General features: G+C 36.4%; 1 protein-coding gene across 2 annotated transcripts; it reads left to right on the forward strand.

The window, feature by feature from the left end:
- The first annotated feature begins 4,697 nt into the window (after nucleotides 1–4,697).
- GDAP1 (ganglioside induced differentiation associated protein 1) lies at nucleotides 4,698–21,484 on the forward strand. 2 transcript variants are annotated; one of them, XM_047842639.1, is made up of 6 exons: nucleotides 4,698–4,814; nucleotides 5,522–5,714; nucleotides 15,793–15,966; nucleotides 17,203–17,297; nucleotides 19,970–20,084; nucleotides 21,102–21,484. In XM_047842639.1, the coding sequence occupies exons 1-6, from the start codon at nucleotides 4,698–4,700 to the stop codon at nucleotides 21,482–21,484; spliced, it is 1,077 nt and encodes a 358-aa protein (XP_047698595.1). The 2 variants fall into 2 exon arrangements, with proteins under 2 accessions (XP_047698595.1, XP_047698596.1); XM_047842640.1 differs by lacking the exon at nucleotides 15,793–15,966.
- Nucleotides 21,485–72,089: the final 50,605 nt, after the last annotated feature.

Genomic DNA, 72,089 nt, shown 5'->3' on the forward strand with positions numbered 1-72,089 from the left:
CACAGAATTTCTAGAGCAGTAAACCAAACATGCTACAATTTATTATTATTATTTTTTGTTATCATTATTTGCTGCTCGTGGTGGCGGTGATGGCTAGCTACTATTTTTTTCTATTAATTAAAAAACAGTTTGGATGGGGCACTTGGGTGGCTCAGTTGGTTGAGTGTCTCCCTTGATTTTGGCTCAGGTCATGTCTTGTGATTCGTGAGACAGAGCCTGTGTAAGGCTCTGTTGTGACAGGGTGGAGCCTGCTTGGGATGTTATCTCCCCCTCTCTCTGCCCCTCCCTAGCTCTTTCTCTCAAAATAAGTAAATAAATATTTAATAAATTTTAAAAAAGCAGTTTGGAGCATTTTTTTCATGTACCAAGCACTGTTTAGGGTTCCTAGGGATACCAAGGCTCAGAATGCAACACAGAAGGAAGATATGTAAACAGTAATTTAATATGACAGTTTATGCTTTAATAGAAATATGTGTAACTGTGGGGCTAATCTTCAAGAAGGTGACTGTATTTTCCTCAAAGTCTATCACAGGCTGTGTAAAGCTTGAAAGTCCACAACTTTGGCTTAAAGCTAGCATAATGTAGTAGAAAATAATACCTTGATGAGTAGTCAGAAAAGTCACATTTGAGTTATAGTTCTTTCACTTACTATAGGATTTTGGACTAGTCTCTCAGTCGCTAAACTTATTTCCTCAATTATAAATTAGGGGCAGTAGCTGCCTTACAGGCTATGATGGGGATCAAATGAAACTGTAAGAAAGTGGTCTGTGATCTTTAATGCAAAAAAATTCTACATTTTGCCTTTTGTTTAGAAGGTATTATTAGTATTAAACACCAATGCAGTATTCAATTCACTCAGTGTTTACTGTGTTTCATGGTTGTGCTGCTGGGAAGATGTGCTAGAGAAAGTGCTCATTGTTTGAAAGTGGGCTGATAGATGCATGCATATCTACTTATTCCCTAAACACAGTGAAAAGAATGAAAAGGAAGTAGGGAGTGGTTGTCTGAGAAGTGGAGAAGGAAGCAGAACTAAAGCCGGTTGGGAAAGGTACCAAGTACAAATTAACATACAAATGTATGCATTCACAAATATACTTAGAGTTCTCCTGATCAAGACAGTTTATTAAATATTAAATATGTGCATTCAGTGGTGTGCTGGTAAATATTTAAAAACCAACTTTCTTGAAAAAAAAAAAAAACAAACACATTATATATACTACTTGCTGATTTCTGTAGTGTCAATACCCCTACCATGACTAATTTCAAGTTACTAACATGACATCCCTGAACAGGGAGTTAGGAAGGGATGCATTGTAGCACACCCTTATATATGATTTCCATCACAGATATAAGAGACATAAATAAACTCAAGAGTATAAATAATAACAAAATAGGAGTTTTGAGTTCTTGTTAGCTTTATTTTAAAAATCATTCATTTAAATGCAGTTCAATTTTACATAATTTTTAGTAATGGCTGGGTTGAACGTCCAGCTTGTAAAATTCCTGAAAATGTAACCATCAGCTCTCAAGAGCCTGTATGAGCCAGAGGCAGCATAACAATGGATATACTGGTAATTGCACCACTATGGTACTAGTTACAGTAAAGATCATCACCTCTTCTGGGAAGACCATCTGTATGAGGTGCCTTGTCTGTATTCCTACCATAATCTCCTAAATATCAAAGCAATTACCACATATGTTGAAATCTCATTTCTCTTCCTCACACTTGAGTTCCCAGTGACTATGAGTTTGAACTCCTTGTCTTCTGTATCTAGCACTGTTCCTGGGACAAGATCAACAATGCATATTGAAGAGATAAATTGACCTTTATCTGGCTGCTGTTCTCCAGGAACCCACGATCTATTATTATGGACACACAGCTACAGAGTATATACACAATTTAGTCAAATCTCTGAATAAACAAGTGAATGGATAATAAATTTTTTCATATAACCTACAAGTGGATTTTAGTGGGATGGAAAATAACAGGAATTATGGATCAATGAGAAAAGATGTAACAGTTTTTTTCCTACCCCTAGCATGATTAAAACAGAACAAAACCCCCCAACACCACCATGTTTCCTTATCTTGTTTACTTAATGATGTTGTTTTAATGTTCACATCTTTAAGAGGTAAAAGCAACACATATCTGTTTATAGAAAAATTACTATATGTAGAAGCATAAAGACATAAAAGCCATCTGTATTTTATAAGATTGATATATTCTTGAGGATGGGTTAAGGTAATAGCACCTGGTAATCACAAAAAATTACAATGGCTTAGCTAATAATTGGAGGTTTGCAGACTGAGATTGGTGTGGTGGTTGGTTCTGCTCCCAGGTCCTTAGGGGCTCAATTACCCTGCAGCTCATGGCTTTGGTCATCCCTGGGATGTGGTCCCACCCCTCATGGTCCAAATCAGCATTCACCCTCCCAGAAGCAGGATGGGATAAAGAAGAAGAGGCACAGGACTAACAGTTTTCTTAAGAAAACTTCCCATAACTTGCCCTATGGGATGTCCATTACATCCCATTTATTAGAATGTAGTCATAAAGTCACATTTAGGTGCGATGGAACCTGGGACATGCAGTCTTTATTCTCAGCAGGTATGTGCTTAGCTAAAATTTCTATTACCACTGACGAAAGGGAAAGAATTTTAGGGCCATCTGCTGGGATTTGCTAAAAGTTACTTCCTTAGTTAAACTGAAAATAGAAGAATAGCTAGGTTAGAAGTTATGCCCATTTTCAAGGTTTCTGATGCATATGTATGAATTTCCCTTCAGAAGCTATGTATATGTTTGTACTCCCAAAGACATCTATGAATACTTAACATTAAACACCCCCACAGTAATGGATCAGTTCATTCAGTGTTTGCTATATGGCTTTGTGGAAGATATGATAGAGAAAGTACTCAGTGTTTGACAGACCTGAGATTTATTGTGAGAATGCTTTCAGCAGCAAGTGACAAAAGAGCTGCCAAGAGTGTTGATTCTATTCAGATAGTGAGGCGAGTGAATTAAAGAAAGGTAACTGTATAGTATTTGTTGGAAACTGAAGTTGAAGAATTTAAAAGGAAGTTTTTTCTGAAGAGGAATGGAAATGGAGGATTGTATAGGTAGTTGTAAAAATTTTGAAAGTATATTATGTCCTCTTAATCTCATGGAGGAGGTTTCCACATATACTTTCATCAACCGCTATATTCCAGGCAATATCCTAAGTGCTTTATATACATTCTCTTACTAAATTCCCACAGCAGCCATATATTTTTATATATCCATATTTTACACATGACAAAGTGAAGTCTCAGGAGAGGTCAAGTTAGGGGTGGAGCCAGAATTCAAACCTCACTCTGTCTCATTTCAATGTCTTACTTTTCCTTCTTCTACTATAAAGAGTGAACTGATTAAAAAAAAAAAAAACAAGTTTGGTAAGGGTCATTTTGCATATTGAATTAACATATTAATTAATTTATTAACCCATAGCTTATATCCATAAAAAGACATTTTAAAATCTTTAAAAATTATAAAAGAATTATAGAGAACAACAGTGAAGTGTTGTAAAGGGGAGGAAAGACCTCATGAGATTTTGTCTTTCCTTTTTGACCTGAGTTGCATACTTGCCTCTCTTTTCTTATAGAACCTTGTGTTCATTCTAAGGCTGACAGTTCTCATCTCTATTGTGTTGTCTATTTATATTGTTGTCTCTGCCACCAGACATTTCTTGAGTGCCCGGTCTTTGTATTCTCAGAGCCTACTGCATTGCTTGGAATGTAGTAGGTGTTCAGTAAGGATTTACTGAGTGAGTTATACAAACATTCATTTTATGGTCATATTAACACATTGGCTAATGGAGAATTTTTATTAATTTAATATTATGCCAAATTTTAAGAGGTCTACAATGATAACTAGAATAAAATTATGGTTTTCACTCTGGCTATGAAGAGGATATTATAAAGCAACCGAACTTGTGAATATTATTGTCTACATCATGTCAGGCTATTTTGAGGGTTTAACATTGTATTTACTTATTTGTCAGGAAAACCTTATGGGTTAAAGAGAATTATCACCTCCACTTCAAAAACCAGTACATGAACCCGGGTAGTTCTGCTTTAAAAATTCTGTGTTTAACAACTAGGCTGTTTTAAGTCGTCGTTGGTTATGAGATCTATTATCATTTATTATTATTCCTTTGCATGACTCCATAAGATCATCTTCTAATGAAAACTCACGGATCTTCACCCTGTTTTGTCAACCAGAGCTTCCTCTCCGCTTGGGGCACAAACCCTCCAAGAGGAAACCTAAGTATCCTAGGAAGTTGCTGCTTTTATACGTGAGCAACCTCTACTCCACCCTACCAAACCAATGAGTAATTTGCACTCAACATTATTCATTACTAACCTTAGTACTCAGGGACTCTAATTTTAGATTATTTCCCCAAACACATCCACTTGCGCCTTCCATGTGTCTTCTACACGCCAGACTTCCAGGCGCGCAGACACGCCCGCATCTCGGCGGACGCGGCGCTGCAGCTTTCTTGCCGGTGAAACTACACTTCCCAGTGGTCTGTTCGTCCGCGCGAACCCATCTTTCCCGGATCCGGGCGGCAACTCGGAAAAACTAACGACGCTTTGCGGGGCAGTGTGGGTGGGAGAAATAAAGGGCCGACGGGCAAGGCCCTACTGTACTCGCGCACCCCAAAATGGCTCGGAAGCAGGACGAGCAGAGAGGGGGCGCGCCCTTGATGGCGGAAGGCAAGTCGGACGCGGAGGTTAGGCTCATTCTGTACCACTGGACACATTCTTTCAGCTCTCAAAAGGTAATTACAGGCCTCTGCTGGGGCGGGCGGCGCGGCTCGGGTTTCAGCACCGGGACAGCTCCCTCAGGGCTCTCTCGGGTACTCCGGCGCATCTGCAAGCAGGCCTCTAAAGCCCTAACCCGGGCAGGCGCTCCCTGAGGGCAGGGATGCGCGCTGTGAGGGAGCACGGATGATCAGTCTGGGATGGAAAGGGTATGACTCAGGCTTTGCCACTCAGGAGATGCGACAAAAAACAAAAAACATCACTTTAGGTATTCGGCCAGGAGGCCTTGTCCCCTGGGCTTAGGGGAGTGAGGCAGAGGGAAGTTCCTTCATGCAACCGCATGCATAATTTACAGTTCCTTCTTTTACTCTTTCTGGTACGCATTCGCTCTCGTCAACAAGGCCTAGCACATCTATATATCAGATTCTTGTCTGGGGAGGACACATAATTAGGTTTAGGACGCAAAGATAGTAGTGGTGATGGAGAGTCACTGTGGAATAAATATAGCCAGAATTATTTTCATTCCTTATTTTATTATCCTAATTTATATGAGTAAGATGCTAGAATATATCTCACTTGTTAATTCCTAGACTAGGAATAGTTAAAAAGAATGTGGAGAATATTAATAACGTAGGGAAGCACAGAAAGTCTGCTTAATGGTATCCAGGATGTCATTTAATTCAAAGCCTACATGTGTTGTAGTAACCAGTGTGAACTCTTTCAGGTGCGATTGGTAATTGCTGAAAAGGCATTGAAGTGCGAGGAACATGATGTAAGTCTGCCCCTGAGTGAGCACAATGAGCCTTGGTTTATGCGTTTGAACTCAACTGGAGAAGTGCCTGTCCTTATCCACGGGGAAAACATTATTTGTGAGGCCACTCAGATCATTGATTATCTTGAACAGACTTTCCTGGATGGTAATGTTAAGGCTATTTGTGATTTCTTGGATTTACTTTCAACACAAATATATATGCCCCCCCTTCCTTCTCCCTTCCTTCCCTCCTTCCTTTCCCCCTCCCTCCCTCCCTTCCTTCCTTTTTTGGTTTTATGATGATGGTTTCATGCTAAAAACCTTTTCCATTTCCATAAGCACACAAATATAAAATAGGTCAATACCATAAATTTTATGTAAGCCAGTGTAACTCCATTTAAAAGATTTTATATAAACTACAAATTTTAATGTTGGAACTTTCCTTTTAAATTCACTTCCGAAACACCTCTGTAGGTGTGTGGTTTGTGGTGATGAATTTTTAGCCTCGAAGTAAAAGTTCATAATTATTTGAAATGTACACTATGAAAATCAGCTTTATATAGTCTACCAAATAGTTCCACCTTAAACACCATAGGAGAAAAAAAGAGGAATCAAATGTAGGCAGGGGAGAATAGAATGTTGGTATATGTGGAGATCTTTGCTCTATAGTTTAAATTTATATCTTTTGTGAAGAATTTTAAGACTTAACTTTGTAAAATGCTTTTAAGTAATAATCATTTATTGACATCCTGTTTTATGTCAGGTGCTTTATAATTCTGTTATATTTAGTCTTCAAATGAACCCATCTGAGACAGGCATGATGGACTAGTTATTCCCACTGTACATGAGGAAAGAGAAACAAAGCGGTTGCCTTTGTTTGGTAATGCAGATATTTAATGGCAGAGTGGGGCTGGGATGCAGGTCTTTCCTATCCATACCTTCATGTTATACCAGCTGTCTCCCATAGTCATTGCCACTTGTATATCATCTTGCTTGCTCCTGATGACAATCCTTTGAGATGAACTATATCTTGAATATTTGCCAAAGATCATATAGCTGATCACTGGCACAACTGAGAGAACAGAAGGCTCCTAGCTTTCAGCTGAGTGCTCTTCTGAAAAAGAAGCTACATGAGATCTAGTTGCTTTCCATCTGCCACTAGTTACATTGATGTTAACTGGGCAGGATAAAACCAGAATATAACCCCACATTACTGGAAACTAAGAAAGGAACTTACTAGGCTAAAAAAGTGCCTGAGGTACTTAGAAGGAAAATAGGTATGGGACCTAAAAGTGTGTAGAGGGAACCCCAGGGAATTAGATTGACAGTGGGCTGCCCCTATTCTTATTCTGAGTGTTTGGTTTCCTAGGATTCTGATTGGAGGTTTTAATTAGAGTTGGCCATTGGTGTAAACCAAAGAGTTATTTTCTTTTTAAGATAAAAAAAAAGTTTATTTATTTTTGAGAGAGAGCGAGAGAGCGAGAGAGCGAGCAGGGGAGGGGCAGGGAGAGAGGGAGACAGAATCCTAAGCAGGCTCCACGCTGTCAGCACAGAGCCAAACACAGGCCCAAACTCTTGAACTGTGAGATCATTATCTGAGCTGAAACCAAGAGTCAAATGCTTAACTGACTGAGCCACCCAGGCACCCCTAAACCAAAGAGTGTCATGAACTGTTTCTCCTTTATAATTACTTCCTATTCTTTATATCTATATGCTGGGGACAGTACTGAAAATGGTGGCAAATTGATTTAAGACAATTTTTCTCAACCTTGAGCTTTTTGGAAATGGACAGGTCTGTTAAGTAATTTGTATTTCTTGAGAGAAGTGGTTATAATGTGAATAAAGCAAAATCATGGTATAATAATTCTGTTTTAAATCATCAAAAGTCTCCAAAAGATACATAAATGGAAAATCATACTTAAATATCTTGTTGGCATCCTTTGAACTACTATTGCTAACCATTCTCCACTTCTTCCTCCTCTTCTTGCATTCTTTCTTCTCTAAGATATTCAGTAATATAAAATATGTTACTTTACAACATGGTAATGATGATTATTAGGCTTTCTTAAAGTGTTCGTTAGGCTTTTTCTTTTACTTTGATTGTATAAAAACAAAACTGAAATACATTCTGAGCCCTACTCAAAGAAGGAAAATATTAAATTCTTCTTCTTACTACTTATGGAATCAGAGGAGAAGGCACTGTGGGCTAAATGTTAAGATGAAAATATGGAAACTAAGGACTTTAACTCTGGCTATACCAATAGAATAAACAATCAAGGATCCTAGCTCTTAGTCTGAAGTTTTGGCTAACTTGTTGCATATCCTTGGTGACTTGACTTCTCTGTTTATCCTCTTAGATTAGGTGATAGAGCTTTATCAATTGCAGAGATAAAGCAAGTCCAATAAACTCTTACTTCACTCTTTTCTCTTTCCCAGGAGATTAGTCACTCCATTGGGAAGAGTTAAAAGAAGATTAAGGGACCCCAAACCCTTAGATATGAAGACAGCAAGAAAACAGTTATATAAATGAAGGCTAGTCTATTTAATTCTTTTTTAAATGTTTATTTATTTATTCTGAGAGAGGGAGATAGAATGGGGGAGGGGCAGAGAGAAAGGGAGAGAGAGAATCCTAAGCAGGCTCCATGCTAAGTATAGAGCTTGATCTTGTGAACCCCGAGATGATGGCTTAAACTGAAACCAGGAATTGGATGCTCAACTGACTGATTTACCCAGACTCTCCAAATAAAAGGTAGTCTACAGATGAAGTTTATCCCAAAGTATTAAAATAAAAAATAAACATGTGTGGCTTATCACAATTATCATTAAGATAATTTATATTTGTCATTAAGAACTTATGGATATTAGGAAAAGAACCAGACAAGACAGATATTACTATCCTAATTGTCAAGGATGGGGTAAAGTGAATTCTAGCAATCCTTGCTACTTAAAGTGTGTTCCACTGACCAGCTGCATTGATATCACCTGGAACTTGTTAGAAATGCAGACTCCTAAACTCTACTACAGATCTCTTGAATCACAATTTGCATTTTAACAAGATCCTTAAGTGATTCATATATAAAGTTTCAGAAGCACTAATGCAAATTACTGTGTGTTAATTGCTTAAGCTTTAAGCAGCACTATAAATTACTTATATATACACACATATATAATTTTATATATATCTATACACATATATAACTTTTGAGTATCTCCGTTAAAAGGAACCAGCCTAAGTTTTACATTACTGAAGAATGGCTTTAACACCTAAAAAAAAAAAAAAAAAGAATCTATTGTGTACTGGGCATGGTTCTAGATATAACATATCTTGGTTTAAGTAGAGCACTTCAGATTGTCTCAGAAGATACCCTTGTGGAACGAAGGACCAAATGGCTGATAAAAGTGATGTACATTCAAGCCACCATATTGAAGAATATTTATTTATAAATGTCTTACACATGTTGCCCATTTAGCTAAAGATTTATCCTATATAATTTTATTACATTTATTTCAATTACTGGTAGACCACGGTAAACACCATAAGGTCAGAGGCAGTGTCTGTCTCACTAACAGCTGAATCCCCAGTTCTTCATATAGTGCTTCATATAAGCTCTTTAACAGGAGCTTAATTAATACTTCTGAATGATTAAAATGAATCATTAAAATGATTAAGATGAACTTTTGAAAATAGACGTGAGCCTGGACAGGGATCTCTACTGATGTCCTTATAGGTTTCTGTTCTCTGACTTGAGCCTAACAATTCTATAAATGACTTGAATAAGACATTGTGGAGATAAGGGATGACAAAAGCTGGGATAGTTAATGGCTAGCTTGTGAAATGTTTGTCATGGAACAATAAAAGGGAAAAATAATTAAGATGAAGTTTAACAAGACTAAATGTAGTATGTGAATTTTATTTTTAAAAATCAGCTGCATTAATGAAGGATGGGAGACCTAGCTTGCTAAAAAGTTATCAATAATTTAAGGTAATAATAAAAGGCTGGTATGATCTGAAGTTGTTTTAAAAATATAGGTTCTATCTGGAACATGGCAAATTGTGAACTGGTCAGAATATGCAACATTTTGTTCAATTATGAGTGGAACTTAAAAGAACATTTACAACTTAGAATAATGAGTGAATTGATTTCATGAGATGTATAGTTGCCCATGGTTATAAGAGGAGACTTTAAGTGAATTTATTCACCTGAAGAATAGTCAACTGGTATCTCTTTTGCTGTTATTTGTCATACCTTATTTGCTTACCAGCTAGAAATTGTACTAAAAATGATGGCTTGCTGACCTGTAGACATTTCTCAACATTTGTATATAATCGCTATTTACATCCTTATGGTTTTGGGATAAGTCCATTAGATAGCTAATAGTATTAGGGGAGAAATCTGGTAGCCAAGGCAATCTTTTTCAAGTCTTAGCCTAAAAATAGTTAATATCTAAATTGGATGATGGCTTTTTTTTTATTTGAAAGAAGCTATAGATGTAGATATCAGTGTTATTCTTGAGGTCAGAACATGGGTTAAACAAAGAATTTAGAAGTATTCAGTTATGGCTGCTCAACCAAGGGCTGGTGAAGAACAATTTCTTTATTCTTTTAGTAGCTGTTTTTTGGGGGTGTTAATTGGTGCAAGGGCCTGGAATATTTCAAAGATTCCTAATCATTGGAATCTTACTAATCTAAAAAGATAGTTTCATTCTATAAACTTGAAAATAATATCAAACCTGTCTTTACTACATGCATGTGCTATTACTACTCACTTTTACAGACTTTTTCATGTACATGACACCTGTTTCTCTTTGTGCATGTAAAGAAGAGTAGATATATTAAGGCATGAAATTCATTAAACTAGGTAAGGCGTGATATGAAGCAAACTAGGGAAACTCAGGAACAGTGGATATAACAATTGAATATATGCACTATTAATATAGATTTAAAAATCTGGATATTTCTAATACTGTTCATAACCTCATTCAGTGAATTTAATCTGACCTCTAGATAACTTGAAAAAATGAGTATGAAATAACTACAAAATACTAGAAAATTACTATTTATTATTGCCAAATGACTCAGTGGTAACTTGGAATCAAGGATCTCATATGGTGATATCGAATTTTGGTAATTTAATATAGAACAGTAGTCTGAAGATCATATCCGATACCTTAGGTCTGTATATACATCATTTATTCTTAGGAAATGGAATTTGGTTTGGAAATAAAGTATTCTGGTATGATATATTAAAATATTGTATATAAGTCTCATTAGGAAATATATTTTGTAGATAAAATCTTTGTCAATATCTATTGAATATCAACTCGGATTTTTAAAAAGAACATTAATTCTGAAGTCACTGTTACATTAAAAAGTTATTTATGTAAGGGTTTCCAATTATTCCAATTATACAATATTTTTGTATATTAAAAAATCCTCTCATAAATAGTTGAATTACTTTATATGTATTTTAGCACATCTGAAATTGTAGACTAGCACAAAGGTTCTAACCAAGTGTGGAGAAAATATGTGGTAAGGAAAAGAAAATGAACCTTTTAAAACTCATGATTGTGCCAATGAAAGTGGCTTTAAAAAGTAACTTTAAAAAAAAAAATTAAAAAAAAAAAAAAAAAAAAAAAAAAGGGGCGCCTGGGTGGCGTAGTCGGTTAAGCGTCCGACTTCAGCCAGGTCACGATCTCGCGGTCCGTGAGTTCGAGCCCCGCGTCAGGCTCTGGGCTGATGGCTCAGAGCCTGGAGCCTGTTTCCGATTCTGTGTCTCCCTCTCTCTCTGCCCCTCGCCCGTTCATGCTCTGTCTCTCTCTGTCCCAAAAATAAATAAACGTTGAAAAAAAAAAATTAAAAAAAAAAAAAAGTAACTTTTTCTCCCCTCTTTGATTTGTCCAATTTCAGTGGACAGGTAGGGGTGTCAAAATGCAGAGACTCTAGTTCTATATTATGTGCAAACAATAATTGGAACAAACTGTCTGATAAAGGAGTTTTGCTCCCAATTACAAATGTTTCTGTTAAAAGCCTTAAATACCAATAAAGAGAAGTTAAACATTTAAGGTATAAAGCTTATTGAAAATGATGGTATAAATTTGTCTCTGTCTCAGATCATGACTGCATATAGTGAACTTCTATAATTTGACATTATGTGTTTTTTCCTCATCTGTGTTTGGATTTGATTGTTCTCATTCCAAAGTTGTAATAGCTTTGAATTGTAGTCAGTTTGTAACCATAACTTTTGCCTCAGGTTATAACTTATTTACATTATTATATTTTTTTAATAGCCTGGTGTTTGACTAGTTGAAGGGTACAGTTTTTTTCTGCTACATGATGCACACCTTCTTATATATCGATGTCATCACAAAGTAATCTAATAAGTAAAATTAAAAAATCAGCAAAGGGGTAAAGATAGAAATGAGGTCTGTTTTCATTGAACTACTAATAGAAAGAACTGAAAATTATTCAAATAGACCTAGGGGGAAGTCTTTCTTGAAAACAAGACATAATTATGCCTTCTTTGTCTGCCATCACTGGGGAACGTAGGAAATCAGAGCAGTCAATGTAGTAAAATAATGGAAGCTTAGCCTGTAAGACCCTAAATTCTTTTAAATTTTTGCTCTTGGGTAAACAATGTAATGTAATATAAACAATGTATTTTTTTTTAATGGCTCAAGGCCATGGTTATTCTACAAGGCAGTATAGGGACTTGAGAATGTGGGGAACTGTTTGTCCCTGTTAAATAGCTGCAGAACACTTGCACTGTGTCTTTTCTTTCTGGTTTTAAAAAGCTATGTTTTTCTCTCGTTATCTCATATTTCTGCTTTGTGTCTACCCGTCTGTTTCTAATTTGCTGCCAAAATTTTGGTGCAATACAAGACCTGCCTTTGTCCCCTACTCAGTTCTTCTAGGAAGTCAGGTCTTCTGCCAATTTATTCATTTATTCTTATTTTTTCTTCCAGCTTAGTCACTAATCCTGGTTTCCAGTACAGCAACCCTATTCCCTAATGCTGGAAACTCTTTTCAATGCCTGCTTCTTAAAAGTCCCCTGATTCCTTGCCCTGCCCCTTTAAGCCTTCTATTGCTTTTGCTTTTTTGCTCCTGACTGAGGTAGAATAGCAAGAACAGTTTTTACTTACTTACTTACTTATTTATTTATTTATTTATTCATTCATTCATTCATTCATTCATTCCCTACACCCAACGTGGGCCTCAATCTCATGACCCCAAGATCAAGAGTTGCATAGCTCTAAGCTAGCCAGGTGATCCCTTTTCTTCTTCTTCTCCTTCTCCTTTTAGTGTTCTAACACAAATGCTTTATGGAAGGATTGAAAAATACAAAAGAATGAGAGAGGGAAGATCTGTATAATTAAAAGGAAATTCCCAATTGCTTTTTGAAAAACTGTTTCGAGAGGCAGTGGACACTATTGTGCTTTGGTGTTGAGGAGGACAATGACAACACATGGCAGGTGTTGCTCTGGAGGTCCTGGAAGAGAGACCCTGAGGCTGCATGAGAGCTTTGGTTCAGTGGATATTTTATGGTCTGTCTGACAAAGTGTTAGAGGAGATAGTTGTATTGTAATGGTGCCTTGAGTAGAAGAAACTTATTTTCATGGATTTAAACATTTATATTCCTTTGAGAACTCAGGCATAGGCAGATGGAACTTCCCCAGAAAGCAATTACTAGACAGTGTTTTTCCTGCTTTTATTCACTTCCCAGAAGGAAGTGGTATGCTCTTCTGAAGACATGCCCCAGGCCTGGCACCAGAAAGTAGCCTGAGCCACTGGCCATAAATTTAACCACTTGTAAGCATTTTAAAATACTGTACCATTTTTGGTTATTAACTTGAGGTTTTTGGACCCTCAGAGCAGTGGTTCTTAAACTGTTTGGTTTCCAGGCCCCTTTATCATAAAAGTTATGGAGAACACTGGAGAGCTTTAGTTTCTGTGGGCTGTATCTATCAACAGTTACCAAATTAGAAATTAAAACTGAGAAAAATTTGAAACACGCAAATACGTAAGCCCACACCTCATTAACTGTCAGAGTGATGGAGCCATCACATGTCCTGTAGCCTCTGGAAAACTCTGGTGTATCCTTGAGAGAGAATAGGAGTGAAAACCAATTAACATTGTAGTATTACTATGAAAGTAGCTTTGACTTTGTGGACCCCCTGAGAGTGTCTTGGGGAAGCCCAGGGATTCTTAGACCACGCTTTGAGAACTGTTGCCCTTAGTGGCCTATGAATAGCATTCAGGAGATTTGAGATCCTAGAGGAGAAAAATTATTATATCTTTATTTTCACTAATTTCCAACAGAAACATTACTTCCTTTCATTTCTAGTGTAGGGATAAACCACAGCAATTGATCAGGAGTGCCTGTGACTTTGTTACCAATAGAAATCACAGGTATGTTCATAGCATATCAAGTTATTGTAGATATCTTAAAAATAACTTATGCTCATAATTACTTTGAAATTATTGTAGTTATTAGACCTGCTTCTAGATATTGTTAATGTGCTAAAAAAGGCACCCACACTAATGTTTTATAATTTAAAAATAATTTGATAAATATATTTCAATATAATCAATTTCCTTTGCAATCCTATGTCTTGTATGCACTTAAGGACATTAGGTTAAGACCTCTTTAGTATTTCAAGGGCCTGAGAAGGACTCCGGTGTGTTGTCCTCATGGAAATTTATACCATGCATTGGTTGGGATGTTAGTGATAAAGTGAAATCCTCAAAGATCACCAAGGAAAGTGTGCTCTAGTTGGGTAAATTCACTGTTGACAAGCAGTATGTGGCTGACACTTCATTGTCAGTTATTCCAATGTAGATTTCAGAGTTGGACTTACCAGCAGGGAATTAGATATTTGTCTGCTGGTTTGAGGAGTAATCCATCTTATTTTTTCTTAGAGAGTCAGAAATAGTCTGTTGGCTTAAAAAACTTGTTCCACTTGGATTATGGCATTATGAGATCTTGTCTGAAATGCTCTGTAACCAACTCTGAATTGTCAACACTTATAAATGAGTGTGGGGTGCTCAAAAGGATTCTAAATTAAATAACCCAAACTAAGAAATAAATTAATAAAATTGAGGCTGTTCTTTTTACTTGTTGGAGTAAGCTTGTTGGCATTTTTCAGGGCCTGTTTCAGGGTCAAAAGTAAGAAGTGATTGTGAAGGAACATAGCCCTGATCTTTGGATCATTTGGTTCATATTTATTCTTTTTAGATAATCTGTGAATTGTGAACCCTTTAGAGATGTTACAATGATGTTATAAGACAGAGCACTGCATTAGGACTTACTGACTTTAGTTGTTGTTCTGCCTTTAATTAGCTGTGGGATCTTGGGGAGAATGCCTCAGCCTCTATGTATCAGTGTCTTTGTTAACTGCTGCAAAGCTTCTCCAGCTCAAACATTCTATAGCAACTAGAAATTTGGGAATATGTTCATTAGTTGAAACTTACTGAACATCTACTATGAGCCAAACATTATATTAGGCACCGGGAACTCAACAGAGAACAGTACATGGTCCCTGCCTTCAAGTAGTCTAGAGTTTAACCAGCACATGAGGATTCATGCAGAACCCACTTTCTAGAGATAAAATACTAGAAATTCATGGTGAATTCTGTGAAGATTGTCAATTCACATTCACCTAGCATCAGCAGGGCCACTCTTGGTATTAATTGGAACCTCAGAAAGAGTGGTCCTTGTTTATCTTTCCATAATGGTCTTTCATTCACCTAACCAACCTCTATCAATGGCCTAACGTATAATGGACACTGTGGTAGACCCTAGGTCATAGGCTCCCTGCCCTGAAAAAGCTCATGGGTCAAAAAGATACAAACAACTAATTAAGGTGATAAGGCTATGAAGGCATACGTACAAGGTATTTTGCATGTACCGAGGAGGTACATTTGACCCAATCAGATATTGGTGGTTGTAGGATGTTAGGGAATGTTCCACAGAGGAGTTGGCATAAATAACTGGACCTTGAGGGTTGAGTAGCAATTTGTAAGGTAGAGAAGTGAGAGAACTGCAGTGTGATCATCGTTTGGGATCTAGCCTCGTACATCTGCCCATTTCAAATTTTGAATATCTGGGCGGGGGAGATACCATCTTTTAAATGCCTTGATATAATATTGAAAACATTGATGAGGAAATTTGGGTTTTTGATTTTGCTTTTGGATGTAACATCTCATTTGTAACTTTTTCTTCAATGTTTGTATATATGTTTTTTAGAAAAAACACCCAGGTTAATGCCTGATAAAGGAAGCATGTATTATCCACGGGTACAACATTATCGAGAACTTCTTGACTCATTGCCAATGGATGCCTATACACATGGCTGCATTTTACATCCTGAGCTAACTGTGGACTCCATGATCCCAGCTTATGCAACCACAAGGATTCGCAGTATGTAATCCTTAAAGACTTGGAATTCTGTCTCAAGTTTCTTTTAATTCGTTTTTGAGACCTGGCACATCTCATGAAGACCTGGGCACAGGGTTGTTGAGTTTGTTGCATGGATGCTCATGTTACAGATTGATCCATGCACTAGATTAATATGTGCTTCAGCTATTCAGCTGGACTTTTATCATCTATAGGAGCTGATTTTCCAGCTCCTAGTCTTGAGGGCCACGTTTGGATAAAACTCAGAAAAGAGGCCTGTGGAAAAGAAAAGAACATAACATGTTCTAACAGACATGTGGACTAAGAATCATGAAATCTGGAAACTGCTGGGGATTAAGGGGAACTGAGTTCACATTTCTTGTCCTTAATTCTTGTTTCATTATGTGAGGGAGCCAGACTGCAGGCTGTGTAACCATTAGTCTACCTCTAAATTCAATGATTTGGGATTGATTTGAGTTGTGATAACCAGCTCTCTCCTTTTCTGAGGACAGAGTATGGTCAGTGCATGGGATGTGGAGAAGGAGATGTGCTCTATGGCACATGTGACTGGGATAGGAAAGTAAGGGGAGGTGGCTGTGGTCGGACTCTGGGGATGTTTGACTAGAAACACTCAAATGCAGATCTTCTAATTCCAGAAACTACATTCTTTCCATTACATCATATCTCACCTTTATAATTCTTTTAATGTTACTTTTCTTTCGTTTTGTACTTTTCCACCTTTTTCTCCTCTTCTTTCCCCGTCCTCCTTTTCCTCTTCCCACTTTACCTTCTTGTTCCTCCTCCTTCCCTACATAAATATTCATTATATGATTTGAAACAAGTGTTCTGACTATAATTCCATCATTTAGAGTTAATATTTTTTCAAATGAGTCTTTTGCCTTCCCTTCATATAGAAATCCATTATAGAAAACTTGAAAGGTATTGAAAGATAGAACAACTACTGAGCACTGAGCACTTCTAATGTGCTGGCCTTGCTCTGAGTGCTTTCCTGGGTGTCTCACATATAATCCTTAGCCTATGCAGCAGATGCTCTGAGAAGCATTTGAGAAAACTGAAATTAAAACTGAAGCATTTTCTTGCATTTGAGAAAACTGAGGCACAGAGAGGGTAAGGCCATGGCAGAGGAAGGGGGTGAATCCCAGAGCTCGTGTTCTTACCATGGAGTTTCCCAGTTTCTCCTTGTTTCTTGTGTAGAAGGGAGGAAATAACTTACTATTTCAAAAATGATTTTGTTCTCAGGCCAAATTGGTAACACAGAATCTGAACTGAAAAAACTTGCTGAAGAAAACCCGGATTTACAAGAGGCATACATCGCAAAACAGAAGCGACTTAAAGTGAGTAAGCCAGGCTGTCCTTAATTGACATCCACTGTTTGTATCAAATGTTCCACTTTTGGTAAAGTATCACTATTTCTAGAACATCTTCACTTAAATATTGCAGGTCACCAGTGCATGTTACCTTTGGCTTATGCTCTGCTTTTAGAAAGAAGTTTTCTTTGTTAGATTTGATATTCAAACCTAATGACGGTTGCCTATAAAAAGGCAGGTATTGCCCATGCTGGTTGCCAAGGAAAGTTATAAAACGTAAAAAGCAAGTTCATAATATGTACTGGGAATCTGTCACTTCAGGTATTCCACTTAGCTAGACCTTTGACTTTTGTTTTTTAATACCAATAAGGCAATTGGCAAGCTTATTCTATATATACTCCCCTCCCTCATTTTTTTTTCTTTTTATCTTTCACCCATTTCTTCCTCCTCTAACCCCCACCTCTGGCAACCATCAATCTGTTCTCTGTCTCTGTGAGCTTGGTGTTTTGTCTTGTTGTTGCTTTTAGATATCACATATAAGAGAGATCCCACAGTATTTGTCTTTCTCTGTCTGACCTATTTTACTTAGCATAATGCCCTTGAGGTCCATTTATGTTATTGAAAATGGCAAAATTTCACTTTTTTATGCTTGAATAATACTGCATTGTGTGTATATACCACATCTATTCATTCATCCGTGGATGGACACTTAGGTTGTTTCCATATCTTGGATATTGTAAATGAAGTTGAAATGAACCTGGGGTGCATACATCTTTTCAAGTTAGTGTTTTCATTTTTTTTTTTTTTTTGGATAAATACCCAGAAGTAGAATTGCTGGATCACCTGGTGGTTCTGTTCTTAATTTTTTGAGGAACCTCTATTTTGTTTTCCATAATGGCTGTACCAGTTTACATTCCCACCACTTATTACTTGCCTTTTTGATAATGGCCATTCTAATGGATGTGAGGTGATATCTTGTGGTTTTGATTTGCATTTCCCTGATAATTAGTGATGTTGAGCATCTTTTTATGTACCTGTTGGCCATCTGTATGTCTTCTTTGGAAAAGTGTTCAGATCCTCTGCACGTTTTAAAATCAGATTTTTTTTTTGTTATTGTGTTTTGGAATTCTTTATATATTTTGCACATTAGCCCTTATCATACGTGTAATTTGCAAGTATTTTCTCCCATTTAATAGTCTGCCTTTTCATTTTATTGATGGTTTTCTCTGTTGTGCAGAAAATTTTTAGTTAGATGCTGTCCCACTTGTTTACTTTTGCTTTTGTGGCTTTTGTTTTTGGTGTCAGATTCATAAAATTATTGCCAAGACCTATGTCAAGGAGTTTACCACCTATGTCTCCTTCTAGGAGCTTTCTAGTTTTAAGTCTTATGTTCAAGGCTTTAATCCATTTTCAGTTAATCCATTTTGACTTGTCTGCCTCCTAAGGAGGCCGTGGGCTTCGATTCATCAGTTACAGTCAGCCTTTCTCTCTCTAGTGATTCTTTCCTCATGGTCCAAGAACACATGCACGCTTCTCACACATTAAAAATGTAGCCAACATCAACACTCTTCGCCCTCCTCAACCTCCCATCTTCCGTCATCTTATCTTAGCTAAGGGAGCTTCTCAAAGGAAATGACTTCATACACAGCACCCGTTACTTTCCACTCTTTGAAAGAAGAGATAGAATTTTTTTGATAGAATTATCTTTGCCTTTATTTTTAATGAAATTTATTGTCAAATTGGTTTCCATACAATACCCAGTGCTCATCCCAACAGTTGCCCTCCTCAATGCCCACCATCCACTTCCCCTTCCCTACCACCCCCCATCAACCCTCAGTTTATTCTTTTTTAAGAGTCTCTTATGGTTTGCCTAAGGTTTTTTTTTTCCTTCCCCTCCCCCATGGTCTTCTGTTAAGTTTTCAGGATCTACCTAAGACTGAAACCATATGGTATCTTTCTCCGTATGACTTATTTCACTTAGAATAACACCCTCCAGTTCCATCCATGTTGCTACAAAAGGCCATATTTCATTCTCTCTCATTGCCATATAGTATTCCATTGTATATATAAACCACAATTTCTTTATCCATTCATCAGTTGATGGACATTTAGGCTTTTTCCACAATTTGGTTATTGTTGAGAGTGCTGCTATAAACGTTGGGGTACAAGTGCCCCTATGCATCAGCACTCCTGTATCCCTTGGGTAAATTTTGGCAGTGCTATTGCTGGGTCATAGGGTAGATCTAGTTTTAATTTTTTGAGGAACCTCCACACTGTTCCAGAGTGGCTGCACCAGTTTGCATTCCCACCAAAAGTGCAAGAGTTCCCGTTTCTCAGGAACCCCCTCTTCCTTAATTCTCTGCATTCCTCGTGTCTGACCCTTCAGTCCTTCATTCCTCGAAAGCTGCTGAAGTTCCATTCATTAGTTGGGGTTGAGAGGAGTCCCTTTGTGCCCCTCATATTCCTTGCCATTTCTGGTCCCACAGGGGTTGCCAGTGAGCATTGGATCTGGCCCGTGGAGTATTCTCCAAGCCAGAGTATTTTCCCTCAAGTTTGCTTTTGCTTTAATATTATTCTGTATCTTCTCATTGTCTCGAATAAATAGACTCCAGCTCTGGAAGAGTTTATATCTGCTTTGCTCTATATTGATTGTTTTTTTGCAGGCATCAATAACCTCTTTTGTTATTTTTGCTAATTAGTCAAAGCTTCTTGACCATGACAATGTCAAATATTTGAAGAAAATTCTTGATGAATTGGAGAAAGTCTTGGATCAGGTTGAAACTGAGTTGCAAAGAAGAAATGAAGAAACTCCAGGTAGGTTCTCATTTGTGGTTTTTTTTTTTTTTTTCCTCTTCTGCTGGACACCAGGCTATTTATGGGAATATTTTTAGATTTTGCCAAAAACATCCTGTAATCTGTTTTTATTATTTTTATTCATGGGCAGTTTAAATTATCATGGCAACAATAATACTGAACTCAGCAAAACCCAGGCAACTCATGGTGTCCCAGTCTGTGTATGTGAAATGTGACTGGTGGAGGATTTTTCCGCACAATTTGAAGTTATAGCTGGGAGATTCCTACTTTTGTAGGAATTACAAATTACACATTTGTAATTACAGTAGTTCATTTCATTGAATAACCTGAGTAGTTGCTTGAATGGTCCCTCTAGTTTTTTTTTCTGGGCAGGGACAGTACTTCCAATCTGGAGTATAAAACAGGTCCTGGCCTGTGTATATCTGCAGGTTGGCTGGTGAGCATCCGTGCATTGTACTTTGGGGCTTAAGTCCATCACCAAGCCATTGTCCAGGTACATGCACATGGACCATTTGTGCCATTCTAATTGGCAACAAAGTTGAAGACCATGTTATGTGAAAGTTGCTTCCCAATACGAACTTCTGCTTTATATAAGTAACTAGGAGCCGCAGTCACTTGAGTGACATTTCAGGCCCAATTTTATGGGTGTTTCTAAAGCTTATCTGCTGTTTTCCTAAACCAGGAAGAAAGATCTGTTGACTCCTCTGGGTTGGAGGCTCTCACTTCCTCAGAATCCTTTTGAAAATGAAAGGCTTTGAGCTCAAATGGCTCTAGTTTGACCCAGGGATGTAGGTGACTGACAGATATCAAGCAAATTTCCCTTAGCTTGGGATACATTGGCATGGGCTTTGTTTTAGGATACAATTACTTGCTGAGTTTGATTGTCAAGAAAACATACCATGGCCTTCATCGTTTGCTGTACTCACACTCGCCCTCAAGACCAAGATAAAAGATGCCAGCCAGAGTCTCTTTGTACAGCACTTGCCCGTAACTCTCTGTGTCCCTTTCTCTGATTAGAAGAGGGCCGCCAGCCTTGGCTCTGCGGAGAATCCTTCACCCTGGCAGACGTTTCACTCGCTGTCACATTGCATCGGCTGAAGTTCCTGGGGTTTGCGAGGAGAAACTGGGGAAATGGAAAGCGACCAAACTTGGAAACCTATTACGAACGTGTCTTGAAGAGAAAAACATTTAACAAGGTTTTAGGACATGTCAACAATATATTAATCTCTGCAGTGCTGCCAACAGCGTTCCGGGTGGCCAAGAAAAGGGCCCCAAAAGTTCTTGGCACCACCCTTGTGGTTGGTTTGCTCGCAGGAATGGGATATTTTGCTTTTATGCTTTTCAGAAAGAGACTTGGCAGCATGATATTAGCACTTAGACCCAGACCAAATTATTTCTAGGCTTGTAGGGATCTCATGGTGGCAACTCATCCAGCTATTCAACTAGACCCTTGTCCACTCTTCCAGGCCCAGTGGAGAATGACCCTGGGCAATTAGTAAAAAGCATAATTTACTTTACTCTTTGGATAGTTTATGTGGGGAGAGGAGATAATGAAAGTGTTTTTGTGGGCTGGTAACTTTGAGGTCACTTGTTTGAAAACCTGAACTAATCCATCCTTAAAATGTGCAAGGTCAAGATAATGTAAATGTGACAGAGAATCAGACCTTCAACTCAAAATGTCAGTTCAAGTTCTGAATTATTTTGGGGGAGAAGGTTCTTACTATAAGCAGACAGTAATAGCCTGTGATTGCCCATAGCTGTTCATTTGAGACTATCTGGATGTGCTGAGTGTTGAGTAGTTAGCAACATTTTCCTGGAAATTCAGAGGTCACCTTTGTTTTAAACCAGTTCAGATAGTGGCAGGGGCACAGCAGCACGTCATATGATCACTGTTAGCTTCAGGCAGAAATAAGTAACACAAAGGGAGCAGGGAGAAGGACAAGAGGGAAAATGAAGTCTGTATAGTGAAGAGCGGTAGAAGGCAACTGCCAGGTGCCTCCAACACAATTCATGGCTGCCTGTCCCCTTAGTAAACATTACATTTGACTACTTGTGGCCATTGCCCACATATCTTCCTGTAATTGACAAACTTGGGAAGAGACTAGGGAGTTACTGGGGGAGTGGACTGGAGAAAACCCTGGGCTTTACACTCAGAGCTCCTCATCTGACCTTAGTATTAATTTTAAATGCATATGCATCACACTCATTATTTTAATAAGATTAACCGCTTGTGTACTTGGGTGTGAAATGCCTACTGGAACATTTCTGCTTAGTATTTACATGATATAAAATGGCTCCTTTCTTTTCCTCATAGTTCCCTAATTGGATGCTGCCTGAGAAATATCACTCCTATGAACTGTTTTCTCTAGTCACTGGGGGTCCTGGCTTCTACAGCCTCTTTTAGCACACAAGTGGGAGTCAGGTGAAGGTCCCTGCTAATCCCTAGCATGACACGTGGCTAGGTAGTAGGTGTTTGAATGATCTGGGAGCACTAAATATGCTTATTCTGATTTTGAAGAAGCTGGTGTGTTAAAAAACTGTTGTCTAGGCCTTGCATCTGTTTATTGTTATTAGCAGGGCCTTAAAAGGTTAAAGAGAAAGAAAAAGTTAGAGAGAAAGAGAAAAGTGTAGTCTTAGCCCATTAGGGGAAATGAAATAAGCCAATAGTGATGTCCACTTGTATTCTTCATGTGTGTCTAGGCATTTCAGGGGTACCTCAGTCCATCTGGAAGGGATAATCCCAGTGTGTCTCATGAACAACTATGGAATCATACAGTTTGTGCTTAGGAAAAATTTTTCATGGTGACAGCAAGATACAGTTTCCCTGGCATTGCCCTGAAAGGAATTGGGGGGATAGTTTTAGGTCTCTGGCAGGAAGTATGTATAGAGAATGATGAGCTAAGGTTCAAGAAAATAACAAAAGCTTGGATTGCCTCAGGCTGGCTCTGCAAAATAGCCAAAGAATGTACTGACTTTTTTTATTAATAGGAAACAGTCAAACTTAGGAAACAATGACTTTTGATGGTAAAATGAGTCTATAATTCCATTTCATGAATCAGTTGTTTTTAGAAAATCTTGAGGAAATGGAGGTTCCTTGTTTGCAAAAATTGATAACATCTCAGCGTAAACTTAATCCAATAATAACGAACAGACTGGCGGCTTTTAGAATGTCTTAATTTTGCCCCTCCTGTGCACTGTCATATAGAGTAGTTGGATTTGTTTGTTGCTGGGACATTCCAATCCCTATGTTCATAAAAGAGCCACAAAACTGATTATTCAGTAGTTTATAGTGTTTCAGAGATCTTTATATCACTCTGCGAGAAGCAAGAATTCAGACATGAAGAAGACAAAGTTGGATTTTTACAAAAATCTACAAAGGGTATTTATCTATGTAAAAGTTGTTGATCAAGAATAAAGATTAGAAGCCCAGTGCTGGCTTTTCCTTAAATTTACTGAATCAGAGAAAGTCTACTGGGAAGTATAATTTTCTGATACGGTTTCATTGGAAATATGCTTGTGTCAATATTAAAGATGATGCATCATGGTGATTTCACTTGTTTCATGCATACCCATGGGTTTAGACTTATAAAATGTTAGGGGATATAATGACCACTAGATGCCACTGTTCACATAGTAGTCTGAGGTCGGGCATTCTTTAGGTTCAGCAAATCTAAAATTGCTCAAGTGAAGATAAACATTAATGACCTTAGTTTCTGAAATGAGGGCATCTTCATCAGATCATTCATCTGTACAAAAGCTTGAGGCACATGTAGTATTGATTTCTAATGCTTTAGAAGGGATAACAGTACCACACAATGTCAAACTAAAGAGCTAAACATATACTATTAGCAAAATAAGCACTTTTATCTATTTTGTTTCAAGATCATTGGTGACTGGCCAGTGTGCTCCTCAGTTTCCAAAGTTTGTATAAATATCATAATTATAAAAATGTCTGAGGTACTAAATTTAGGTTGGCTGTGTATGTCTTAATACATAAATACTATTTTATTGTTATTGCAATTATATGCCTTTTGAATCTGTTTTCCTTAATTGAAGATAGTTATAAATGCTTGCTTGATTTTTAGTTATTATTGATATTAACACCAGAGTTGTATATATTTTGGTGTTGTTTAATGTAATAGATCAAGATACTATTCTACTTGTAAGATCAATAAAAGTAATTGGATAATCAATATGAACTATAAAAGTACCAATTTTGTAATCTTTTTTGAGAAAACAGATTTATTGGGGCACCTGGGTGACTCAGTTGATTGAGTGTCCAACTTCGGCTTATGATCTCAGGGTTTGTGGGTTTGAGCCCTGCATTGGGCTCTCTGCTGTCAGTGTGGAGCCACTTTGGATCCTCTGTCCCCCTCTTTCTCTGCACCTGCCCCTCTCATGCTTGCTCGCTTTCTCAAAAAACAACAAAAAAACCCAAGATTTATTTTCATTTAAAATCAAAGTATACTGTGCTAATTGGAAGGAGTAAAATAAGCAGAAATTAGGTATTCAATATATTTAGCTTACAAGATGGCATATTTTCCTTATAACAATTACTGACTCATGATTTATTTAAATACACAATTTTATCATTAAAATGAGTGTCAGCTTAAAGAATAACATATTGCTGTTGACCATTAAAGAGATTATTTGGCAGCTACCTAATGGGATAGGCATGAAAATGATAAATACCAAGAGAATATTGTTTTTTCAAAATAGTTTTGTTACATTTTTACCGGGTTTCAAAGATTACTTTTATGATATCTATGTATATTTTTGATAGAGCTCTTTTATTGAGTTATGGGTTATGGATATTCAAGTTACCATCCATATTTCTAGCCTTGTGAAGCTTAACCATTATTCTAATCATCAAAAGAAACTGAATACTACTTTTATTTTACAATGAACAAAGCAAATGAGAACCTAATTGACTTTATTTTCCCTGAATTTGCTAGCAAGTAAAAAAGCAACAATATTGACTACCCATGGAAAGGCAAATGATGTCATATGCTCAGAAAAGGAAAAGACACCATGGTATGGACACAAAAGTCAAATTAATGCAATGAGTGAATTGATATTTAGTCATAACCTTCATATTGTTTATGCCAAATATTTGGTTCATTTATATTGTTATTCTCTATATATTCATATCAGAATGTTTTGCTTTTCTAATTTACCACACTTGTGGTAACCCAACACTAGATAGGGTTCCAAACCAAGTAAGGAAGTATAATTTCTAGAGTGAGGATAATAGTTTTAATTGTGTATGACATTGTGAAAATGGATAGGGGAGAGAAAGAGAACTCACTTCATGGATTAGAAGGGTAGTGCATTGATGAAAGAAATATCTTAGATTACTTGCATTTGAGTTGAGCCCTGGATTTTGTCTTAGGAGAGAGGAAGGACTGACATATGGGTCAAAAGCAGCAGGGTAGAGCAGGCTCTGAGGTATATGATGACAAGAACATGTGGAGCTTGAGACAAAACATACTTATGATGGGCTCTGATCTACTCTGATTCCACTAGGCAGTGTATCTCATCCAGAAAACCTCATCATAAAGCTCCTTTGGGAAGGTTAGAATTTTTTTTTCAGCATTTTACTGTACTCATTATTTACACATTGACTCCTTGATTACAAGGTGCTGTCTTTAAATTCCCTTATTAAGAGAAACCGATAGTATGGATGAAAATATAAAGATGTTAATGAAATGTAATGCAAAGGGTCAGGTTTCCATGCTAACAGAAATATTCACATCCATGTATATAAGTTAATTCCTAATCAATCAGATAGGTAAATTTTCAGGCATGTGGCTAGTACATATACCTTTTTGTATCATCAGATTAAGGTATCTTTTGAATTTAAGAATCTGATATTCAACAAAGTCACAAACATCAAATATACATAATAAAAATATAATGATGATATACTTTTAGTGATTCCATTTATTAAGGTCAGTGAACAAAAAAAGTAAAGATTTACATTGAAAAATTGATATGAACTAAAAATGATTAGTATTAAAAGCAGAGATGGCTATGTTGTAAAAATGACTGCAGATTGTGCTCATTTCTTTGCAATGTGATGTTACAGATCATCTTGTCAGAAATACCATCCTCAGAGCATGACTATAGTAGGCTCACCAGAAACCAGAGATATTAGACATCATGTAGTGATGAAAGTCACTAGAGGTCCTTGTTAATACCTTGTTAATCCTCCAGGCAGAAGTAAGGACTATGCCCTCAAGTAAGTTAGAAGAAAGTTTTTCAACCTTGTCACTACTGATATTGTGGGCCAGGTAATTCTGGTTGTATAGATCTGCTTTGTGTGTTTGAGGGTGTTTAGCAGCATCCCCGGCCTCTACCTACTAAATGTCAGTAGCTCCCCATCGATTCCCTGTTTTGACAACTAAAATCATCTTCAGGTATTACCAAATGTCACCTGGGGAGAAAATCATCTTTAGTTGAACACCTCTGCTCTACATTTATCCTGACAAAGCCTAAAACTAAACCCCAACAAGATCTTCAGAGGAGATAGACATTGGAGGTTGGATTCTGCCAAGTTAGAGTGCTTGGGAAATGTCTTGGATTTCTACATATCCTCCATATCAAAGCATAAAACCAAACCTACACATTTAAAGGTTATTAGCTAGTAATTGAACTGCCTACCAGAACAAGAATCAATACCCTTCAGAGAGGATAACAGAATCCAGAATCTCTGTAAGAGGTCACTGTCAATGTCCAGTACGCAATTAAAAAAATTACCAGACATGCAAAGATACAGGAAAATAGGATCCATAGTCAATTAGAAAAGGAGCAGTACACAGAAGCAGAATGTGATATGACTCAAATGTTGGACTTAGCAAACACTTTAAAGCAACTAAAAGATAACATATATTCACAGAATTAAAATGTAGTTTGATTGAGCCAACAGATTAGGCATCTCAGTAGAGAAATGAAAACCATAAAAAAGAACCAAATGGAAATTCTTAAACAGGAAAGTACTGTAACTAAAGTGAAAAAATTCACTGGATAGGCTTCACAGCAGATGGGAGAAGGTAAAGCAAAGAGAGGAGCAGAACCTGAGGCTCACATGAATAATATCAACTTGTTTAATATATATGTTATAGGAGTGCTAGAAAGAAAGAATTTGTGGAAACAAATATATAATTAAATACCAAATTTTCCCGAATTTGATGGAAAATGTTGACTTGCAAATACAAGAAAATTGCTGAATTCAATGAAAAATACTCAGAAAGCTGCACTTAAGCATATCATGGTCAGACTGTTGAAAATAACCAGAGGAAAAAAGTCACATAACACTAAAGTGAACAATAAAAATATTTACTGAGTTCTCATCAGAAACAGTGCACTTCACAAGACAATGGAAATGTCTATAAAATGCTGATGGGGAAAAAATCCTCAAAATTCTATATCTGGAGAAAATACCCCTTAAAAATGGAGTGAAATAAAGACATTTTCCTGATAGATGCAAACACAGTAATAAATTGGATCTGGCAGAAATGCAAAACAAAACATGTTAAAAGCATTCTTTAGACTGATAGAGGAATCGTACCATATGGAAAATCAAATCTAAAGAAAGGAATAGCTAAAAAGAGTGCCAGAAATGGCAAACAAATGGGTGGTATACAAGATTATTTTTGTTACTTCATAATTTCCTTAAAAGGCACCCAATTCTTTATAACAAAACTAATAGCAGTGTAAGGTGGACTTTATAATATACATGGAAGTAAATATATCACCACAAGAAACACAAAAGTTGGGAGTGATGGATAAATGGAATATTATTGTAAGGCTAGTTAGATTTGTGGAGTATGAAGTGTGAAGAAGGGTGAGTCAAGGGTAAAGTAACAAGTGTCTACTGTGAAGTAGTACAATTTTGACTCCAAATAGACTCTGATAAGAATGCATTGTTGTCACTGGAAGAATACTAAAAATTAATTTTATAAAAAGCTGAGAAATAGAAGGAATAGAATAAAAATACCAATAAAAAGAGCCAACAGAATGAAAAAACCGAAGAGACAAGTGAAAAACAAACACACCATTGCAATAATTACATTAAATGTAAAATGTTCCAAATGAAGGTCGGATTGCTAGATTAGATAAGAACGCAAGACAGAAGTATATGCACCTATTAGAGATGCATTTTAAATTTAAAGTTACATGTAAACTGAACGTGAAAGGATGGAAACTACACAGCAAAGGAAGCCATCAACAAAATGAAAAGTTAACCTACTGACTGGGAGAAGATATTTGCAAATAATGTATCCAAAAAGGGGTTAATATCTAAAAAATATAAAGAACTTATATAATTCAAAACTGAAAAACCAATCTGATTACAAAATGGGCAGAGGAATTGAATGACTTTTTTTTTTTCCAAAAAAGACATACAGTTGGCTGACACTTGAAATTCAAATCAAAACTGTTATGAGGTAGTACTTCACACAAGTAGAATGGCTAAAATAAAAAAGACAAGAAATACCAAGTATTGGTAAAGATGCCAAGAAAAGGGAACACTTGTGCACAGTTGGTGGAAATGTAAATTGGTGCAGCCACTGGGAAAAAAAGTATGGAGGTTTCCCCAAAAATTTAAAAGTAGAAATACCATATGATCTAATAATTTTATTACTGAGTAAAGAAAATGAAAACACTAATTTGAAAAGATATACGCACCCCTATGTTTACTTCAGCATTATTTACAATAGTCAAGATATAGAAGCAACCCAAGTATCCACTGATAGATGAATGGATAAAGAAGATATAGTATATATTCAGAATGGAGTATTACTCAGTTATAAAAAGAGGATAATCTTCCATCTAAGACAATATGGTTGGATCTAGGGGGTATTATGCTAAGTGAAATAAGTCAGAGAAAGTCAAATACCATATAATTTCACTCCATTGTAGAATTTAAGAAAACAAACACAAAAAATAAGTAGACACATAAATACAGAGAGCAAATGGTGGTTGCTAGAGGGCAGGAGGTTTGAGAGATGGGCAAAATAGATGAAGGTGATTAAAAGGTACAAACCTCCAGTTATAAAATTAGTAAGTCACAGAGATGAAAAGTACAGCATAGGAAATATAGTCAATAATATTGTAGGGGCGCCTGGGTGGCTCAATCGGTTAACCGTCTGACTTCTGCTCAGGTCATGATCTCACGGTTCATGGGTTTGAGCCCCGTGTGGGGCTCTGTGCTGACAGCTCAGAGCCCGGAGCCTGTTTCAGATTCTGTGTCTCCCTCTCTCTATGCCCCTCCCCCACTGGTGCTCTGTCTCCGTCTCAAAAATAAACAAACATTAAAAAAATTAAAAAATAATAATATTGTAATAACGTGGTGACAGATGGTGACTACACTTATTGTGCTAAGCATTCAGTAATGAAAAGAGTTGTCAAACCACTATGTTGTACACCTCAAACTAATATGATACTGTATGCCAACTTCAGTAATAAATATACATTTAAAAAGGACTGAAAGTGATATACCAAGCAAATGGCATCAGATAGATAATGTGTTTATATAAATTTCAGTAAAAGTAGACTTTAAGACAAAGCATTTTTCAAGAGATAAAGAAGTACATTTACAAATCACAAAAGGACCAATTCATTAGGAAGACATAATCATAAATATGTATGCATCTAATAACAAAGCTTCAAAGTTAATGAAGCGAAAACTGACAGAACAAATGGAAAAAATAGTTGGAGAGTTTAATACCACTTTCTGAGTATTCATGGAGGTAGACCAAAATTAGTTTGAGGATAGATCTGAGCAGACCATCAACCAATTTGAGCCAATTGACATTTGTAACACATTCTACCCAATAACTCTGGAAGGAACATTGTGTTCACATGCATATGGAATGTTCATCAAAGTAGACATAGACTAGGTCATAAAAGAAATCTCAATAAATTTTCAAAGATTAGTATATTATAGAATATATTCTATGTATATTATATTTTATAACAGAGCCAAATCAGAAATCAATAACTAAAATATATAGAAATTGTCCAAACATTTGGAAATTAAATAACACATGTCTAAGTATCCCATGGCTCAAAGACAAAATTATAAGCAAATAAGAAAATATTTTGACTTGAATAACAAAAGTACAACATATAGAAATTTATGGGATATGGCAAAGGCATTAGAGGGAAATTTATAGTTTTATTTTATTTTTTATTATTTTTATTTTATTTTTTTATTTTTAGAGAGTGGGAGAGAGCAAGCATGCCCAGGGGAGATGGGTGGAGGGAGAGAGAAAGAATCTTAAGCAAACTCCATGTTCAGTGTGGAGTCTGGTACAGGGTTCAATCCCATGACTCTGGGATCATGATCTGAGCTGCAGTCAAGAGTTGGATGCTCAACTGACTGAGCCACCCAGGCACCCCAGAAATTTATAGCTTTAAATGGTTGTAATAAGAGAAGGAAGGTTTAAAAATCTTAATGTACAAAGAGTAAATTAAACTTGAAATAAGCAGAAGGAAAAAATAATGGAGTCAATACGTAAGTCCATGATTTAAACACAAAAAATTAACAAAGCTCAAAATTCATTCTTCAAAAGATTAATAAAACTGATAGCCCCCAACAGGATGAAACAAGAATTAGAGAGCTAAATATAAATTACCAATACTCCCAATAGTTTATTTTTGCTTTTGTTTCCCTTGCCTCAGGAGACCTATCTAGAAAGAAGTTGCCACAGCTGATTTCAAAGAAGTTCCTGCCTGCGTTCTCTTCTATGATTTTTATCGTTTCAGGTCTCATATGTAGGTCTTTCGCCATTTTCAATTTATTTTTGTTTATGGTGTAAGAAAGTGGTCTAGTTTCATTCTTCTGATGTTTCTGTCCAGTGAAACCGACACCATTTGTTGAAGAGACGTTTTTTTTCTTATGGGATATTCTTTCCTGCTTTGTTGAAGATTAATTGACCATGTAGCTGTGGATTCATTTTTTATTTTTTTTCTGTTCTAATGATCTATGTGTCTATTTTTGTGCCAGTACCATACTGCCTTGATCACTACCACTTTGTAATATAACTTGAAGCCTGGACTTGTGATGCCTCCAGCTTTGATTTTCTTTTTTCAAGGTTGCTTTGGCTATTCAGGGTCTTTTGTGGTTCCATACAAATTTTAGGACTGTTCTAGCTGTGTGAAAAATGCTGTTGGTATTTTGATAGGGATTGCATTAAATGTATAGATTGCTCTGGGTAGTATGGACATTTTAACAATATTTGTTTTTCTAACCAATGAGCATGGACTATCTTTCCATTTCTTTGTGTCATCTTCAACATTCTTCATCAGTGTTTTATAGTTTTCAGAGCACAGATCTTTCACCTCTTTGGTTAGGTGTATTTCTAGGTATCTTATAGTTTTTGGTTCAATTGTAAATGAGATTGTTTTCTTAATTTCTCTTTCTGCTGCTTCATTATTAGTGTATAGAAATGTAAATAGCTTCTGCACAGGAAAGGGAACAATCAACAAAACTAAAGGCAACCTACAGAATGGGAGAAGATATTTGCAAATGACATATTTGATAAAGGGTTATTATATAAAATATATAAAGAACTTATAAAACTCAACACCCAAACAACAAATAATCCAATTAAAAAATGGGCAGAAGACATGAATACACTTTTCTCCAAAGACAACCTGCAGATGGTCAACAGACACATGAAAAGATGCTCAACATCACACATCATCAGGGAAATGCAAATCGAAACTACAATGAGATATCTCTTTACACCTGTCAAATGGCTAAAAAAAAATCAACAATACAAGAAACAACAGGTGTTTGGTGAGGATGTAGAGAAAGGGGAACTGTCTTGCAGTGTTGGTGGGCATGCAGACTGGTGTAGCCACTCTGGGAAATAGTATGGAGGTTCTTCAAAAAGTTAAAGATAGAACTACTCTATGAACCAGCAATTACACTACTAGGTATTTACTCAAAGAACACAACATTACTAATTCAAAGGGATGCATGCACCCTGCTATTGATAGTTACATTATCTACAATAGCTAAAATATGGAAACAGCCAAAGTGTCCATCGACTGACGAATGGATAAAGAAGAAATGATAGATAAATAGATATAGATAGATAGATAGATAGATAGATAATGGACGATTACTCAGCCATAAAAAAGAATGAAATCTTGCTATTTGTAATGGCATGGATGGAGCTAGAGAGTATTATGCTAAGCAAAGTAAGTCAGAGAAAGAAAAATGACATATATGATTTCACTCATATGTGGAATTTAAAAAAAATTTAAAAATATTTATTCATCTTTGAAAGAGAGAGAGAGAGAGACAGAGTGTGAGTGGGCAAGGGGCAGAGAGAGAGAGGGAGACACAGAATCTGAATCAGGCTCCAGGCTCTGAGCTGTCAGCACAGAATCTGATGCGGGGCTCGAACCCACCAACTGGGAGATCATGACCTGAGCCAAAGTTGGATGCTTAACCAAATAAGTCACCCAGGTGCCCCTCATATGTGGAATTTAAGAAACAAAACAAATGAGCAAAGCGACAAAAAGGCAGAGACAGACAAACCAAGAAACAGACTTTTACTATAGAGAACAAACTGACGATTACAGGAGGGGAGGTGGACTGGGGGATGGGTTAAACAGGTGATGGGGATTATGGTGTACATTTCGGATGAGCACCGGGTGTTGTATGGAAGTGTTGAATCACTCTATTGTACACCTGAAACTAATATTATACAGTATGTTAACTGGAATTTAAATAAAAACTTTAAAAAATTACTAGTATTGCAAATAAAAGAAGGAATACCATTACATTTTTGTCAATTTTAATAGGAAATAACAGAATATTAGAAAAATTGTGCTAATAATTTGATAACAAGATGAAATAGATAAATTTCTTGTAACATAACTTATCAAAAGTGACTCAGGAAAAAATATAAAATTGGAATATAAGTATTAAAAAAACTAGAATTTGTAATAATGTTAAGAAAATGTTTGCACAAAGAAAACTCAAGACCAAGATGGTTTTATTGGTAAATTGTATCATGCACAAAGTAAGAAATAATACCAATCATACATAAACTCTCTTTTCTTTTTTTTTGTAATTTTTTTAACGTTTATTTATTTTTGAGAGAGAGAGAGAGAGAGAGAGAGAGAGCGAGCAGGGAAGAGGCAGAGAGAGAGAGAGAGGGAGACACAGAATCCGAAGCAGGCTCCACGCTCCGAGCTGTCAGCACAGAGCCTGACACGGGCTCAAACTCAAGAATCGTGAGATCATGACCTGAGCCAAAGTCGGACACTCAACCAACTGAGCCACCCAGTTTTCCCAACTCTCTTTTCAAAAAATAGAGAATAGACTATTCCCCAAGTTATTTTATGTGATCAATGTAACAGTGATATCAAAATACCAAATTTATTAGGTAAGAGTTTCGAGATGGTTATAGACACCTTGATCTTGGACCTTCAGCTTCCTGAACTGTGGGAAATAAATTTCTGCTGTTTACAAGCCACTTATTCTATGGTATTCTGTTACAGCGCCTGAATTGACTAAGAGAGTAACAGAGAGACCAGTATCCCTCATGAACATAGATTAAAAAATCCTCAACAAAGTGTTGGAAAATTAAATCCATTAATGTTTACAAAAGGATATATCTTACAAGTACAATTTAAGAAATTCAAGCTTGTTTTAATGTTTGAAAATCACACAATATAATTAGCCACATTAACTGAACAAAGATGAAACATGGTCATCTCAGCAAATGCAGGAAAATATTTTGGTAAAATTTAACACACGTTCAAGATAAAAAAAAACACTAAGTAGAATAGAAGTAGGAAATTTCCTCAGTCTGATAAAGGCATCTATGATAAATCTAAAGCTCATATCATTTAATGGTAAAAGGCTGATCACCAATCTCTCTCTTAGGTCAGGGATAAGGCAACAATGTCCAAGGCCATCACTTCTATTATCCTACTGGAATAATAGTACAATAAAGCAACTAAAAGAAATAAAAGGCATAAAATTGGAAAGGCAGAAGAAAAACTGTTTTTGTTTGCAATTCATATGATTCTATATGGAAATTCGAAGGCATTTTCTAAAAAAAACTACTTAGAAATATTAAGTGAAGTTATTGAGGTCATAGACTACAGGATCAATATGTAAAATTAATTGTTTTTATATGTACTCACAATTTATATGTGAAAAATGAAAAATACTTAGGTTTAATAAGTGTGCAAGACACTGAAAACTTCAAATAGTCGATAAGAGAACTTTAAAAAGACCTAAGTAGATATAGCATGTTCATGTATTGGAAAACTCAATACTGTTAAGTCCATTCTCCTCAGATTTATCTGTAGATTCAATGACATGCCAATCAACTCTCAGCAGCACCCCTATCCTTTTAAAAAGAAGGTTAAAAATTTATTCCAAATTTAAAATGTAAAGGACCTAGACTAGCCAAAACAATTTTGAGGCAGAACAAGATTGGAGGACTTGGCATTATCTTAGTTCAGGATTTACAAGCAAGCCATGGTATTCAACTTAGAATGGTCTTGTCATAAAGGTAAACATAGGGCAGTGGAACAGTATAGAGAATCCTGAATAGGCTTTCCATCTAAGGTCAACTTTTTTCTTTTTAGCATAGGAGCCAATTTTTTTTCAATGGCTGGGACAGTTAAATATTCTCATAAAAAAATATATACCTCTGACAGTCATCTCCGACAGTACACACAAATGACTTTGAAATCGATCATAGTCTTAAATATACAAGCTAACATCATGAAATTTGTATGAGAAAATATAAGATCAGAGGTTTTCTACTTTAGTGATAGGCATAGATTTATTAGAGAGATCACCAAAGAGTACTCACTATAAAAAATGATAAGTTAGACTTCATCAAAGTTATAACTGCCTACTTTCCAAAAGACACCATTAAGGAAATGAGAAAACAAACCACAGAATGGGAGAAAATATTCACAATGTATGTATCTAACAAAGGGCTTATAGCCAGAATATATATTCTTACTATGCAGTAATAACAAAAAGTTGAATAAAAAAATGAACAAAAAGACATGACTAGATACTTCACAAGAGAGGATATATGAATGGTCAGTTCACATATGAAAAGGTGCTCGATCGACATCTTTATCCATCAGATCCAATCAGGCAACTGGATTCAATTGGAAATCAAATGTACCAATTATTATACCAATATAAAAGCTATTATATAACATTAATCCACTGTGTATCATATGCCCTAAGTGCTAAAATTAAAAAGAATGATGATAGTAATTCTTGGCTAGAATATGGAACAACTGAAACTCTTAGAAATTGGTAGGGATGTAAGATTTATATATACTTTGGAAAACAGTTTTGCAGTTTTATATAAATTAAACATGCACTTAACCTATGGTCTAACAATTCCACTCCTAGGGATTTATCCCAATGAAATGACAACCAATATCTACATTTATGTGCAAGGCCTGTACATGCTTACAGCCACTTTGGTAATAATAGTCAATAATTAGAAATCATTGAAATGCACGTCATAGGTAAATGAACAAGCTGTACTGTATTCACACAATGGAATACTACACATCTATAAAAAGAATAAACTATTGAATCATACAGAAATATAGCTTAATCTCAAACACAAGTTATGTGAAAGAAGCAATGAGCCCACACTTTGACTCAAACTGAAGGGTGACCATCACTGAACCAGAACCCTGAGCTTTTCCTATGTCTGAGTAAGAGTCACTCCAAATCAATGTATCAACACTATTCTGGTGAACCAACTTTGTGTGATCCCATGAAAGAAAAACTACTGGTCAGCAGAGTGATTTGCCTGTTAGGTCACCCTTCTGGAACTGGGACCTGACTATGGTATGCCAGGAAAGTCTCATGGGTGTGTGTTGTAGAGTTCCCCAGGGCATCTGGTAACCCTACATGTAGACTAGATGGGTGGAGAATATCCAAAATCAAAGAAGCAGAGATGAGGCCCCTGTAGGTTTTGGTCTGTGCTCAAGGTGCTCCACCTGGATGGAATTGGTGGCCATGGCCAGTTCTAGGCATCTGAGGTGGACTTAGAAAATTTTGAAGAAAGCTCTCTGAAGTGCAGGGACCCTTAAGTTGTACCAAGGGGGGTACCTAGACTGCTTGAGTTTAAGGGCAATACTGATGAGGGGAACGTGTGAGAAGTTCAATGGCGGCTATCCTTAACTGACCAGGGTTGACAGTAGAATATAGTACTATCAAATAAGCACCATCATTATCAAATTAGTACCAATTCCAAAGGATTGTGAGCAGAGGCTAGTTAGATGCACTTAAAGGAGGAATGGTGTAATTACCAAAATGAGGAGAACAGCTGGAGTCATAGTCCTTGACCCACAGAGAGCTGTTGTGACAGCTAACAGACCACGTGTTTTCAGAGGCGTAATATATGGGCAACCCACTAGGATGTTAACTTGACTTGTAGAACCAGAAAAATTGAGCTGGTGAGAAGTTGATAACAGCTGTTATAATAGGAAATCATGATCCTTCACTCAGTTTCCAGATCTAAACAAATTCTCAGACCAGAATCTGTTGTCTAAAACGAAGACTATGTCCCTTTGAGAAAGAAACTTGCAGGTTTACCACAAAAGTATGTGACAAATATTTTTTCAATGTTTTACCAAAGGACCAGTGGTCAGGAGCACATCTTTCAGTATAAGCTGAGGGCAAGTGTATAAATGGAAGCTATTGACCCAGAGCCTATCCCTCTTAAGATAGTGTGGAAGTACTAAAATTTGCTTCCTGTTTTTAATAGTCCAAGCATATAAATCTAAAGTCATTGGAAATTATTCAGAAGATAAAATAAGAATTTTTCTTCGAGCATCTTCAAGTTGAATTCTGTGAGATTGAAAATATTGTTTATAAGCCACCCAGCCCATGGTATTTTGTTATAGGAGCCTGAACAGACTAAGAAGTTGATACTGAGAAGTGGGGATGCTGCTGTAACAAATCCTTCAAAATGTGTAAGTGGCTTTGGAACAGGATAAAGGATAGAGGCGAGAAGAGTTTCAGGGTACATGCTAGAAAAAGCCTATACTGCTCTGAACAAACTTTTAAGGGCAATTCTGCTAAGGGTCCAGAAAGAAAAGAGGAGAGCTGTATTAGATAAAGCCACAATCTTCTTAGGGAATACCCAAATAATCCTAAACAGAATTCTGGTAGAAATATGTAAGGCAAAGCCTATTCTGATAAGGTCTCAGATGCAAATGAGGAACATGTTATTGGAAACTGGAGGAAAGGCCATCCTTGTTATAAAGTGGTGAAAAGCTTGGCTGAATTGTTTTCATCTTCCAGTGTTTTGTGGAAGGTAGAACTTCTGATCAATGAAATTGGATATTTGGCTGAGGAAGTTCCTAAGCAAAGTGTTGAAGGTGTGGTTTGGCTTCTCTCAAAGTCTTATAGTAAAATGTGGGAAGAGAAAAATAACTTAAAGATGGAATTAGAAAGAAAGTAGAGCTTAAAGATTTGGAAAATTTCAGCCTAGCTATATTGAAAGAAATGAGAAAGCCTATTCAGGAGATATTCCAAAGGGTATGGCTAAATGACCATTTGACTAAGCCGATGGGTTTGTATCAATTACATTTGATGTAACTATTTTAAATTATTGCTAATTAGCAACCCCTTGTTTTCCATTGCTTTCCTCAGCAAATCATAGAATGCAACACTACGTTTCCTCACACTGACATATGTGGTCAATTGACTTTTGACAAAGATGCAAAAATCATTCAGTGACAAAATATAGTCTGGCAACAAATGATGCTGGAATAATTGGATATCTATGTGCAAAAAATAAACTTTGATCCAAACCTTGCATATATACAAAGCCAACTCAAAATAGATCATACATGTAAATGTAAAACTTAAAACTGTAACACTTCCAGAAGAGAACATAGAAGAAAATCTTTGTGACATTGTATTTGGCCAAGATTTCTTTTTCTTCATTAAAATTTTTTAAATATTTATTTTGAGAGAGAGTGAGAGAGAGTGCACGCAGGGGAAGGGCAGAAAGAAAGGGAGACACAGAATCTGAAGCAGGCTCCAGGCTCTGAGCTGTCAGCACAGAGCCTGATGTGGGGCTCAAACTCACAAACCCCATGATCATGATCTGAACCAAAGTCAGATGCTTAACTGACTGAGCTACCCAGGCTTCCCTGGCTAAGATTTCTTAGTAACACCACCAAAACCACAATCCATAAAAGAAGAAAAATTGATAAATTGGACTTCATGCAAAAAAACTTCCACTTTTCAATTTTTATTAAAAAATTTTAATGTTTATTTTTGAGAGAGACAGAGTGAGAGTGGGAGAGGGGCAGGGATAGGGGGAGACACAGCATCTGAAATGGGCTCCAGGCTCTGAGCTGTCAGCACAGAGCCTGACGTGGGGCTCAAACTCATGAGCCATGAGATCACGACCTGATCCAAAGTCGGCCGCTTAATGGACTGAGCCACCCAGGTGCCTCTAAAACTTCCACTTTTTAAAAGATACCATTATCAGAATGAACAGACAAGTCACAAATTGGAAAAAGTATTTGAAATTCTCATATCTACTAAGGATTTCTATGCTAAACACCAAAATTTAAATCAGAAAACAAATAAGCCCAACAAAAATATAGGTAAAAGATTTGAAATGACAATTTATCAAAGAAGATATATGAATGATAAATAAGCTCATGAAAGGTCTTCATCATTAGTCTGTACAGAAATGTAAATTTAAAACCATAGTGAAATACTACTTGATACCTATTGGAATATCTAAAATTAAAAGGAATGATCATAAGTGGTAATAAGGATATGAAGTAACTGGAAATCTCTGGTGGGAATGTAGAACAAAAATGGTTTGTCAGTTTCTTAAAACATGGTAAATACATATTAACCATTCAATTCCTAGGTATTTAGCCAGAACAAATGAAAGTATTTTCCATGCAAAGGCTTGAACACAAATGCTCATAGCAGCTTTATTTTTATTTTTTCATATTAGCTTTAGATGTATTTTTTCTTTTATATGTATTTTTTTCATAACGGCAAACTGGAAATCACCCAAATGCTCATCAATAGGTAAATGGAGAAACAAATGTGGTGTGTGAACACAATACCAGCCAGCAATAAGAAGGTATGAACAGTTGGACACAGGCAGCAGCATGGATGCACGTAAACATCTTTATGCTGAGTGAAGGAAGCCTGATGGAAACGCTACTGCCTTTGTGATTCCATTTACATGAAGTTCTAGAAAAAGCAAAGTAATCAAGAGTGTGCCTGAGGCTCCTTAGTGTTCCCCTCAACTTTTCTCAACTTTAGATGGGTCTCTTCCTGACATAGCCCCTGCCCTCCTGTTTCCTAGAGCACTGACTCTGGAAAACTTAGAATTGTAAATTTTTTCTCTGCCTCTTTGAGATGTAATTCTCCCCCACCCAGCCTATTAAAATAGTCTTTACTTCTATTGTAACAGTCTTTTAAAAAATTAATTTATGTATTTAAATTCAAGTTAGTTGACATACAATGTTGTATTGGTTTCAGGAGTAGAACCCAGTGATTCATCACTTACATACAACACCCAGTGCTCATCCCAACAAGTGCCCTCCTTAATGCCCATCACCCATTTAGCCCATCCCCCTCCTCCCCTCCAGCAACCCTCAGTCAGTTTGTTCTCTGTATTTAAGGGTCTCTTATAGTTTGCTTCCCTGTTTTTATCTATTGTAATAGTCTTGAATAAAGTCTTTCTAGTTTGTACATCTCATACATACATACATACATAGTACACAATACATTATGGCTATTAAAAGAACAAGTGGAAATATCAAGAACTGACAATCAGTATGTGTGTGTGTGTGTGTGTGTGTGTGTGTGTGTGTGTATAAAATGTGATTCCATATATGTGAAGAAATATGTAAGCACACAAAAAAATTAACACTAAAACTCTTAATTGTGGTGGACTCTGGAGAGGTAATTATGTAGCAGGATTCTCACATAGAGGGATGGGACACTGAAGCCTTTCTATCCAGGAAGCAGCTTTATTTGTGCCGGCACAGGCTCAGTGGGTTTGTATTCGAAAAACTGAGTCCCCAATGCAGTGAGGTGTAGCCTTTTATAAACTTTTTACTTGTTTCCCATACATGGTAACATACAGACATATGGTCTGATTGGGTGGTCTCATGTTACAGGGTCATGAAGGATGTCACGTATATGCACATAGCCAGGTTGCCTTCCCTTATCTTGAGGTTTTTTTCTTCTTCACCACATTCCTTAGGGAGGAGACTCTACCACAGTTGGAATTGTGAAGGATATGTGAGGGAGAAGAGTTGAACTTTTTACTGTATCTTCCATATTTCATGTCAATAGCTTGCTGGTCTTTGAGAGCTTGACCCTCTGCTTTCTTCTTCACGTCCTCTAATATTGGCTACTATGCTGGGATGTACATTAAAGGACTAAAATGTTGGTCTTTTTTTTATTATTATTTTCCAGTTCTTAAAATAGTGATTGGTTTCCTAGAGTCCTCCAAAGATGACCAATGAGGGTTTTGTTGGTGATGGGGTAATATAAACTTGATGCGGTTTTGGAGTGGTGGTGGTGGGGGTCTGGAACACACAGCCAAGAAATTCTTGAGACATCTTTGGTGCAAAAAGTAGTTTTATTAAAGCACAAGGACAAGACTTGTGGCAGAAAGAGCTACACTGGGATTGTGAGGTGTGACTGATTATATGCTATGGAGTTGGGGTGGGCAGGTAAGGAAAAAGAAAGGTTTCCAAAAGGACTTCCATATGTTAAAGAGGACTCATAAGATACTGGATACCTAGCTTATTGTCGAGCTAAGGTTTTTTTTTTGTTTTTTGTTTTTTGGTTTTTTTTTTTTCCCTCTAGCAAAGCATTACCTTTAAGACAGCAGAGAGTTCCTGGGGAAACGTTATTTCTGCCTGCCTCAAGTATTTGCCAATGGGCTGCAGGTTATAAAGAAAGTTAATTTTATCTACATTTTCTTCTTGCCTTTGTTCCTCATATCACTAAGGAGGGGAGGGTGCTGTTAGGGCTCCAGGGAGTTGAGTCCATAGGTTTCTGGAGATTGTTTTTTTCTTGTAAATCATTAAAACAGTTGCAAACTGATGGAGATTCATGTCCTGCATGATTATGATCTCTATCAATTAACCATTTGTTTTTTCCCTTTCCTTTGTTCTTGGGCATCCAGGGGTACCTGAGGAATATCACACATATTCCACCCAAGGGGGATTGGAGTTTGTGGGGGTGTCAGCTTGCCTTATGCTCCCTCATCAAACTCAGGGACTTAAACTTATTTCATGTGTTTAGTCCATTACCTTTATTATCTTACTGATACTCAAATTCTCCTCTTTGGTCACTATATGCTTATTCAGCTTCACTCTTGAGTTCTTATGCTTATGATATAATTTGACAGCTTGATTCCTGGTATGATAAAGTACTTCAAATGCAGGTTTTACATTTCCTGCCCCAAATTTGGAATCAGCCATTTTCTCAAGGGGCCCTGGTTCCTGTTAATGGGAAATTGATATGAGAGTTGGTCATTGTTATAGGGTTGATACTTTCTTTCTAGATCTTTTCAGTGGCTAGAACTTGATACGTTCTCAAATTATCTTTAAAAGCATGAAGTTGTAATAAGACCTACTTCCCAGCTCACACACTGTTAGATACCCTTGGGTATTTAAAAAAAGGATAATAGAAAATACTGTCATCGATATTAAGTTCATAGTCTAACTGGAGTTTACTGATTTTGCCTAAGAATAAAAAATATTGAGTAACATGCTTTGAATTACTCTGAGTCTAACATCTTTTTTTTCCATAGGTGAATACTGCTTATGAATTCTTTCATCTAGATGAAATTGTAACAAATGCTCTCTGTTTAGAATTCCTTTTTTTTCCCCCTGAGGATATATCTGCTTGGGGTTTGAATTATTTAAGGGGAGCATTTTTGGATTATTAATTCTACCTTTTATTTCAATCATGCTCTATTTGGAATCTCTCTTTTCCAGAATTTTTAAGCTTTTCGCCTCCAGTTTTTGCATTAAAATCTCAGAGTTAATGGAATCTGAATTACATTCAAACTAAAAACACAAAACGAAAAAACAAGAACTTCTTCCTCAATTTGCTTACAAATCAGTCAGCTTGAAAAATGTAAAACTATCCAATGCTTTTTATAAACCTGGGTTAAGTCTGGGTCTTTCCAGGATTTAGCTTCCAATTAAGCAAAATTTCATGAAACATGACATTTTGTTTCCCTGGGTATTGCATATAAACATATTTAAACAAATCCAAATCCGGAACAACCATTCAGTACTTTAGTTGGACTCTCTAAAATTGGGTTGAAGGAAATCTTAAAAATCAGTTCAAATTAGTTTGCTTTGTGAAATTTCACCTGTTTGCAGGTTTCTGGTGGCTTTTATCCCAACTTTTAACCCAGTCCAAATTTATTTGAAAACCAGCCTGCATTGGCTATAGAATTGACCTGCGCTTGTCCCAAATTCATCTAATTGTAGTCCAGATTACTCCAAACTCATCTCTAGAATTCTCTCTCTTTTCTGGGGGGGGGGGGGGGGGGAGAGAAGAAGCTGGCTGTATTTTGGGGAGTAGAACTGATTTCAAAAGTTTTAGATTTAATAATCTGTTTGAATTTTTATAAATATTCCCATCCTTAATTTAAAAATGTGTTTTTCTAGCAAAAGAGAATCCAACACTGTATCTAAGCCACGACAGAAATTTTCTCATTTCCAGATCTCTCCATCTTACCCAGATTTGGGGCTTAATTACCTCTTTACGTCCTCTGACATTCATGGTCCATACCTCTTCTCTAAATTCTTTCCATATAATTCTAAGAGATTATATTTTCTCTTAATTTACTAGTTTACCACTTATTTAGCTGTACCCCTTGCAGATTCATTTCTTCCATGAAACCTTCCAACAAAAATTTATGAAACGCCAAAAAGGAAAAGTATAAGCTCACAAATGTAACAGCTTTCTTCTATCTTGTGAATCAACCCAGATCTTGGTTATAGTTGGTGTCTAAGCAATAAGGTTGTAAGTTTCCCATTATCACACAGCACACACAAATTCAACTCTTAACAGCAAGTTACAGACTTCCTGCCTCTGAAATGATGAGAATAGTGATTTCATTTCTTTACCTCCCAGGAACTTAATATTTGGAATGCAATCAGCTGAATTCAGACAATGCACTGATAACTGCTGTTTAAAACATTCCATTACTTTAAAAACAGCTTTGTTTAATTTTGTCCATTAAATAGGACTTACATTAACATTTTCTTGCCCAAGAAGATTGTGTGTGTCAACACCTCTTATAGCTTTTGGGAATTCACCTCAATAGGGAGAATAGCAATAGGCAGTAACATACTGTATTACAATTTCTTTAAATTCCTCTCAGGCAACCTCTTTTCAACCACTATGTTTTGTTCCAGAACCCATGCATGAATAGTTTTTATATTTTTCCAAAGTAAAAGTTGTTTTCTTCAGGTCTTTTCTTTCCACTAGGAAGTCATGTTTTCCCTGTGAATGGAACTTAAACCTCAATTGTTCAATTCTAAATTCAAAACCCACAGAACTTGGTCTACAGAAAGCAAAACACATTTATTCTTTTATTCCTAATTGCTCGAAATTCTATCCAGGTTTTCTAAAAGTTGATTGAGTCTTACCAACATTTTCTATGACCCACACATGGATTTGGAGTTTATAGACAAACCCCAAACCTCTAGAAATAAACCCCGCATCAAGAAAATTTCATTGGGTTTCAGGTTTCACTACAAAAATTCAATATAAATTTATGAAAAAAGCACTAACGCAACACAGGCTGGAGATGTTATTTGCCACCAGTGAAATGCTGTGCTTATGTGTTATTGCACATCAGTACTAATATATGTCCTTAAATCTTGAGTGAAGTCTATTCCATGTTTTGTAATCAGTACAACTATGTACATTTTCTTTGTAGGTAAATTTACATCTTGAAGTTACACAAAGAGGGTACTAAAGGCCAACACTATATGGGGGTGGATCTACTCTACATCATAGCTCAATGATGTTAAGGCTAGCAAAACAAATGATCTGGATGCTAGTTAAATATTAATTTGTTAACTTCTGAAAGACTTAAACACAGAGAAGTAAATGACACTTCAGGGGTTTGTTTGTTTGACTATGGTACTTCTGCAGTAGGAATTAGATATTACCAAATCCAGGTGACATATGACATAAAGAAACCTGATTCATACATATTTTCCCTGGTCCTTCCCATATATGTTCTTTTCCCATTGGAACACAGATGTCAGGACTCAGAGAGTTACAAAGCCAAAGACAGAAGTAGCTACATGGCATGAAGGAAATTTGTTACTGATTAGGAATATCCATATGGAACTTATATTAGTAATAAAGATCTATGGGATTTAGACATGGACATTTGGGAGTTTGTTACAGATGCTAGTATTATTCTTACAAATACAGACTGTATTCTTACAAATACAGTATTTTATGCTCATTTTCTATGTATGTTATTTATATTAATACCAAAATACTGAGGTATTGAAAGGAACTTCAAATTTGTAAGAAGAAAGTTTAATATATTTAGCAGTGTCTTAGAATTGCATCATAAGAGTTAGTATTCTTAACAAGCATGAGAATTATAGTGCATAAACTGTCTTTAGATTTACTAGTTAAGGCTATATAATTTAAATAATTTAAATAATTGTTCCTTTCTAGTAAAGAGATTGACAAAAACACAAAAGAGAATCTGAAAATTTCTGGCTTGGACAAAAAAATGAGAAAAAACTATTTTTCAATTCCCTCTCCCCACTTTCCCAATAACTGGCTTTGAAATCCTGGAACATTATTTTTTTTTCTCTTTTTGGTTGAGTGGCTCAGTTTGGGATAAGGGGTGATAGGCATAAGGTGTGAATAAAAGGATTCAGGGATTTTTGGAGAAAAACTTGGCCACAAAGTTTTGTTTAATGTGCATAAACTGTGTAAGGTTTCTTGGATCAAGATGTCCTGAATAGCCTTAAAAGATGATAGTGACTATTTTATATCTTTTTGTTGATAAAAAAGAAAGAAAAATTATGGGGCAGAAATTTAAAAAGAAATTTCCACAGACTTTGACTACTGTCTCAGTATCTTCTGTTGATCTGAGAAATAATAGTTATAGTATAATTGATTAAAAAATCCCACCAACCACAAGCAGGTTGATTAAATATTGCCACAACTAATAGTTAAAAAAATATTATAAACCTCTCAGTTAACACTTAGGCTCAGTTAAATGTGGGAAATGTCTTTTAACAGACATATGTTTTTGTGAATACTTTTATGTGCTAGATAACTCTTTAGCTTCTGAAAATATACCTACAGAAAATAGAACCATCAAGGTGGTAGTAACAATGTTTGGATGTTTTGTGAAACCCATATTTCTCCTTATATACTTGCCCACAGCCCCTACCTATTCTTATGTAACTCTGTTCTTTCCATAGCAATATTTAATAAAATCCTCATTGCATTTTTGTCTTGAGCAAGGAGAGGTAACAACCATTTTGGAGAGAACCTCCTAGTAGCTGTCCTTCCAGTATGTTTTCTCACAGGCTCTCTTATTCTCAGCTTCAATGTTGAGAGTTCATCATTCTTCTTCTGTTTCTAAAGCATTTGATCCCTACTTCTGTTATACATACACTTGCACATATGCACTAACATTGACGGGAGGGTTGAGTACAAAAGTGTGATGAGGTGATGACTCAGAGAGGACGCTGAGAGGTAGGCAGAGTGAAGCCGAGCTGAGACTGAGGAATGGTACTGCTGGCGAAGAGCCAAGACACAAGGATCTGGAAACTGGAATCCAAAGAATGTTCAAGCCTGGATATTGACGATAACAAGGTCAGGTCAGGAGGCAAAATCATGAAATCTGAAGTTGAGGGATACCTGAAGTTGCATCAACAGCAAAGAAAATGTGTACATGGGGTCCAGATACTGCATTGGCTGGCTTTTTCATCTTTTATCACTCCTGCGGGGTGGCCCTTGATCATATCTGTCTCATTTACTAGCCTGGTCACAGGCATGTTCTGTATTCACCTGAGTTCACAGTGCCTTGCCTAGTTTCTGGTGTCCATACAATGAGTATTAAATGACGTGGAAGACTAGAAGATATTGTTTACCTTATTTTACAGACGATAAACCTAGGGGTTCACCAAAGCTTTTATGCATGTGAGTATGGACACAGCTACAATAATACTTCAGTAAGACTGTGGTGCAATTTAGTGTCTACAGTCTTCTTTCCAGTCCAGAGAACAGATCATGCCTTAAAACTACTGTATGTGATTTATATATAAAGGTTCTAGTTTGTGTCCTTGAAGAATCCAAAGTTAGGGTGGATTAAACACACAGTAATCAGGAGCCTTAATTTCATGTCTTCTCTTTTTGTGCAGCACAGTGAGAAAACTAGATGAGAATTATTATTCTCTTTTGTACAAAACCATTTCACTGTATAGCAGCTCTAAAGCCATGGTACTGAGAATAGGGATGGACTACTTTGAGGTGAAACTTAGAGTCACACAATCCCGTTTTCAAACAAATGCCACTGGCACATGGCCCTTTGGTAATTCCCTGATCCCCTGTTGCATGTGGGTTTAAGACTGTGACGCTCTAGTACTATCAAGAAGTTTAACTTCACCTTCAGTCCAACCTACATTAAAAAAAAATGATCATGCCTCTACTGTTATCTCTAGTCATTTGGTCTCTGGTTTAATGAAAGTATGTTTACAAAACCATACAGACAAACCCTAGCGCCACACTGTTTAAGATTTCAGAGTGACAGAGGTGCACCTGGGTGGCTCAGTGGGTTCAGTGTCCTACTTTGGCTCAGGTTATGATCTCATGGTTTGTGGGTTCAAGCCCCACGTTGGACTCTGCTGATACCTCAGAGCCTGAGGCCTGCTTTGAATTCTGTGTCTCCCACTCTCTCTGCCCCTCCCCCACTCTCATTCTTTCTCTCTCTCAAAAATAAACATTAAAAATAATTTTAAAAAAAGAATTCAGAGTGATAGAGAAACAGGTTAAGAGAACTGAAAGACACAGTTAAGGTGCAAAGCAGCATCACCAAGCTAGTAGTTGGTGAAATTAATTAATGTTGAAATTAATTCAGTGGATCATGATTGGCATTGAAAAAGAAAGGAAGTTGTATAGAATGGAACAGAAGAATAAATAGAGTGCCTTGTGTATAGTAAGGAGCATTGATTTTTTAAATAATTTTTCCATGTGTATGCATGTGCATTCTGAGTAATGATATAAAAGATATTTCTTACTGTGTATCATAATAAAAAGAGTTTGAGAACCACTGCCACAAGGAGTTCTGCTATAGAAACACTGGAATTTACATTATAATTTTTTGGAAACTAGAAGTCTTTCTCTCCATGTAGCCTTTTATTTTTAGAATTTGTAAGAAAGAGATATTTTTAAATATCAGAAAAATTGAAACAACAGCCCAGGTAATTATTGTTTTTCACAATTCCAATGTAATATTATCTCAAAAAAGAAAAAAAATTATTTTAAGTTTTGTGATGAAAGCAAAAAAAAAAGCTTTATAAACAAATTACTTTTTGAACACATGAAAAGTCTTGAAGTTAATCCTTAAAAATTCCAATTTAATAGAAATTAATGTTCCAGGGGCGCCTGGGTGGCGCAGTCGGTTAAGCGTCCGACTTCAGCCAGGTCATGATCTCGCGGTCCGTGAGTTCGAGCCCCGCGTCGGGCTCTGGGCTGATGGCTCAGAGCCTGGAGCCTGTTTCCGATTCTGTGTCTCCCTCTCTCTCTGCCCCTCCCCCGTTCATGCTCTGTCTCTCTCTGTCCCAAAAATAAATAAACGTTGAAAAAAAAATAAAAAAAAAAAGAAATTAATGTTCCATAAAATTGCTATCAAAATATATCTGAACAGATATATTATCGATCCTCCTCATTCTTGTTATTTTTGTTGGGCTTGGTTTAAGTAAAGACAGTCTGTCTCAGTGTATAATATTCTTCAAATGTTAATGAAAAAAATGAATGGATATGTAGAAATTTACATAAATAGAAATACCTCTATAATATAGTAGTGTACATTTTCATTACAAATATATACAGGACCATAATGGCCAAAGAATGTGTTAAAATGAGCCTGGGTGGCTCAGTCAATTAAGCATCTGACTTTGGCTCAGGTCATGATCTCAGGTTAATGGGTTGGAGACCCGTGTTGGGCTCTGTGTTGAGCCCGACAGCTCAGAGCTTGGAGCCTGTTTCAGATTTTGTGTCTCCCTCTTTCTCTGCCCCTCTCCTGGTTGCACTCTGTCTCTCTCCCTTTCAAAAATAAATAAATATTTAAAAAATTTTTTTAAAAAGAATGTGTTAAAATGTAATTTCACACCTTGAAATTATGGGAGAAAGGGTCATTACTGGATGTGTTTGCCTTATTAAAAACGTTTGAATATTTTAAGTTTGGTTAAATTCAGATATTTTTGTAAAGTTTATTTTTTAAGAGAGAGAGAGAGAAAAAAAAGAGAGGAGAGAGAGAGAGAGAGAGAGAGAGAGAGAGAGAGAGAGAGAGAGAGAAAGAGAGAGAGAGAGAGAGAGAGAGATAATATCCTGAGCCCTAGGTGGGGCTCGAACTCATGAACTGGGAGATCATGACCTGAGCTGAAACAGAGTTGGAGGCTTAACTAACTAGCCATCCAGGCGCCCCGATTCAGGTGTTTCTTCATGATACAGGTGCTTCACCTTAATTGTTTAAGGTTTGTTAATACTGGATTTTCCATCTTACCAGTTTTGTTATAGTATTGACTGCATGTTATTGTTTCACATGAATAAAATTTCAAAAGAAAGAAATATAAGAAGGGGGATTACAAACACATTCAAAAAGTTTAATTCTTAGCTTTTCCCATGCAGTCAGAGAAAAGTACAGGGCATGTTTACGTGTTTTATTTGGGTGACTATCCTCATCTACCCATTCTACACGGGAGAGGACAAGAATTGCAAATGAAGCCAGATGGTGGAATTTTCCTTTCTAAACAAGCCTGCCAAATATTTGTAAGTTTTACATGTTTACTTTTCAGCTTTTGCTGATGAAGCTTATCCACTGAATTTCACCAGCAGTTCCAGTAAAAGTATATGGATTATGGTCACTAGTATTTGGGTAAGACATTTGGGCAAATTTCTCAAGTGGCAGTATCTTCACTATGTATGCCTCAGTGACTTTTAGAGACCACTTGAGAGAACAGCAAGGCTGAAGTTTGTCTGAAAGATACTGCCTATGTTTAAGCATGTACCTTGATGGAGTTACTTTTTTGTTTAGATTCAATTAATATTTAAAAACTTAATACTCTAACTTGGTGCTATGTATAAGTTTTTGAGGCTTATAATATCTGGAAATCTTTATGTTTTAGTCTTTTCATTAAAAATTTGCAACAATCCATCTTCAAATATTAATTATTTTAGAAAAGAAAGAAAATAAGATAGTGTTTGGAGTTTATATGGTACATATTAACTCAGAATGTAAGAAATCTCTATAACAAAGAGATTGTGAGACATTAATTTGTAATTAATAAACATAATGATGATAATGGTCATTTCTTCAGTGCTTACAGTATATTAGGAAATACATTAAGTGGTTTGTACATATTCTCATTTGATTGCTAAGGGAAAAATATTTACTTTGTGCATTAACTAAAAACAAAAATCCTATCTTAGTCTTATTGATAGCATTCCTCTAATAATAGGAATACTAGATCATTTTCTAGATGATTATTATGTGCCACGTAGTTTATATGAATTAATGTATTCAATCATGCCAAAAACTCTCTAAGGTGTGTGTGTGTGTATGGAGAGCTTGAGTCGCTCACCCAAAGTCATAAAGGTAGTCAGTGACGGAGTTAAGACTCCAATGGTAAGACTGTCTAACTTCGGAAATTACATTCTTAACTGGCTACACTGCCATACTTCTTAAAGCTCCTTACTTTTTTGAAATTTGTGCTTATTGGATTGTCAATTGATCTTCTAGGAAAACCTTCTTTCCTCAATGACTTTTGAAATTTTCAGAGTTATCTCTCCTCCCCATCCTCTTCCCTCACCTTTTGAGGACATTCTTGTGATACTAGGGTGCACAGTATTTGTTGAACCAAGCCAAATTAAAGTTCACCATTGCCCTGGTCTAAGGGTCCCCCCCCCCTTATGCTTTACTAGTATCTTCTTCATGTCCTTAAATTTACATTTTTATTAGATTTATAAATGATATTTTTAAAGGGAATAGCCACATTATTTTTAAAATTGGAACACCAGTCTTGATAGAGCAGAGTTGAAGGATTTTAGCAAATCCTGACACTGAGCAAGGGAAGAGGTTGAAGGACTAAAACATGAGTGAGCTTCTTGAGGGAAAAATCTATCCAAAGGAGTAGAATTTCGATATTTCAGCACTGGAGGATAGTCATGAACATGACACTGAGAACATTACGGGGGAGCTGTTGGGGTTTGAAATGGTGTGTTCTGGCAAAGAATAGAGGTCTCCTCAGACATTCTGAATTGTGAAAGTTTCCACATGAGACATTTTCCAAGGAGCCAAAAATATATTGGAATCAATAAATGTCAGTAGCTTGCATAGGCTTTTAAACCATTTTAATGTAAGAATATAAAGCCCTTGGCGTAAACAAAAGCTAACCAGTCAGCCAGATGACATGCCTTGGATCATCCAAGATACTCACCTGATCTTGTCTTAGTTTAAATCCTGTTTTTAATCACTACAGAGCTGCAATTCTTAGATGCTGAAAGGGAGACGGGGTAAAAATGTGTGGTGCACATGTCTTTTCAGCAACATGGCAATATATTGAGAATATTTGTGGCTCAAATTAAAGTTTAGGACAGTCAGCACCATTTAATGAATCCTAGGTTAGCAATGATAAATAAACAGTGACTCAACAACACTGTTTATTTTTTATGCTTGAGACTTTACTTTGGAGCGGGCCCTATAAACACACATGCACTTCTAACAGGACTGGCATTAACATAATACTCTGTGATACCAAGAAAATCTGGTCTGAAACATCAGCTCTGTCTTAAATGAACAGCTCCCTTCACTTCTTATTACAAGAAATGATGGAAAATTATCCTTAGAACAACCAACTCATTTAAAGAGCTACTATGCTGGGCACACTTTCAAGGTCACTTAATAAATTCTGCAACTATTACTCTTGCTTTGAAAACAGCAGATGGGAGGTAGAATGTGTTATCTGTCTCCTAATTGATAACACTCCTAACTGGTGTTATCTGTCACCAGTACCTGGTGAAGCTTATAAATGGTGAATTTTACTAATAATTTAACACCATTTCATCCTTTACTTGTGCCATGGATGCCCACAGTGAACTGTGGCTTTTGACTAATAATTGTTCACACTGATAGCAGTGAAGTCTGAGAGGTTAACTCACCATGAGACAATTCATGTTTCAAAGCTACAGTAAGGCTTCCATAAAGGACCTATGGGTAGCTGTGTGAAATTAAGTCAAAAGAGAAAAGTTTACTTAAAATAACAGTTAGAAGCAGGCCCACAGATGCATCTTAACTGCTTATTCTTAGAGTCCTCATACCATAATTTTGTCTGTTGATGTAATGCTTAACTGCATTTGACATAATTGAAAAAAAAATTCTGTATCAATTCCTCTTGTGACATGAAATGTTTAGACTTTAATAATAGAAGTATCAGAGAAAAGTGTATATGTTGCAATAATCAAAGAGAAATTCTAGTTCTTAGAAAGAAATAGCTTTCTGGAACAAGTGCCTGGTGACACCTTGACAAATACAGACTTTATTCATGGGAAAAATATCCATTCTCATTTCCTGTTTTTTTTTTGTTTGTTTTTGTTTTTTTTTGTTTTGTTTTGTTTTACTGCTGGCAAACTGGCCTAGACAACCAGAAAAGTACTTATCTCTTTGCCTCTCTTCTTAAAATCAGGCCTGATTGCAAGCCTACAATATTATCTTTCTCCTCTGGAGAAATTTTAGTTTTAGAGTTTAGTTTGGAATTCCACAAACTAAAACACCTAGAGGCCAAATTATACCTCCATCCCGATACAGCCTGCTTAAGTATCCTCAAATTTTACAATCCTATTATACTTAGGAGCAACCAAAATCTCTCATACACCAGGACTGTAATACTTCCAAATAAGAGAAGAGAGGAGAAAAGGGGGAATATATCTGCTTCTTTTTCTTCTTGGAGGATAGACTTAGAACATTTTTCCTTGTATCTGGGCAATGTTGTTTTGCATTTTTATGTTGGTGCGTAATGCAGTCTCCATCAGAGATTGCTGAATTCTCCCAAGGTGTGTCCCAGTAGAGGTGGGTAAAAGGGTAGAATGTGGCTTCATTCTCCCAGTTCTCTGCCCTTTGCTGATTTTAGGACTCACTTGTTCATGGTATCTCTGTAACAAGAGGGCCAACCAGGACACTCCAAATATTTGAGTCTAATGTTGCCATGACCCACACTAGGATCACGGGGATATAGAGCATAGGCACTAAGCAAATGCACCTTTTATTATTGGTGGGAAATTTGGTCACTAATCCCATTTGATACCCTTATCTCCAGGTGAACTGAGGTGGATTCTTTGTAGAGCAACAAGGGCAATGTTTGGTCCTAGACCACCCCATCAAAATCACTTGGGCAGGGGGGTTGCAAACTAGAAGATTTCTGGACTTTATCCTAGACTTCCTTTTTTAAAAAAAATTTTTTTTGGTAATGTTTGTTTATGTTTGAGGGAGAGACAGAGTTTGAGTGGGGAGGGGTAGAGAGAGAGGGAGACACAGAATCTGAAGCAGGCTCCAGTCTCTGAGCTGTCAGCACAGAGCCTGATGCAGGGCTCAAACTCATGAACTGTGGGATCATGAATTGAGCTGAAGTCGGATGCTTAACTGACTAAACCACCCAGGCACCCCTATCCTAGACTTTCTTAATTTGTGATATTGGAACCTGATAAATGTATGTTAAAAATATGCTCCACAGGCAATTCTGATATGCAATAAAAATTTTGAACCTTGTATAGGAGCCACAATTAGAAGCAGAGATTAGTTTTAATGTTCCACCTCCCCTGGGTCTTTTGCTTTTTGGTCTCCTAAAATTAGGTACACTTACTTAACTGAAAATACCTCTAGCTTTGTGGAATAGTGTCGAAATTACCATAGAAAAGGAAACAAATAGAGATGGTTGACAATAAAAGAATATGCCATGAGATCCACCTGCCTCTTGAACTGGTTATATGAAGTCACCAGTGGAACACTCTGATGTCAGTTCTGATCCCAACTTAACCACTAAGACCACAGTCTTATAGACAGGAAGCTAGGAGGCTGGATGACAATAAAAGCTCCCACAGAGAGGAGAGAGAGAGGAGTAAGAAGGAATCCTGATTGATTGCATTTATCTAAATTTACAACCAGAAATGATTGGAATACCTTGAAATGGCAATTTAAATTTTCTATCAGCAGAAATGGAGACTTGGGTACTAATTTAGATTCAGTTAGAGACAAATCTGAGTCTATGACCATGAAATATTAAGCTAGATATAATTTTAAATAGATATATACAGTTATGTATTAGTGTTTCCTCTTGAAGATTCCTTCCTAGAATTTTTTGGGGTTATTTAAATGTTTTTTTTGAATCCTAAGAAAACGCGGTAGAGAAATGGTGAAAATGGGGGAAGATGTATATAGTTCACTGCAAGAATTAAGGCTTTAAAGAATTAAAGAGTCAACATAGCAGCATTATGGGTTCAAAAGAATCTACAGATGCCAAGTTAAAAAGAAGGGTGATAAATATAGATATATAGAGCTGAAAATTAAGGTGGACAATTATGGGAACCTAGCCAAGGGCAAATACCTACAGAAGCAGCAGTTCAGTTGTCATAACTGAGTCAGTCTTGCTTCTAGCTGTTGCCACATTTATAAGCATGTGTTAGTGACCCTATTTATTGGGGATGGTGAGCCATGCTTGTAAATAAACACCAATGTTTTAACACATAGTATGTTTTATACAAGTTTGGGAAGCAGAGTAACTCCTCAAAGTGCCAATTTTGACTCTGTATATTTGTGTTAAATTTGCTAGGAGATCTAAATGTTGTGTTATGTTATGAGAATACTATCCAGTAGTGTTTGCTATAGTAGACAGTTCCTTGTAAATAGTACTAAACCAGCATTTCTTTTAAACAAACATTTTCCTTTAAACAGAATTTTATATACTCATAACAGTACACAAAAAGTGTAAGAATGTTGGAGGTATTTTAAGAACATTTAAAATTTTGGGACTTGATGAGAACTCTAAATTTGTATTCCCCAATCCCAAACATTAATATCTGCCAGAAGAGTTTCTTTCTTTTTTTTTTAAAGCATTTTAAGAAATTGAGATAAAATTCAGGGCATTTTCTTTATCATCGAAGATTACCACAGATAAGGTCCCATGGAACATGAGTTCACAATCTACAATAATACAATAAAACAATTTACTATGTGTGAGAGTTACACTCTGGATAGATTAAAAAGCAGATTATAATTAGCCAAAGGGAAAAGTATTAACGGGAAATATTTTCAAAGAATTTTGCAAAAGTAACAAAAAGACACACAGAGATAACAAATATTAAGAGATACGAAGGATGGAATGAAGAAAGCAGACATATAAAAGTCAAATTGGAGTTCCAGAAGGACTAGAGAGGGGAGAGACAACATTTGAAAGACAATGCCTTTGAATTTTCAGAAATAACTAATGACACAAATTCTAACAATTAGGAAGCATAGCAAATCCTAATCAAAGAGAATAAAATTTTAAAAGGACCAAAAGAGAAGAGCGTATTACTCATAAGGTAAATAAATTAAACTGATAGCACGTATATCAACAACAACAATAAAAACCCCCCACAGAAGATAGAAGACAGAATAATAGCTTCAAAGTACTAACAGAACATTACTGTCAATCATAAGTTTAATGTCAAGGTAACAAATTTTTATGCTAACAAAAACTGAGAGCAAAGGAATAACAAGTTGGAATAATATGGAATAAATACTGGTAAACATACATAAAATAGAAAGAGAGTGATTAGATACACAGATTTCAGAAGCCCTTATATGCAGTTTTTCAATGTAGGTAGGTATGTTAAAAATAGTAGAGGGTTCCATTTCTGGATAAGATGAAGTAAGGTTACTTCTGTTTCTTCCACTGAATGCAGCTGTAAAACCTGGACAACACACATAACAGCTATTTGAGGACTTTGAAAGATGAAGGGTAGCAGGCAAATTTCAGAAAAATGCAAGAATTTGATGTACCACTGAACTGGTTGTGAATTTACCAATGTCTGTCTTGGTTCCTGTATTCTGCCACCATGGATTCAATGCAGCCAAATCCCAAAGTGGGCATTTTTGGCCAATATAGGAAAGGAGGGAGGGAGGGAGAGAGAAAGAGAGAAAGAGAGAAAGAGAGAAAGAGAGAAAGAGAGAAAGAGAAAGAGAAAGAGAAAGAGAAAGAGAAAGAGAGAGAGAGAGAGAGAGAGAGAGAGAGACAAGAGAAGCCCTAGTTATGTGTTAGTTCTGGCTGAAGGGGTAGTAGAGGCATCTCCTAATGTTTAGAGACAGTATGAAAACCACTCACTTTTTTCTGTTCTCTCTCACCTCATCCCCCAAGCATTCCTGTAATGGTGTGGCAGCAACAGAAGTAAGAGGCCAGTAGAAATCTAAAACTCTTAAGGAGGGGAATCTTTCTCACTAGCTGGGGTTTGGAGAAGTGGTAGTTCACAGAGTGTGGAATGAACTCCTGTTGCTTTCTTTCTCCTGTCCTCCCACCATTTGTCTCCAAAGCAGGCATAGTCATGGGAAGTACACAGCAGAGGAGGGTAAATAAAGCCCCAGCTTTTTGGCCAGAGGACCAGAAAAGTGGAGTAGTAGGGAATAGGAAAGTACTGGGGAGACTGCAGAGAGGAAGGCTGTTGAGAAAATGACCCTTTATGTTGTTTATAAATTACTGACTTCACCCTTGAGTTGTACCAGCCTGAATCTAAAACACAGATTTGAAAACTGGACCACGTGGTAGATCACTACCAAAATCTCAGACCAGTCAATGGCAAGTTGCACATACAAGATAAGTAGATTTCTGCACCCACTTGCCAAATCTTAAACGTTTATACAGAGGCCTTAATTGGGTTCACTCATGTATACTATTCAGATGGTCTCAACACCATGGCAGTAACATAAAGCGAAACCCTTAGGGCATCTTCTGGAGGTGGGAAATGCAAGTGGAATGCACATTCCAAGGATAGAGGATGGAGTGAAGAGCCTCTGATTGCCTGGGTCCAGTTCATGTCCTCTTAATGACCTTCCCAACACAAGACTTATTCAATATTTGAAAATCAGTCAATGTAAACCACTATACTAACAGTGTGAAGAAGAAAAGCCACATGATCAAATAAAACAAAGCATAAGAACATTTGACAAAATTCAATACCCATCCATGACAAAAACTACCAGAATACTTAGAAGGAAATTTCTTCAACCTGATGAAGGTCATCTATAAGTAAACCCTAGAGATAATGTCATACTTCATGGTGAAAGACTGAATGCTTTACCTTAGGAATAAGACAATAACTCCTATTTAACATCTACTATAAGTCTAAACTAGTGTAATAAGAAAAAAAAATTAAAAGGCTTACAGATTGTATAGAAACAAACAAAACTGAGATTCAGAGATGCCATGATTGACTACATATGATGACATGATTTAACAAATCCCAAAAGGAGTAAAAAGATCTCCAAAAACTAACAAATGAGTTTATCAAGGTCATATAATGAGATACACAAGTATTGATCCTATTTTTACATACTAGCAATAAATAGTTGCAAACCAACAATTTTAAAGCTACCATTGATATTAGTTTTGAAGTACTTAGGTACAAATCTACCAAAACAAGTACTGGAACTGTATACTGAAAATGACAAATTGCTAATGAAAGAAATAAAAGAAGACCTAAATAAATGGAGAGATAACTATTTTCATGGATTGAAAACTCCACATTGGAAAGATGTCAGTTCTCCTAAGTTGATCTATGGAGTTAATGCAATTCCAATCAAAATCCTGGAAGAAGTTTTCATAGATATAAAAAAGTTTATTATAAAATTTATGTGGGAAGGCAAAGGAATTACAAGAGCCAAAAAATTATAAAAACAAAAAGTAGGAGAGATTATATTTTAAGACCTACTACAAAGCTAAAGTGTTCTAAACAGTGTGGCATTGGCAAAGGAATAAGCAAATGGCTCAATGAAACAGAAGAGTCCAGAAATAAAACCACATAAAATATAGCCCATTGATTTTTGACAAAGTTGGAAAGGCAAGTTAGTAAATATGTGATAGTGTTTTCAACAAATAGTGTACGAACAATTAGAAATTCATATTTATAAGAACCCCAAGCTAAATCTCACGCCACTTGAAAATACCTAACTCAAAATGCTTTACATATATAAATAAAATATATAAAATTGGGAAATATTTTGAAGAAAACAAGAGAAAATCTCTATGTCCTGGGATTAGACTAAGAAATCCTAAACACAACACAAAAATCATGATGCATAAAAGAAATTCTTGATAAACTGGACTTTATCTAAAGTAAAAGTTCTGCTATATGAATGACACCACTAAAAGAAGGAAAAGACAAACTGCACATTGGTAGAGAAGATTTGCAAGCACATATCCAAGTCAGGACTTAAATCCAGAATATATAAAAGAACTCTTAAAACAAATCAATTAAAGAGTGGGAAATGGACTTGGACATTTCATCAAAGAGGATATACAGATAGCAAATAAGCACTTTATAGTTGTTTAACATCATTAACCATTAGAGAAATTGAAATAAAACCATGATGAAATATTACTACACACTTATATCAATGGCTAAAATTACACACACCAAGAATGGCAATATCAAAGCTGGGAGAACGCAGAGCAGTTGGGAGTCTCATAATTGCTTGGGAAATGCAAAATGGTATAAAGTCACTCTGAAAAATTCTTTAACAGTTTCTTATAAACTTAAACATATACATACCATGTGACTCAAAAATTCCATGTCTAGATATTTACTTCAGAGAAATAAGAACTCTGTTCACATGAAACCCATACATGAACGTTCATAACAGATTTCTTCATTATGGCTCCCAAATAGAAATTATCTGAATGCCCTGCAACAGGTGAATGATAAATTATGGTGTATTCATATAATGGAATAGTTCCTACCAATAAGAAGAAATAAACCATTGATATATGCAACAATTTAGATGGATTTCAAAGGCATTTAGAATGAGAAAAGTGGGTCTCCAAGAGCTATATTCCATTTATAGTACATTCTTCCAAAGACAAAATCATAGAGATAGAGTACAGATCAGGGGTTTGAGATGTGTCTATTTTTAAACTGGGTTGCTTCTATTTTGGTTGTTGAGTTATAAGAGTTCCTTATATATTCTAGATAATAGACTCTTATCAGATATGTGATTTGCAAATATTTTCTCTCATTCCATAGTTTTTTTTTTCTTACTTGAGGTGTACTGTGATGCATAGAAATTTTTAAATTTGATGAATTTCAAGTTCTTTTTTCTTTTTTGGCTTGGACTTTTGGTATCAAACGTAAGAATACATTGTTAAATCTAAGGTTATGAAGGCATTTAGTTTTAAGTTTTTTTTTTTTTTTTTGGTTTTAGTTCTTATAGTTAGGTCATTAATACATTTGAAGTTAATTTTCATTTATAGTGTGAGGTAGGAGTCCAACTTTATTTTCTGTATGGATACCCAATTGTTTTAGCACAATTTGTTAAAGAGAATATGTTTTCTCCACTGAATGTTCTTGACCTCCTTGATGAAAATCAATTGGCCATAGATGTATGACTGTATTTCTGGATTCTCAATTCTATTTCATTGGCCGATATGACTATCCATACACCAGCAGCATACACTTTTGATTGCTATAGCTTTGTAGTAGGCTTTGAAATTGGGAAGTATGAGTCCTCCAACTTTGTTCTTCTTTTTCAAGATTGTTTTGGCCATTTGGGACTCCTTGAAATTCCATATGAATATTAGGATTAGCTTTTCCATCTCTGCAAAAAAGTGCAGTTAGATTTTGATAAGGATTTTTTTCCAATATAGTGAGGGGTATCATAAAAACAGAAATTGCCAGGCCTTCTATGTTCATGTCCCAGCTGAGTAGTAACATAATATAGTAGGAAAAGGTTAGTATTTATAACCTGCAGACCCAGTTTCATGTTTCCGGATTAATTGCTTAACTTTTGGTCTTACTTTCTCCATTTATAAAATGAAAATGTCAAAGAGAAACTCTAAACTGCCTTTGAACTCTGATTTACTATCACTGTAGGTTTAGTGAATGTGTCAGATGCTGCACTAAGTGTTTTGGGTTATCTAGCTTATTTCATTGTTCATGTAACTCTCAGAGGTATTTTTGTCACCATTTTTCCGATGAAGGAGTTGAATTCAGTATGTACAATATGATCTAGGTTATGGGGATAGTAGCAGTAGAGATGGGACCAAAGTCTGTTCACTGTATTGTAAAATACTTATTCCTGGGTCTTTTCTATCATGCTTATGATGAACTATTTTTCTTCTCTGTCCTGAAAAGCTTCCGTCCCCTTATCTTCATTGTTTTCTCTTTGTCAAAACTTTGGAATGATTAGAAGACATATAGCTATCTTCCCTTCCTCCCTCCCTCCACCCACCTTGTAAGAATTGTGAGAGTATGGACTTCTCAGGAGAAGAAACTCATTATTCTTCCTCATAGGAATAGACACACTATGACTAAGCTTCTGATTTATCCTATTGTCTGGGCAGAGTCAAGGCAACAGCCACAAACCCTGGCTTAAAATGACATTTCATTTTCCCAGTTAAATGGTTAAAAATATTTGAAAGATTTAAAGCACCAGGTAAGTCAACAGTTTATATAATAAAAACGTCATCCTTTTCCAAGATCATTTTTTTTCCAAAAAATTTAAAAATGTTTTATTTATTTTTGACAGAGAGGGAGAGATAAAGCATGAGCAGAGGAGGGGCAGAGAGAGGGGGAGACACAGAATCCAAAGCAGGTTCCAGGCTCTGAGCTGTCAATACAGAGCCTGACACAGGGCTTGGGCTTGAACTCAGAGTCACGAGATGATGTGAGCCGAAGTTGGATGCTTAACCAACTGAGCCACCCAGATGCCCCAAGGTCATTTTGTTTTTTAAGGAATTTACCACAAGCATTCTTTCCTGAACGGAAATTAAACAAAGAAGAGAGAAAATAAAAAGAAAGTAATCAGAGAATTTAGCTTTGATTCACACACAAGTATTTGAGACAAAGAGTAAACTATTGTCACTGTTTTCACATATATGGAGAATGTCATTTTCCTTTTTCAAAAAGTAAGAGCCTACAACCTGAAGTACTTCGATTCCTGACTTGGAGGAGCAGGGTGAAAATGATGGTAATTACACTGAACAAATTTCACTTAGAGCCAGCTGCATAGTTCAAACCTAGTCTTCAGGGACTGCAATTTGTGAAAGGTTGCCATGTGAAATCCAGTGAGTGGTATCATTCCTCCAGGGAAAGCGATGCCCTCCCTTAGCTCTCTGCTGGGACATTACAGCTGGGCCATCTGTTCCACCTTTGCTGGTCACCCTGGCTGTGAACAGGCAATTGTTACAGCAAATACAGGGCTGCTTGGCAACTGGTCAAAGCTGTTTGCTTTTTATCAGACCTAGCACTGTTATTTTATTTTCATTAAATGTGGCTGTTTTGTTTTTTATTTTTTTTATGGATATATTATTTTATTAAAATATAAAATCTAGAAAAAATATAATAACTCAGTTTATCAGAGACTCTTTTTAAAAAGTAAAAAGCTAATGGGGCGCCTGGGTGGCTCAGTCGGTTAAGCGTCCAACTTTGGCTCAGGTCACGATCTCACAGTTCGTGAGTTCGAGCCCCGCGTCGGGCTCTGTGCTGACAGCTCAGAGCCTGGAGCCTGCTTCACATTCTGTGTCTCCCTCTCTCTCTGCCCCTTCCCTGCTCATGCTGTGTCTCTCTCTGTCTTAAAAAGAAATAAACATTAAAAAAAAAAAGTAAAAAGCTAAGCCACAGTCTAGGAGAAAATGCTTGCAAAGCATAAGTCAATAAATCAATTAGAAAAAAATATTATATTTTATACATAGTAGATATGTAATGGTAAAGAAACATGCATATTGTATTATAAAATATAATTTTAGGGGCTAAGTATTTTTCAAAGAGCTTATAGGTATTATAAAGGTCAATATAAATTGACTTAAATATGAATTAAATGAGATATATATCATGTTGATCCATTGCACATGAAATAAGAGTATTTTCAAATTGTGATTATGAGAAGCAATTTATAATAGAGGTTTAATTCAAATTTACTACATAGAAAAATCACAAATTAATAGTTGCTACTACCTCCGGCTTATTTTGTCCATGTAAGCTTAAATTATTTCTACTGCTGACATAGGGCTTCCTCATCTTTTCCTTCCTGTTGATTTCTCAATACGAGAATGAACAAAGCTGATTCAGGATTCTCAAAATCCCAATTTTACCATAAAGAACTGTAACAACTATTTTTTTTTTACAATGAGCAGTGTTTTTTACTTTTTATTTTATTTTTTTAATTTACATCCAAGTTAGTTATGATATAGTGCAACAATGATCTCAGGAGTAGATTCCTTAATGCCCCTTATCCATTTAGCCCATCCCCCCTCCTACAACCCCTCCAGCAACTCTGTTTGGTTTCCATATTTAAGAGTCTCATGTTTTGTGCCCCTCCCTGTTTTTATATTATTTTTTTCCCTTCCCTTATGTTCATCTGTTCTGTGTCTTAAAGTCCTCATATGACTGAAATCATATATTTGTCTTTCTCTAATTTCACTTAGCATAATACCCTCTAGTTCCATCCATGTAGTTGCAAATGGCAAGATTTCATTCTTTTTGATTGCTAAGTAATACTCCATTGCATGCATGTGTGTGCATATATATATATATATATATATATATATATACGCACACACACACACATACATACACACACCACATCTTCTTTATCCATTCATCCATCGATGGACATTTGGGCTCCTTCCATACTTTGGCTATTGTTGATAGTGCTGTGATAAACATGGGGGTGCACGTGTCCCTTCGAAACAGCACACCTGTATCCCTCAGATAAATACCTGCAATTGCTGGGTCGTAGGGTAGTTCTATTTTTAGTTTTTTGAGGAACCTCCATACTGTTTTCCAGAGTGACTGCACCAGTTTGCATTCCCACCAGCAGGGCAAAAGAGATCCTCTTTCTCCACATCCTTGCCAACATCTGTTGTTGCTTGAGTTGTTCATGTTAGCCATTCTGATAGGTGTGAGGTGGTATCTCATTGTGGTTGTGATTTGTATTTCCCTGATGATGAGTGATGTTGAGCATTTTTTCATGTGTCGGTTGACCATCTGGATGTCTTCTCTGGAGAAGTGTCTATTCATGTCTTTTACCCATTTCTTCACTGGATTATTTGGGTTTTTTTTGGTGTTTTCATAAGTTCTTTATAAATTTTGGATACTAACCCTTTGTCTGATATGTTGTTTGCAAATATCTTCTCCCATTCCATTGGTTGCCTTTTAGTTTTGCTGATAGTTTCCTTCACTGTGCAGAAGATTTTTATTTTGATGAGATCCCAGAAGTTCATTTTTGCTTTTGTTTCCCTTGCCTCCGGAGATGTGTTGAGTAAGAAGTTGCTGTGGCCAAGATCAAAGAGGTTTTGCCTGCTTTCTCCTCGAGAATTTTGATGGCTTCCTGTCTTACATTGAGGTCTTTCACCCGTTTTATTTTCGTGTATGGTGTAAGAAAGTGGTCTGGGTTCATTTTTCTGCATGTCGCTGTCCAGTTTACCCAGCACTGCTTGCTGAAGAGACTTTATTCCATTGGATATTCTTTCCTGCTTTGTCAAAGATTAGTTGGCCATATGTTTCTGGGTCCATTTCTGGGTTCTCTATTCTGTTTCATTGATATGACTGTTTTTGTGCCAGTACCATACTGTCTTGATTACAGCTTTGTAATACAGCTTGAAGTCTGGGATTGTGATGCCTCCAGTTTTGTTTTTCGTTTTCAAGATTGCTTTGGCTATTTGGGGTCTTTTCTGGTTCCATACAAATTTTAGGATTGTTTGTTCTAGCTCTGTGAAGAATGCTGGTATTATTTTGATATGAATTAATTTTTTACTTGAGAGAGCGAGCGAGTGAATGTGAACAGGGGAGATGGGGCTGAGGGAGAGAGAGAATCTTAAGCAGGCTCTATGCTCAGCACAGAGCCTGATGCAGGGTTCCATCCCACAACCCTGAGATCATGACCTGAGCTGAAATCAAGAATTGGATGCTCAAACAAATGAGCCACCCAGGCACCCCTAAACATTGCTATTTTGTATACCAAATGACTCACGTGATATTAGACCATAGAATTTTTTATTATTTATAACTTGCTTTAAAACTACTGTTATTAAGCCTAATATGTATATTTGTTAAATTCCACCTCTTGACACATCTTAGTATACGTGTTTGGAGAGAGAAAGAGTTGATAGGTTGAAAAAGTTAGATTGCAATGAGGGAGGTGGATCAAATGAACCTATTTAAGCATATAAGCAATGATAGCACATGATGATGTAAAGTAATTAGCCGTTTTTGTTTTTAACAAACACACCAGGACTAGTTTCAAATGTATGTAAAATCTTTTCTGTGTTAGGGTCTTTGCACATTTTGTCCATCCTCTGGAAGTACCTTCTTCCAGGTCTTTGCATGATTGATTCCCTTTCCTCCATTAAATTGAGGAAAGAGGTCTTCCCTGACTACTGATCTGAGAAGGCTTTTGCTCTGACCCCTTTATTCTCTATTTTTAAAAAAATCCGTACCATTTAGTTTAGGTATCTACCATGTTTTAAAAACATTTTTTTCTTCTCATTTCTTTCTCACTTCTTATTTTCTGGGCTCACTCAACTAGAAAAACTTGTAAAAATTGGGAGGGGTAAAGTTAGTTTTATTAAGGAATATATTCCTATTGCCTAAGACAGTGTTTTGCACATATTAGATATCCACTAAATATTTGATAAATGAATTGGTATTATCTCTGTTCATGACTCAGAGCTAACTGCGTTTTTCTAACCCCTTCAGTTTTCATAAACCCAATACAAGCTTGGTAAGTTTTGATTATATATATTTAATTTTATTATCCCGGATGCAAACATGACTTTTCTGCCAGACAAGACTTACCAGTTATCATTTACCAATGATTTACCGATGGTAAATCAAGACAGACTTACCATTATTACTTAGGGCAATAACCAGATTAATTCCCCATGCTCTATTCTTCCCCCTTCTGGGGAAGGAAAGTTATAAGAGCCATATAGACCTTGGGTGTGCACAAAAAAGATTTTTTTGCACCACAAGAGAGGAATCTCAAATTGTGAGTCTGGGAGCTTATATGCATGTTGCACCCAATCCCCCTCTACCACCTAGGAGAGGAGGAGAAACCCAATTTCTCTAATGGAGACAAAGTCTCCTTGGGAAGAGAAGGGGAAGGTCCCTTGCTTCTTACCCTTTAGAATACCAATCTTTATCTCCAGGAGGAAAATAAAATAAACCTCCATGGTTTACAGTCCCTAGAATGTTTACATGGTTCCAGGTTTTATCTCCTTTTGATATGTAAACATATATCTAAGGAGGTAAATCACTTTTCTGAGTTTACCATTTATTCAGTCATCATTTAGCTTCCAAGGGTTTTCCTTTAATCTAGTTCCAATAACACTTGCTCAGAAAGCCCTAATCATGCAGAAGCATGAAAATATTTACTGCCTGACAAGTAGTTGCAGGTACCTAATATCCTTTATGTTCTTCATCATGGTGACTATTAATCCTGTAACCATATCTTGTTATTTAAAGCGTTACTAAGAGTGCATGTATTACTATATCACATTTATTTTTAAATATTTTGATAACTGTACTGCAATAAAAACAAGTTTTAATGTTTTATTTTATACATTTAAGAGTATTCTGAGGGGACACCTGGGTGGCTCAGTCGGTTAAGCATTTGACTTCAGCCTAAGGTGATCTCACAATTTATGGGTTCGAGCCCTGTGTTGGGGTCTGTGCTGACAGCTCAGAGCCTGGAGTCTGCTTCAGATTCTGTGTCTTTTCTCTTCCCCTCCCCACTAGTGTTCTGTCTCTCCATCTCTCAAAATAAATAAAACATAATAAATAGTATGCTGAGGTATTCACAGACTTCACCAGATTGCCAGAAGTGTCCGTGCACAAAAATTGTTAAGGGTCTCTGGTCTAAGTATTGGAAATTGTATCTGTGGATTATATTAATCAATATTTATTTTACACCTCCTAGACCATACCACACACTAAGACCTACTGAGTTTACATGTTAACACAGGTTTAGTTACACAGTCAAAATCTTTGAACTTTTCTCTTAGGTTGTCTTATACTCCTAAGAATACTTTATCCTTTATGATAAGAATGAGCATATATATTGGCTTCTTGGATTCTTCTCCTTATAGAGGCAAAATGCACTCAACTCACACTAGCTGGGAATGTCCTCAGCAAATCAATTGATATATTCACTGCAGGCACACACATTTGGTTTAGGTCCTCAGGAGGAATTCTGGGCTTTGTGGATGAAGCTAATAGTGAGCCATATTAACTCCTAGAGCAAACTGCACAGCACATTGCTTGCTCTTTCCCTGTTTACCTTGGGCTCTGGGCACTGAAGCTTTTGAGTGATGCTGTAGATTAGTACCATTTGCAATGTCTGATGTTATTCCTCTTCTATTTGCTCCAGAAAATACTTGTATTTAGCTTTAAACCTTCTTCAAATCAGATTATGAAGACAGATGATGGTGACTTTGGTTTACTTTGCTGGGCTGGGATTCAACCAGGAATATGCTATAGCAATATGTCATAAGAAATGATTTTTTAAACTAGACATTAAAAGATCAACTGTGGTTAGCTGGAACAACCCGGAAGGAGTCATAAAGTGGAACTGGATGAAATCACAGGAATAAAGCAATTATCCTGGAAATATCTGGGAGAAATTTGGTCACATAAGAGCAGTTGGAATATTAGGCCTGAATTAGACAAGAAGGTTGAGTATTTTGGATTTTATTTAATTATAAGTGGAGATCTATTTGAGACTTTGAATGAAAAATTGCTGTTCTAGGATCCAATCTAGGATACTATATTACATTTAGACCTACTATATTTTGAATGTTTGCTACAGTCTGTTTTAGCCCCACCTCCCTCCAATTCATATAAGGATACAGCACTCATGAAGGGGATTAATGCCCTTATGACAGAAACCCCAGAGAGATCCCTTATCCTTCTACAGTGTGAGGACACAACAAGTAGGCATCAGCTATGAGCCAAGGAGAAGGCTTTTGTCAGAAGATGACCACATTGGTATCTTTATATTGACCTTTTTAGCCTCCAGAACTGTAAGCAATACATACCTGTTGTTTATAAGCCAACCAATCAGTGGTATTGTGTTAGAGCAGTATGAATAGACCATGCTCTTGCTAGCAAGATTTGCAATTCTGTGCATCACAGTTAAAGCTGGAAATGTAAAACTCTTGTATAACTGTTCTATGTTACTCTTAAATGCAGGTTGCTCTTTTCCTGGAAAAAGTTTTAGATTTAAGGATGGGAGTGTAGTTGTAAAAAATGTCTAGACTGAATCCTGGCCAGAAGTGTCTTCTCTATACTTAGCTATCTTTCTATTACCTCTGTGTACAATTACTTTTTTCTTTGAACAGATATTTCCTTGATTGCTTGCCATAAACACTGCCACGTTCTCAAGGCTTTTAAAAACTTTTTTTCAAAAGCGAACTACAGGAAATAAATGGAAAATATCCACCTCATTATATTTTCGGTGTTTTTTCCCACCCGGAAATTAGAGGAATCTATCTTGATGGCACTTTGCTTAATTTGTGCTTAGTACCTATGCGGTCAGTTGTTACAGTATTGGCTTCATATTTCCCTGTACCTATACTTGTATGTGGTCCCTTCCTACACTGACTCTGGGCTTGGTCATGTGACATGATTTGGCCAATGAGTCCCAGCAAATGTGACACAGAGGCTATAAAAGTGCTTCCATATTAGGGCTTTCCTTCTTGAAATCCTTGTGAAGAAGCCAGGGTTAGTCTGCTGAAGACATGTAATCTAGTTGACTGCCTGAACCATTTGCCAGACACATAAATGAAACCGTTTTCTCCCAGCCAGCTCCAGCTGACCCACAAATCATCACAACCACATGAATGACTGCAGGTGAAACCAGCATAGAAACTGCTCACATGAGCCCAGCCAAGGTCAAATTACTGACTATAGAAATGTGATAACATGGTTGTTTTTAAGCTGGAAATCCTAAGGTGGTTTGTTACACAGCAATTCATAACCAAGAAGACCTATAGAAGCTCAGAACCTGTGTTCAGTGGTGGGTAAATGAGTCTCAAAACATTCATTTTCTTTAGACAATAATTTCTTTATGAAAAAAGTTATTCTTTGAAGTCCTGTTCTAAAGCAGATAATATTTTGATTCTCTTTTCCAACCCAGTTTATCAGTGCTTTATCCTTTTTGCACCTTATAAGGACTTTTTTTGAACTATAGGTTATTACTGAAAAATACAATAAACAAACACATTCACTAAGAAGAAAAAATATAGACTACTGCTCCAGGCAGTGTGTACTCAACTTTCCTTTTCAGTGCTCATTAAGAAGAAAATTGTTGAAACTGGGTGGAGAATGGGTAAACAGACAACCACTTTTCTCTGCAAAATCCTTTTGTAAAGTAACTTTTGAATTTTTTTCCTTGTGCATATATAACCTTTTTCATTTAAAGTAATGTTTAAAAATAATATCACATTAAAAAGTTTAAAATAATAAAAAAATCTGCTCTATCCCTGACAACATCCAATGGGAAGAATGTTTTTAAGAAATCGTGTGATTACTGAAGTCCATTCCAAGATGGTGACATAGAACACCCTGAACTCACTTCCTCCATGGGTATACCAAGTTATACCTATTTAGAGAGCAATTCCTCCTGAATAAGAACTGTGGGATGACTGAACAGCTTCTGCACAACAAAAGATAGAATGGCAAGAGAGAACAGCAAGAGAGATGGAGACATAGATAGTGATGAAGGGAACTCCCATCTCCGATGCTGCGAACTGCAGTTCACAGAGGACAGATTGGTTTTTCCTTGGGCACAGAAAAAAAAAAAAGTCAAGTTTAAAGAGCAGCTAGCATACAAAAGAGCCAGCCCTAGAAGTTCACCAAATGGTAGAGGAGCAGCTGGAACTCTCTCTGGGTCAGAGAGATTGGAAAGCAGCATGGTTTATATTCTCCCTCCACCTTGAAGGTGCAGAACAGAGCAGGGTCCAGATGCCATACTTGGCTTGCTGCTTTATCAAGCCCTGAGTGCCCTAGCCCATATCAGTCCTGGGCACAGGAAAAAAAAAAGCCATGGTTTAAAAAAGCAATTAGCATATAAACGAGTCAGTCCTAGAACTCCACTAAAGGTGAAGGAGCTGCGGAAATCTCTTTGGTGGGAGGGGTGACAGTCTATGCTTCCCCTTCCGTCTTGAAATCACAGAGCAGTGTACAACCTGGGTACCCTAACTGGCCTGCTGCCTCAGTGATCCATAGCCCCTAGTTGATACAGGCCTAGCCATCCCACCAAGGGCAGTGCACACCAGGACACCTCTGGCTAATGCTTACTACATCTCCAGTCTTTCTGTCAAGGTGACACTGGTGCAAAGTACCCCGTACTTTCAGATTCGCATCACTTCAGCTTCAGATGGCTTGCTAGGGATCTGCCGGCACAGAGTGTTCCAGAACCACCCAGCTGAGATCTGCTTTGGATCCAGTTGCCTTGCTAGGGTAAGCCCTGTGTGAAGCACTTCAGAACACTCCTGTCCATTCCAGTCTTGACTCCAATCACCCAGATAGGGCACCCCCTGCAATGAGCACCCACTTTAGTTTTAGCTGTTCTGCCAGGGTTCACTCAGTGTGGGAAGCCCCAGGACATCCCAGATTGCACTCCCTTCAGCTTTAGCTGTCTTGCCATGGTGTCTGCTACATGGTGAGTCCCATGATCCCCTGGTTTACACCCCCTTCAGCTCCAGCCACCCTGCCAGGGTGCCTTCTATAAGGAACTTCCCTAACCTAAACTTCACTAACCTAGAAAAGGAAACAGCCATCCAGGTTCAAGAAGCACAGACAGTTCCTAACAAGGTAAACCCAAAAAGGTCCATACCAGGACACATAATAATTAAAATGTCAAACGTTAAAATTTCAAAATCAATGAGAGAGAAGAAAAACTTAGATAAAAGGAAACCCTGTAAATCTATCAACTGATTTTTTCAGCAGAAACTATGAAAGTTAGTTCAGGAGTGCCATAATATATTCAAGTCATGCAAAGATAAAAAAAAAACCTATTACCAAGAATAATAATCTATCTGGCAAGATTATTATTCAGAGTTGAATGAGGAAGAATTTCCCAGGTAAACAAAAAATAAAGGAATTTATCACCAGCCTCATAAGAAATCATAAAGGTGCATTTTTAAGCGGAAAGGAAATGACCATAAGTAGAAGAGAATTATAAAACACGACAGAATATACATAAAATGTGAAGTAGGGAGAAAAGATTTTTTAGAATGTGTTTGAACTTAAATGACTGTCAACTTAACATAGACTTACATATACTTAGAATGTTATATATGACCCTTATGGTAACCACAAACCCAAACCCTATATAATAGACACACAAAAAATAAAGAGAAAGAAAGTCAAACATGAGAAAAACTCACAAAGAGAGCAAGAAAAAAAAGAACAGAGAATACAAAAATAACCAGAAATAATTAACAAAATGGCAATAAGTACATACCTGTCAATAATTACATTAAATATAAATGGCCTAACTGCTCCAATCAAAACACACAGAGTGGCAGAATGTATTTAAAAAAAAGAAAAATCTATTTGCTGCTTACAAGAGACTCACCTAAGACCCAAAGACTGAAAGTAAGGGGATGGAAGAACATTTATCATTCCAGTGGAAGAAAAAAAAAAGCTGGGATAGCAGAAGTTATATCAGACAAAATAGATTTTAAACCAAAGACTGTAACAAGAGAAAAAGAAAGGCATTACATAATGATAAAGGGATCAAGTCAACAAGAAGATACAATTATAAATATCTATGCACCCAACATGAAGCACCTAGATACATAAAGCAAATATTAACAAACATAAAGAGATAAATTAATGATAATACAGTAATAGCAGGGGACTTTAACACCCCACTTACATCAATAGATAGACCAACACGACAGAAAAACAACAAGGAAACAATGCCTTTGAATGACACTTTTAGATCAGATGGAGATAATAGATATATACAGAACATTACATCTAGGAACAACAGAGTACACATTCTTTTTAAATGCACATGGAAAATTCTCTAAAATATATATGTCAGGCTGAAAAACAAGTCTCAATAAATTTAAGAAGATTGAAATCTTACATCATTTCCAACCACAATGCTATGAAACCTCGAAATAAATCATAGTAAAAACACTGGAAAAACATAATGTGTGGAGGCTTAACAACATGAAACTAAACCACTAATGGGTTAACAAAGCAATCAAAGAAGAAATTTAAAGAATACATACAGACAAATGAAAATCAAAACACAATAGTTCAAGATCTTCAGGATGCAGCAAAAGCAGTTCTAAGAGGGAAATATATGGTGATACAGGCTTATCTCAAGAAACAAGAAAAATATCAAATAAACAATCTATTCTTATACATAAAGAAACAAGAAAAAGAAGATTAAACAAGGCCCAAAGTGAATAGAAGGATAGAAATAATAAGATGATAGCAGAAATAAATGATACAGAAACTAAAAAAGAAAAAGAAAACCAAAAATAGCTGTTTTTTTTAAAGATAATAAAATTGATAAATCCTTAGCCAGATTCATCAAGGAAAAAAATAGAACATAAATAAATCATTAGTAACAACCAATACCACAGAAATACAAAGGATTTAAGGGAATACGATGAAATTATATGCCAATAGACAACCTGGAAGAAATAGATAAATTCTTAGAAACATACAATATTCCAAAACTGAATCAGGAAGAAATAGAAAATCTGAACAGATAAATTACTAATACCAAAATAAAATCAGTAATCAAAAAACTCCCAACACACAAAAGTCTAAGACCAGATGGATTCACAAGTGAATTCTACCAAACATTTAAAAAAGAGTTAATGCCTATGCAGATCAAACTATTCCAAAAAGTAGAAGAGGAAGGAAGCTTTCAAATACATCCTATGAGACCATCATTAATTACCCTGATACCAAAACCAGACAAAGAAACTACCAAAAAAGAAAATAACAGGTCAATATCCCTAATTAATATAGATGTGAAAATCCTCAATAAAATATTAGCAAACCGGGGTGCCTGGGTGGCGCAGTCGGTTAAGCGTCCGACTTCAGCCAGGTCACGATCTCGCGTTCCAGCCCCGCGTTGGCCTCTGGGCTGACGGCTCAGAGCCTGGAGCCTGTTTCCGATTCTGTGTCTCCCTCTCTCTCTGCCCCTCCCCCCGTTCATGCTCTGTCTCTCTCTGTCCCAAAAATAAATAAAAACGTTGAAAAAAAATTAAAAAAAATATTAGCAAACCATATTCAATGACACATTAAAAGGACTGTTCACCATGATCAAGTAGAATTCATTCTGGGTATGAAAGGATGGTTCAATATTTGCAAATCAATCAACATAATACATAATACACCACAGCAACAAAATGAGGATAAAAGCCATATGATCATCTCAATAGATGATGAGAATTTGACAAAATATTCAACAT

This window comes from Prionailurus viverrinus, chromosome F2, assembly GCF_022837055.1.
Source record: "Prionailurus viverrinus isolate Anna chromosome F2, UM_Priviv_1.0, whole genome shotgun sequence".
Taxonomy (NCBI): domain Eukaryota; kingdom Metazoa; phylum Chordata; class Mammalia; order Carnivora; family Felidae; genus Prionailurus; species Prionailurus viverrinus.

What these genes read in the sequence shown, in the direction of transcription:
- GDAP1 (XM_047842639.1), top strand. Translation starts at nt 4,698, where the DNA reads ATGGCTCGGAAGCAGGACGAGCAGAGAGGGGGCGCGCCCTTGATGGCG. An exon ending in ATTCTTTCAGCTCTCAAAAG is followed by an intron (nt 4,815 to 5,521) that starts GTAATTACAGGC and finishes GAACTCTTTCAG; the next exon opens with GTGCGATTGGTAATTGCTGA. An exon ending in AAGAAATGAAGAAACTCCAG is followed by an intron (nt 20,085 to 21,101) that starts GTAGGTTCTCAT and finishes TTCTCTGATTAG; the next exon opens with AAGAGGGCCGCCAGCCTTGG.